Source organism: Castanea sativa, chromosome 11 (assembly GCF_040712315.1).
Source record: "Castanea sativa cultivar Marrone di Chiusa Pesio chromosome 11, ASM4071231v1".
In the NCBI taxonomy this organism is placed as follows: Eukaryota; Viridiplantae; Streptophyta; class Magnoliopsida; order Fagales; family Fagaceae; genus Castanea; species Castanea sativa.
The window spans coordinates 46403815-46475903 of NC_134023.1; the positions used below are offsets into that span (position 1 = coordinate 46403815).

A 72089-nucleotide genomic window follows, 5' to 3' on the forward strand; every position below is an offset into this window, starting at 1 on the left:
GCCGCGTTTTTAAACCACGGCTATAGGCAAAGCTTAAGCTGCATTTTTAAAAACGGGCTTCTGCTTTTCCTATGGCCACGTTTTATACACGCGGCTACATACTAAATTTAAAGCTCCATCTTACAAACGCGGCTTCAGACCATAATTAAGTTAAAAAATAATAATTACAAAGTCCTATAGCCGCATGTTTTAAACGCAGCAATAGCTCCACCCCTAAAAATGCTGCTACAGCCCAAGAAAACGCGGCTTCAGATGTGTCTTATGGCCGCATGTTTAAAACGCAACTTTAGTTTTTTTTTTAAGCCACGTTTTTAAAAAACGCGGCTAGGACGTTTGTAGCCACTTTTTTACAAACGCGGCTTAAAAAAACACGGCCAAAGACCTGCATGTTTTGTAGTGAAGTTACATCATTAATCATGTCCTTAATACGACTCTCTGTCAAATCAAATAATAGGTACTCAAAGTCTCCATCATCCCATTATTCATGATCAATATGTTGATAATTAACATTATCAGAAAGTTCACCGAGCTTGTCAAGATTGATTGCCTCTAACATTTGTGTTTCCAGCACTTTATGCCTTTCCATTATCATTGTATTCACCATAAATGCATGATCATCCCCATATTTGGGTCGTAATTGATATTGCTTACATATTGAAGAACCACAAGGTTGACTTAAAATCCAAATGGCATATTTTTGTAATACAGGGAGATGATTGCCACACAATTCCCACCATATATCTGCAAAATTCAAATAAATAACATAATAATGTAAGTTCTTATAAAGATAAATAGAGGTGATTGACTCACGCAGATGTGATGTTTTTTGCATTGTAATGGCTTGATCCATGAACAAGTTTGAGTCCTTCATGTGGTATAGTTGTACATGGTTAATAAAAGCTACTTTCTCTTCTTCATCAACCAAATGCTCTAGAGCAAAGCTTATGCCATTAGTCAATTCAACCTTCTGTTTAAATTTCTCACTACACAAATAGGCAGGATTTAAAAAGGTGGAGATTGCATGTATTGGATGAATAATATCACTTCGCTTTTCATTAAAAAATTTCCATATACGATCATAAGGGAGGTGAGTATTGTCATGACACTGCATAATTGCATCTTTTACCCTTTCCATAATCTCATACAAGTATCCTGATGTTGCGCCATCACCATCAACTAGACAAAGAGCTTGCAACATTGGCCGTAGAACTTGTGCTATTGTTTTCCTCGAATCCAGAATTCTTTGCAATGAATAGCATGATCAATAAATCTTGCACCTTTAAGAATTTCTCCAACCTGTTTGTAATTAGGCGTTCTCCCCCAGTCAGTAAACAATGTTATAATAGACACTTGTAAGGCCTGCAATTCATCTTCAACTTCTAAAAGTGATATTAGCATACAAATATAGAAACTAATATAATTTCTCCTGTCCAATACATTTAGACCTTTTATTAGGCTCTGAGATGGAACGCTCAAGAGAAGAAGAAGCAGAACTCTACAGAAGCACAAAAAAAGTAAAAGAATCTCATTGTGATGACTCTCAGCAACGCCCTCTCCATGGTTTCAATCCTAATGGTATGGGCTTCTTCTCTTCTTCTGAGCCCATCACTACTAAGAAGTCTTTCAAGGACAAACTCATAGGAGAAATTCCAGGTGCCTATGCCCAGGCTTTTGACTTCTCTGAATATATCGACAATGGTATGGAATCAGAGGTGGATAGTTTGAGGCAAGGTGTTGCTGCGGTTCGTTTGTCAAGGGAAACTATCCACCGTATTAGAGCACCTTGGTCTAGTGCCTTCATTGTCAAGGTTTTTGGCAGAGTAGTGGGTTACAATTTTTTGCTCTCCAAACTCCATGCACTATGGAAACCAAAGGGCAAAATAGATTGTGTGGATTTGGAATGTGATTTTTATCTTATCAGGTTCTCCTTCAAAGAGGATCATGATACAGTCCTTATCAAGGGGCCCTGGTTTATTGGGGAGCATTTTTTATCTATCAAACCTTGGGAGGCTAATTTCAAACCTGAGGAGGCCAACATTGCGTCAGTGGTAGTCTGGGTTAGACTTCCACGCCTCCCTATTGAGTACGATGACCTTGAAGCTCTCAAGGAGATTGGCCAAGCGATTGGCATAGTGCTTCGGATAGACACTCACACAGCATCCGAAGCTAGGGGAAGATATGCCAGATTGTGTGTGTAGGTTGATTTCGATAAACCGTTGATTTATACGGTTTTGATAGGAAAATTCCAGCAATCGGTTGTCTACAAGGGTATAGGCAAATTATACTTCTCTTGTGGTTGCGTCGGTCACCGACGAGACAACTGTTGTTACACCATAAAACCTCAACCGCCGGGCAGCTCTGTTCAGGCAGAGGTCTCACGCCCTTCAGATGGGGAGGTATGCTCACTAGCCATAGGTAACGCTCCCACTACAGACTCTAATACAAGATGGCCTGTCATAGCAGACACCAATCCCACTACTGATGCTGGTACATTGATGGTACTTGACCACTCGCTAGAAGACAATTATGGCCCGTGGCTTGTAGTCACATGCAGGAAGCAAGCCAACAAATCCTCCAAGAGGACCAATGGTAGCACGTCTCCTAAAGCCCCCTTCTTCGCCTCGATTCAGGCCCATTACCCTGCTGGCAATAGCATAGAGAGAGTCCAATCCAAAGATAGTAAAAGGAAGTCCTCTGGGCTTGAATCTCCCCCTAATGTCTTACCTTTTTCCTTTGGGCCTAACAAGCCTCCTTCTCAATGGCCCAAGATTAAATCCAAACGCAATCACAAGGGCAAGATAGAAAATACGCATGCTGGGGTTGTTCCTTTACCTAAGTCTGATGCTTCCTTAGATCAGTCTCAGCCTCTCATATATGCATCTACTCGCCCTTGTTCTTCAAGCTCTCCTGCGCTCTTCGATGGCACCTTCAAGTCCAAATGGGAAGTTCCAAGGGAGATGGGTATTAAAAATGGAGGAAGTAGTGACCGAAAATCCAATTTTAGTGAGTAGCCTTCGACAGATCCCAGTTTGGCTCTTAATGGAAAATCTATGGTGGGTTTCAATTTAGAGATTCAGGAGTTTCATGTAATGAAGGTCGTTTGATGGAGGAGTGTGTTGTTGTTATCTCCACTACCGCTCTTATGCGAATTCGACCCAAGCCAGGAGCTACTGTTGAGGAAGACTCTGGGGTGCCAATCGACTTCGATTTTCGTGATAGGGAACCAAAGTTTCAACGTGCTTGCTCAAGCTCTCTATCCGATCATCGAGCCTAGTCTCTTCAACCTATTCAAAGAGATTATGGGGGTCAATCAACTCTTTGCAACTTCCAGGTTGGGGAAGGGGTCTGAATGGATTGTGAGGAAGAAGGAGAGGCTCCATTCTCCCCCAGATGACCTTTTTTCTTTTTCTCCCACCTTGTCATCATGAATATAGTTATTTGGGACTACAGGGGATCTCTAAAACCTTCCTTTCAAAACCGTATTAGAGATTTGGTTGCTCTTCACAACCCATCCATTTTTGTTGTGATGGAAACCCACATCGGAGGTGATAGAGCCAAAGTCATCACAGATAGGCTTCCCTTTCAAGGAGCTATTCACTCTGATACCATAGGTTTTGCTGGTGGCCTTTGGTTACTTTGGGATTCTGACAGAGTGGAGATCACCAACCTGGCTAGTACTGAGCAAGAAATTCATGTTCTTGTCAAGGTGAGATCTTCTAACTTTAGTTGGCTTTTTACTGCAATTTATGCTAGTCCTAGGCTTAGGGAAAGACATCTCCTCTGGAATAATTTATCTAATGTTGCCTATTCTCATAATATGCCTTGGTTGATGGCTGGTGACTTTAATGAATTACTCTACTAATGATAAATTTGGTGGTAGATCCCTTATCCCCTCTAGGGTCACTACTTTTAAAGATTTTCTCGATTTCTGCAACATGGCTGACCTCGGTTTCCAAGGTCTAAGGTTTAATTGGACTAATAAAAATGATGCTAGCTCTCTCATCTAGGAAAGATTGGACAGGTTTTTTGCCAACCCTGACTGAAGTATGGCGTATCCCGAAGCCCAAGTTTCGCATCTGGCTAGGTGCTTTTCGAATCACTATCCAGTTCTTCTTGAGCTTAAACCTTAGAGTAATAATAGATTGATCAGACCTTTCCGATTCCAGAGCTTTTGGTTGTCGGATTCCTCCTATACAAATATTGTTCATAATGCTTGGGCTAGCCAGTCCAGCCTGGATCAAGCTACTAAAAACTTTGTAAAAGAAGCTCAAATCTGGAATAGGGAGCATTTTGGTAATATTTTTGCTCATAAAAAAAGGCTGCTAGCAAGATTATTGGGCATCTAGAAAGCTATGGCAATCAAACCCAATTTGTTTCTTGTCAACTTGGAAAAACACCTTCAAGAGGAGCTCAATAAGGTGTTAAATCATGAAGAAGAGTTATGGGCGATGAAATCCCGCATCAATTGGATGATTCAGGGTGACCAGAACACTTCCTTTTATCATGTTTCCACTCTTATTAGAAGGAAGCACAATAAGATTCTCAGTATCAAAAACACCCAAGGAGAGTGGCCGTTTAATATGTCAACAGTTATGGACTTCATTCAGAATCACTTCCGGAATCTTTTTTCTTCTGAGATGCTTTGTTCTTCCAGGCATGCTCCTTCCTCCACAGCAAACATTCCTCAACTATCTGATTCAGATGTCCAAATTATATCCCTCCCGGTGTTGGATGAAGAAATTTAAAATGCCCTCTGGTCTCTCAAACCTTTCAAATCCCCCGGGCCCGATGGCATTCATGCTGGGTTCTACCAGAGATTTTGGATGCTTGTGAAGGACTCTGTAACAAAGGAGATCAAAAAAGTTTTAGTGAAAGGAAGGTCCCTGCCTATCTAAACCAGACGCACATTGCCCTTATTCCTAAGATTAAAGGGCCTGAAACCATCGGGAATTGTCGCCCCATTTCTCTTTGCAACTTCGTTTATAAGAATATCTCCAAAATTATTGTTACAAGGATTAGACCTCATCTGGACAAGCTGGTTTCTCCCTTTCAAACAGGTTTTTTATCGGGGCGAAAAGCGTGAACAATGCCATTATTGCTCAAGAGATAATTCATACTGTTGGTAGGAAAAGAGGTAAAGTGGGGAATATGGTCATCAAAATTGACCTTGAGAAAGCGTATGATAGGCTTGAATGGTCTTTTATTCGAGATGTTCTTCAAGCAGCCAACTACCCTTCGGAAATGGTTCAGCTGATTATGAGTTATGTTTCCTCCTCCACTGCCTCCCTTTTAGTCAATGGTGGAGCCCTTGACTCTTTTCTCCCCTCAAGAGGTATTCGTCAGGGTGATCCTCTCTCCCTTTACCTCTTTATTCTTTGCATGGAAGTCTTAGGCAAAATCATAGAAGACAAATGCTCCCAGAAAGCTTGGAATCCCATTAAAGCCTCTTCTAGTGGCCCAGCTTTTTCACACTTGTTCTTTGCTGATGACTTGCTTCTTTTTGCGAGAGCTAATGAGGAAAATTGTCGTAGTGTGAGAAAGGTTATGGAGGAATTTTGCTTGCTGTCTGGGCAGAGAGTCAATTTCTCAAAATCCAGAGTTTTCTTTTCCCCTAATGTGGACCAGGAGCAGAGGGATACTTGTAGCAATATTCTCGGCTTTTGTTCCACTTCTAATCTTGGTAGCTACTTGGGATTTCCCCTCAGACATGCAGGTTCATCAAATCAAGACCTTAACTTCGTCTTGAGCTGAGTTGAGCAAAAACTAGTTGGGTGGAAAGCTAACCTTCTGTCCTTTGATGGTCGTAAGGTTCTGGTCCAAGCTTCCATCAGTTCTATTCCTTCCTATGCCATGCAATCTACCCTCCTCCCCTCCAGAATTCTTGAAAATTTGGACAAAACCAGCTGGAATTTCCTTTGGGGTTCCTTGGAGTCTAAGAGAAAAATGCACTGGATGGGTTGGGAAAAAGTCACCAAATCCAAGGCAAAGAGGGGTCTCGGTATTCAAACGGTAAAGGGTAGAAATTTGGCATATCTCTCTAAGCTAAATTGGAGGTTCCATGAGGAGAAAAATGCTCTCTGGTCCCAAGTTTTGAGGAAAATATATTTCTCCCATAGACGCCTCCTTTCCAACAACGAAAAATCCCTTCCTAGCTCTCGTACTTGGAAGGATTTGCATAAATGTAGGGTGATCTTCAAAGCAGGAACAAGATGGAGTTTGGGTCGGGACAGTGACATAAGTTTCTAGTTTGATAACTGGACTTCAGAAGGTCCGCTGAGGAATCTTATACATGGCCCTCTTACTAGGGAGAAGGAGGTGCTGAGAGTTGGTGAAGTTGCTTCGGAAGTTGGGTGGAATTGGTGCAAAATCTCTATGGAGCTCCCTGCCAAGATCTATATGGAAATAAAGGCCATGCCCCATTCCCGTGTGTCAAATGAAAAGGATAAACTCATTTGGGCTGCTACCTCCAATGGGGAATTTAATCTTGCTAGTGCCTACAAACTTGCAACCACTCAGGCTGACTTCATTCCCCCTTTCAATGGCAGTTGGATTTGGAAGTTGAATCTTCTACCTAAGATCCAAACATTCATCTGGATGTGTTTACATAAAAGTATCACAACTCGGGAATGTCTTGCCAAAAGAGGTCTGTAGATTAATCCCTCTTGCCGTCTCTGCAACCAATATCCAGAATCAATCCTACATCTCCTTCGGGACTGCCCTGTTGCCTCAAATGTTTGGCACAACCTCAAAGCTCAAAGTCTTACATCTGCCTTTTTCTCTCAAGACCTCCATACCTGGCTGGAAGCTAATTGCAGAATGGTTAAAAATGCCTGCCTTTTCTCAGTGCCGTGGCATACCTTATTCTCCTTTGGCATCTGGATCATTTGGAATCACCGTAACAAGGTGATATTTCAAAACCGAGCCCTTTCTCCTTCTCTTCATTAGGAAGTCATTCAAAGGGCTGTAGAGTACTTCTTTTGTGCTCAAGGAAATAGCTTGTATAAGCCGAGAATACTCAAGATGATAAGATGGGATAGGCCATATAGGGCCTGGTATAAGCTGAATACGGACGGTTCTGCAATAGGGAATCCTGGGGCTGCTGCGGGAGGTGGTGTGCTCAGGGATGATGCAGGTGTTTGGGTTAAGGGTTTTGCTAGACAAATTGGTCATACCACCAGCTTCTTGGCAGAGCTTTGGGCTCTTAGGGATGGCCTTACCATGTGTCTAGATCTCAGTATCAATGCCTTAGAAATAGATCTGGATGCAAAAGTTGTAGGTGATCTGATGAACAACTCGGGGTCCTCCAATGCTTCTAACTCCTTCATTGTGGCAAATTTCAAGCTTCTAATTGCTAGAATTCCTCAAGTCAAGGTGAGGCATTGCTACCCTGAATCTAATTCTTGCATGGATGCTTTTGCTCGGCTTGGGTCAAGATGTCTGCTGATTTTTTGTTTTTCTCTGCCCCTCCCCCCAGTGTGTTTAACACTTATGTTTTAGACCTCTATGATCTTTATCATTCCAGGCTTTGTCTTGGCCCAGTTGTAATTCCTCCTCTTTTTTAGTTTAATGCATTATCTAGTTTACCAAAAAAAATATATATAATTTCTCCTTCCTTTGTGCATTCTTCTTAGGGGCACACTAACATTATGCTTGTAAATATATGTTACTATCAGTTTTGCAACTTGAATTGTATTATGCACAAAAGAAATATAATATATTTTCTCCAAAAGCAACCCAATTTCATGAGTGGCACAATTTGTCATGTAAATCCAAGGATACTTTTTTAGCATGTATTTGGTTGATCTAATCTCATCACTATCATCACTATCATCACTATCATTAGGCCCAATTTCTTCAACTATGGAAGACATGGCTTCTTCAAATAAATCAAGTTCTTCAATTGGGTCTTCAGATGGATCCATGCATGCCAACCCTCTTGGTGTTAAGCAAAAATATTCTTATAGGTTAAAATTGTTTGAATGCACAATTTCCTACTAGGCCATATATTGTACATTAAGGTACAACCTGTTTTGACTGAATATTTTTTGACATTATGAATGTATTCCTCAACTTCCTTCTTGATACCAAGCATTATCAGTGATTTAAGGGTTAATGAACTTGGTAACTCGTAACCAGGCCCATATTCAGCAACACCATTCACAAAATCATTGAAGAAGGGTGATTAAATAGCATCAGAACAAATGCTATCTGAGATCACGAGCTTAGCAAACTTTTGATCCATTATACTCTTATCCTTCTCCTCACATATGTTTGGCATTTGTGCTAATGAGGAAGTTGAAATACTTTCCCCCTCCAAAGTATTATTTGATGCAGCCACACTTTTAGCTTTCTTACTAGGAGTGCCAATTGCTTGTACTACAGCTAATTGAACATCTACAGGTACTTGCAGACGAATTTCAACATCATGGCCTGTAATCCCAGACAAATGTGATTTAATCCTTGAAATACCCCCAGAAAACTCTTTTTGACAAAACTTACATAAAATTCGACCATTTTTCAGATCCTTTGCATACTCCTAGAATGGATCTTTCTTCCTAACCGTGTCAAACTTTTATCCTACATGAAATAAATTGCATGATAATTGTTGAATATAATGTGAAACCAAATAAAAAAAATAAATAAACAAGAAAAGCACAAAGGCCAAGTCAACCATGACAAAGACAGAACACCCATCATCTCTGGAGGATTGATACACCTAATATGAGTGTGTATGGCCACAGAAGAGTGTGCAATCAATTTTTGTATGAATTGACTGTGTTAGCAACATACTAATTCAAGCCTTCCTAGTTAGTTTGGTATTCTGCTTATCTATTTTAACTACTTTTTTATTTTATTTTTATAGTTTTATCTTTTTTAATACAATTATTTTTTAGAGAGTGCCGAGATTTAAACTTCTAAAATATGACTTACTACTTATAAAACTTATAGCAAGTACATGATCCGTTAAAGATAAAATAATATCATTAAAAACAAAAGTATTAGCCACATATACAACGTAAGAGAAGAAGTCCATTATTAATTGAATAAGGTTTCCAATGTTCTCTCCCCAGTATGAAAAGAAATACTCTTTCGTTGAAGATTGAAAAAGAAAAAAAAATACAAAAACTTATGAACATGTTCAGGTCAGTGAAGTCGCAAGCCCCAAAAACATTTGGGGACAGTGATAAGTAAAAACTTGAGTAAAGGAAACATAAGAGCGCAAGATTCATGCTAATGAATATGGATTTATAGAGAGGTTGAGACTGAGATAGACTTACCAAGATTTGAGCAGTCCCCTTTTTATTGTTGTGTTACTAGTGGGTGGTGGCAGAAATGGAAGTTGGAGAAACTTTAGAATCAGGAACAACTAGCTAACTAGTTTTGGACACTGTAAAATCAGCTACAATATGAGCTTCGTTGGTGTTAGAATCAGGTCTCTCCTTAATCAGCTCCACCAAGACTCTCAAAGTCACAAATCAGGTTCAGAAAGTCAAATAATTACAAGGCTTTGTTGGTGTTAAGGACAACCATTATAAGAGAGAGTCAACAATGACTACTTTTTGGGTTGATAATAAGTCCAACTAGTTCCTTCTTTTCTGCTAATTTGTTTACCACACAGCTCTCATTGACTTTACAAATGTAAAGTGTAGACCAATCTGTTCCATATATTAGATGAACATGCCCCAAGCAGCTGAATTACAATGCAATGGGCAGCATATATGTTAAACAATAAGGCCATTATAGAAACTTATGAAACCAACTCAAGGAAAAAAAAAGGTTCAAGATACTGTAACTTTTTGCATATTTGCTTTCGAAATGTGAAGAAGTGAATAGAATTAAAGGAATGATTATATTATATGATAAGATATTTTCAAGGTGGAATATAAATGATCAAGGGTTCTTAACTTTGCCGAGAAATGAATGAACAGAGGTAAAAGTGAAAATATGAATTAAACTCTTTTTTTATTCTATAAAATAAATAGCTCTTCTAATTTTAACTCATACATGCATTACTCTCCATATGTCAATTCCAAGCAAAAATGTTAATCATCTAGTTTTATCATGAATAAATTTAGTTCAACATTTTTAATAGACATGTATTTTTAATTCAGCTAATGAAATATAAAAGATCCCTAACATAATTTACATTTAATTTTACCATCATAAAAAATAAAATAAAAAAAATATGAAATTTTACCCGTTGAGCTAACCATAACCTATGTGAGGTTTTGGTTAAGGTACAACACTCACGTAATTTATGTCTCACTTGACATCCAATTTAGATAGTAGGAGGCACATTCATATAGTTTTTTTTTTATTTAATTGGAGTCTCAATCGAATAAATATATAGTATCAATATCTATTGTAATTCAATTGAAAATTTAGAGCGAAACAGTATAAAAATGACCATAAAAAATTAGTAAGGACCCATTGAGCCGAATTTGAACACCCCAAAGAAAACCTGCTTTCAACGACCTGCATCTTCCTCACATTTCTTCTCCCCCCTAATATCCTCTCTCTCTCATGCTCTCTAGTCTCTACAACTACAACTTCAACTTCAACCTACAAAGCTAAATAATATCTCAACCAAAATCAAATCCAAATCCAAATTGTAATTTGAAACCTTTACTTACAAATTCACTCATGAGTCATGACTCACTCTCACGAATACAAATTCTCTATACCACGTTTTATGTTTCACTTTATGTTCCATCAATCACAATTGGTCATGTATTTTTTTTTTCCATTTTAAACTTTGGCTATTTTATAAGGAATGTTAAACAAATACATGACAAGTTATGATTGGTGAAACATAAAATGGAACACAAAAAATGGTACAGAGGATTTATATTCCACTCTCACCTCCCACATCTCTCTCTACCACTCCCACACCGTCTCTCTTCCTCCACTCCCAAATTTGAACATCACAGCCTCTGTTCCTAGACAAATGTGATTCAATCCTTGAAATACCCCCAGAAAAATCATTTTTACAAAATTTACATAAAAAACAACCATTTTTCAAATCCTTTGCATACTACAAAATGAATCCTTTGCATACTTCCAAAATGAAATAAACTATAAACCACGTATCCTACATGAAATAAACTATAAAGTATAAACCACATTTAAAATGAAGCTAAATCCAAACATTTAAACATGGAACGCAAGACGAAATCAATCATGAGCATGACAAATTACCCATCATCTCTAGACTCTAGAGTCTTTATACGCATAATATATATGGCCATAGAAGAGTGCGCTAACAATGTACCCATAAATTGAGTGTGTTAGTAAAATGTTAATTCACTCACGGAGTTGGCCTTGCGGTAGCCTGGTAAGAAGCCCTTGCAGTCCATCATCTTGCATGTCAGAGGTTTTGGGTTTGATTAGTGGTAAGTCCCACTATCACATGGATGATTCCACGTCATTCATGAATAGAGTTTAAGTGGGTCAGGGTTGATGACTACATTTGCAAGCTCCCTTTTTCATTTAGGCAAAAAAAAAAAAAAAAAAAAAACCCTTTCATACTTGATTGCATAACTTCTTGAAGTTTTTTAAGCGAAATAAACCAATGAAAATAAGCTACACTACTTGATCAAGTATGCCATGAGCTTGATCTATTTATCATGGTTTGGTTCACTAGATTCAAATAATGCAGTAGTAGGTCGATAAAACTTGCACACTTTGCTCAATCTTAGTTTTATTCTATGAGATTAGATTTGGATCAAAGTCATATTAAAATTTAAATCATTGACCGGTAGTTCTTAATGTGTATCCGTATGGTGGCCAAGATTTAAACCTCTAACATATGACTTACAAACAGTAAAGAAAACATAAGAACATAAGATTCATCCTAAGTCCTAATGAATATATATAGATAATAGATTCTTTTAATCTCAGAGAAGGAGAGACTGAGCTAGAGAGACATACCAAGATTTGAGCAGTTGCCTTTTCCTTGTTCTGTTCACGGGTGCCAATAGAAATGGAAGTTAGAGAAACTGTAGAATTAGGTACAAGTACAAACTAGCTAGTTTAGGACACTATAAATACTTTACAAGGTCTCTCCTCACTCACCTCCCATTAGCTTTGTTGGTGTTAGAATCAATTCTCTCCTCACTAACCTCCCCCTGGACCCTCAAAGTCACAAACTAGGTGTTGGTGCAAACACAATGATAATGAAAATAATACGAAGAAAAACTGAATAATACTTCTAAATTTTTATTAATTTAAAAAAAGAGATTACATAACACTATTTGGACTGAGGCGCGGCACTCGTTTTCTTTAAGGAGATTCAAGCCCTTGGTTGGCTAAACTTTGTAACCAGTGCAGACCGTCTCTGATTTGTCTCCCCTAGGATACAATAGCCCAACAAGTGTCGTATGGCTAGAACAACCTCTACACAAAGTGTTCAAGTCCAAAACTCCACCAGAAAGAACACCCTTTCTTGCCAAAAATCTCTCTATTTTTTTTTAGTGTATATTGCAGTAACTTGGATTGTGTCTGAATGGGTCTATTTATAGGCTCAATGGGCCCCACGAAATTACTACCCAAATTAATCTGATTAATTAGGTCCATTATTCTGATATAGTAGGCGTTACAAGATTAATTGTTGGATATTATTCTGATGGGCTAGAGTTACACAATTAATGGTAAGATAAGGAGTTTTCTGAATAATGAAAAGGCCCAAACGGATAGTCCATTAAGTGGGTTACCTCCACCCTTCACCTCCCCCTTGCACACGTATCTGGCCTAATATTTGAGACAATTCATGTTAGCCCATTAATCACCACAATTAAAAAGAACAAAATAGTCTCTCTCCTTTTCAATGTGGGATTAAACATTTTCACTAACTCCTCATCTTCTATATTCACTCTCATATCTTTATATTTATGTTATAAAATTTATTCATTTCAATTATTTAATATTAAAATGCTCCAACACCAGGTTCAAAAGTCAACAATTTACTAGGCTTTGTTGGTATTAGGATAACCATGCATGGCTGCAATGCAGCGATATTTCAAGTAAGAGAAAGTCTATGATATATATATATATATATATATATATATATATATATATATAAGGTCCGGTTACATCTATTTTTGGAAACTATTTATGAGAAATTGAAAAACTGTATAAAAAAGTTAGTTACTTATTAATTTTTCCATAAAAAGTTTCCTAAAATAATTTATTAATATATACACTAAGAGTATATGTTAGTAAAACCCATAGTCCAGCTAGTAGAAGTGCAGAACAATCTCTTTGTCTCCATATTCAATGTCCAACTAGTTCCTTCTTTCCTACATTTTGCTTTGCATTTCTGCCCATTTTCTGATTTTTCTCTAAAAAAACCAAATTATTCTGCTCATTTGTTTGCCACACAGATCTTAATGACTTTGCTAATAAATTCAATTGCTCTTTTAGAGTGTAGATCAATCTCTACAATATGATGAACAATGCCCCAAGCAGTAGAATTACCATGCACTGGGCAATATTGGTTTCAAACAATTATGACATTATAGAAACTTATGAAACCAAAAAACAAAAAGAAGAAGAAGTTCAAGATATAATGTTTTGCATATTTGCTTTTAGGATGCGAAGAAGTTAATATAATTAAACGAATCATCTATATATATAAACCGAAGCTTCTAAAGTTCCCACAATTTTCCACTTCACCACTATTTTTTTTATTTTAGGTTTTAGGTCTTATATATTCATTATTTCTCTTTAACGTGTAATTATTTTATCAAATGTTACAATAATTAACTCTATTAGATATATGTTTCAAGAGCTTGAAAATTCTACTTCAACAAAAATTCTATAACAAAAATTTTAACAAATATAAACCCCTACCAAGGTCGAAATCCTTCATATTTACTCAAATTTTCACAAAGAAAACACACATAGCAAATTGAAGATTTTGCAAAGAGGGTGTTGAGGACTCTTTTTTCGCCCCACGTGGCACTACTTCATCAGCAACTCATGCCATATCAAAACATTATTGATTTTTTGGATAAATCTCTATAAAGCCCAAAATAAGCTTATATCTCATGGATTGGGTTCATATGGCACACAAAGTCCTTGCTTCAAGAGGTGAATTCATGGTTCACATTTCCTTTTCATCAATTGGGATCATAACCCCACGACATCATCAACATCAACATATGGATTGGGTTTAAGCAATGAATCAAAACTTATGGCCTATATTACCTCTCTTACACTCATGGCAAATGGCTTCTTCAACAAAAACCCATATTTACACAAAATGACAACAAAACCAGAGGTACGTCATCTTATCTTCGGCTTATGATTCAAGCTCATAAGTATCTCTAGGAAAATTTTGGGAGTCGTGGTTTGGAGGGCCAAGAGATATGTTCAGTAAAGCTCCAGCGATTTAAAGTTGATAAAAGAGACATGTTGCTTGACGTGTCTTCTCCAACTCCCTGAACTCTAACGAGTCCGTGTGTAGTGAGTAACATATGGTAATCATCTTTTATCACATAGCACTTTAGATGATAAAATTCATCATTACTCTTTTCCTAAAGCTTGATATTCATCATGTGACAAATACTCAATATCCCCAGCCATCTAACTGCTGGGAAAATAATTGTTCTTTCAATCCTCAATTGTTGCTATACAAATTTAGAAATTTCTTTATATTATTCTACATAAATCTTATTACTACTTTCAGCTAAAATCCAACTCAAACACATGGCCTGATCTAATTGGCTATCTTTAATCTCTAATTATATGCAAAATATTCATGATATCTTTCATACTCAGTTGTTTTCTACCACAATCAGATCATATATTTCTCTGCCAGCTGCCAGAACAGAGCATTAAATACTCTTCTTGCTCACCAAGATTATGTCACAACACAATGAGACATTGACTAAATCTCTAAAACTTCATTAACTTTCAAACAATCTTTCTATTACTTACTAAAAATGTGTTGTAATGGAACTTTGCACCAAAAACACAAACACCCAAAAGGGAAACATTTCTAGCAAAATCTCAACAGTGTATTCAGCACTTGACACCTAGCTGAAAGTGATATCATCAGTCATTTAATACTGAAATTTGAGTTGCCAACTGTTATACCAAAAATAGCAAGATTCTCTTGAAAGAGATCTTACCATTTTCAGCCAAAATCTATAAAGTAAATGATGAATGTCCTCTCCATCAGTTTGAAACCACCTAGCTGACCTCATTTGCTTCTACCCAAAGTAACAGCTGTCTCATAATGGCTGTCACAACTTCTCCTGACAGCTGGGACAACCTTTTTAGAATAGCTGTGACAGCTGACCCAGCAACCTGAGTATTACTATTTTTTCCACATTTGGCTAAAACTGAAACCGGCTAAACTAACCATCTTTTTCTTGCCAAAATACTTTCCTTTTTTACTACTCTTTCCCCATCAGCTCTTACCAAAAATAGTAAGAATACCTTAAAGCTAAACTTACCATTTTTGCCCAAATTTTAAGATGAATATTCTGAAAATTCATTGCTATTTGGGATAGATTTTGGCTGAGATTTTTTACAAAAATATCCCCTTAAACTCAGCTAAATAGAACCCTTCATCAATACCTCAAGGGGGGACAACTAAAGGGGCAAGGAGCAACTCTCTCATGAACTTATTTAGTCTCTCTCCCTCTAATTATTTTCTCAAGCTCTTAAAGACGTTCTGAGTTTTTAGTTTCAAAATCAGAAACTAAATTCTTCAACCCTTAGCTCATAAATGCCATTCATAAGCCTTCATACACCCTCCCAGCAGAAAATCCCAGCAGCTTTGTTAAAAACAATACAACACTATTACCCCTCTTATACTCATTCTCTTACTCTCCATATTCAAAAATACACATATCTTACTGCTACTATATCCAAATACTTAAATACATCTTCATATTCTTCTCTTACAAAATTTTTCCTCTTGAAAAGCTATCTCTACAACTTTTTCAACGGTTATAATCTCATGTTTTTACTATTTTTAACTACCATATCTTTCATACTTCCATATACCATACATATTACAAATGCTACATCCCACAAAACATTCATATCTCTAAACATCTTTTTCCCCACTTTTCTTGCACAATCTCATACATATTTACTACACCATTACATATGACTCACTACACTTTTCTAAACTCCATTCTCATACTCTCTTATTCTGAAGTTCTATTGTTTTGCTGCTCATAAACACATATCAATACTCTTCTCTATCTCTCTTATAGAAGTCATTCTAATGGAAGACATAAACTTTTAATGATAAAACTCTTCTCTTAGAAGACACAAAGAGCTTTTATCAAAGCCCTTCTCATGGAAGGCACAAATCCATCTTACATAAAACCCTTCTCTTATAGAAAATACAAGTACTTCATACAAAAGCCCTTCTCATAGAAGGCAACACTATTCATAACTTTACAACAACTAAAAAAGTATTGTTCAAGAAAAAAACTCATTTAAGTGCATGATAAGAGGGGCAAGTTTAACTAGCCCCTACACACAACTAGACATAATCTCTCTCCCTCCAGTTGCACCAATTTTTCCCTCTTAATCTTGAAGCTATCATGGCAAACTGCCTCTCTACCGCTGGAGTCACTCTACTGGGATATTATCAACTTACAGAAGCTGTACAGCTAGGCTACAAATCATACAAAGATAAGTGATTTTACTTCCTTATCTTTAAATTTACATTATTGTGTACATGATTACTTCACATTTAAATACATATTCCTTTATTCCAACTACTATTACAACTATTAACTAAGGCTTAAACTCATTTAAATGCATGATAAGAGGGGCAAGCTTAACTAGTCTCTACCGCTGGCATTCAGTTGGAATCTTATCAGCTTACTGATGCTACACAGCTGGGTTACAAATCATATGAAGATAAGTAACTTTGCTTCCATATCTTTAAATTTACATCATTGAGTACATGATCACTTTACTTCTAAATAAATACTACTTTATTTCAACTACTAATCAAAGCTACCATATCAAACGCATATTGTACATTTATTCGACTATTATCATGATTCTTAGACTTTGGCTTTAATGGTTTGGTAGGCTTAAAAGTACACCGGTAGTCGTTGGACCACGTGGCCTAATGTTGAGTTCCGAGACACAACTTCCCAAATGAACCCAGGTCTAGCAAGGTCACCCCTCCAAAGGACCACACGTGGCCGAGCAATCGAAAAAGGCCCCTGAATAGAGGGTACAGGACTTCATGAGACCACTTTGTAATGTTGTATCCATGGAGTTGCTCAAAGTAAATGCAGAGTTAAGGACATATTTAAAGGAATAGAGAATACAAAGTTTATGTTGAGTTGAAAAACCACACACAATGAGGTGTGTCCTGCTTTGTATTAATACTAAAAGATTATAGACAAACTTCCCTAAATTGTAGAGAATATAATTACAACAAATTTCAATTATAGAGAATCAGCTAAAGTCAAGGGATGTGCTACGGAGGAAAGAATCAAGGGACTGATATTGACTGACTTATGTTTGGCAAGTATTTGAATTTGAATTGAATTCTTTTATGGCAATATGTTTGGACTCTTGGCTGGCAATATTTGACTTTGAATTAGACACATCAACCTTCTGATTATCAATGTTGTCATCCTTCATGCTCTAACTCTTCATGATTACTACTTTATAATATTGTTATTTGTTGTGACTTGTGAGTGAGTTTTGACTTTGTGACATTTGTGATTCTTATATTGTTGTGCAGATCCTCTTCTATGCTTCTAATCATGAAGATATTCCCATGTTTCATAATTTGTCTTTCTTGGGTTTAATTGGCTTTCTTCGTGAGTGGCATCTTATACAACTCTTGCTTCATTGAACTCCAAAGCTACAAATGCTTGTCTTTAGATTGGTTTCCTAAGATGATGAAAGATCTGCAATTGGTTTTCTAAGGGTGTGCAATAACCTCTATACATAGGGTGGTGGTGTAGTGATGGTGCGTGTGAGAGTTAGAAGGCAAAGCTTTGTCTTTTTTATTTATTTAAAACATGCATCCTACTTTGTTGATAACTATACAATACCTATGGGAAACTGTTCAAATTCTACAACAATTTATTTGTTCATATCCTATCAAATTCTTTTTTTTTTGAATAAATAATAAAATAAAAGCAGTCACCGCCCACCATTACGGTCCTTTTTTATATATATATATATATATATATATATATATATATATTTAAAATATGCATCCTACTTGGTTGATACCTATACAATACCTATGGGAAATTATTTTAAATCATAAAATAATTTTTCTATTAACTTTTAATTAATAGTTTTTTTCATAATAGACTCTCTATTTGTTTTTTTTTTAAATATATATGATTTTAAATTTTACTATCTCATGCATCGCACGGATTAGCGACTAATTATATATAATAGGCTATTTTCAAGCTGAAATTTAGTAACAAATTAGAATATTTAATTGATCGATCAAGGGTTCTTAACTTTTTTAATATAAATGAATGAAAAATGTTAAAAGTGAAAATTTGACTTAAAATCTTTCTTTTTCAATGAAATAAATAGTTGTTCTATTTCTACTCATACAGACATTACTCTCCAATCTCCATAAGTCAATGTTAATCATCCAGTTTTAGCATGAACATTTTCAATAGATGTGCATTTTTAATGCAGTTAGCATAACAAATAAGATCCCCTAAAGTAATCAGAAGGTACATGTGTAACTTGCAGCTAATATAATAAATAAGATCCCCTAACATAATTATTCAGCAAACAAAAAAAAAAAAAAGATCCCCTAAAAGCATTCCCATCAAGTGTGTCAAATGCCAAATATTTGGCATTTGACATACCAAACTCTGAAAAACCACTTTCTTCAAGTGTTTTAAATGCTATATATTTGGCATTAATGAACACTGATCACAAATTGTAAAACTTCTATTATTATTTTTATTCAAGTGGGGTCTGCTTTCTTTTAAAGAATAAAAAAAAATTGAATGAAGTTGTAAAAAAAAAAGAATAAAAATATTAAAGAAATAATATTTAAATGAAATTGTAAAAAAATAGAATGTTTGATGTTTGGTATATTGTAAAATGAGATGTTAAAATTGTAAAAGCAGTATTTTGAAATTGTAAATGCTAAAATTTTTACAATTGTTGATAAGAATGCTCTAACGTAATCAAAAGATACATATCTCTAATTCTAACCATTATCAAAAGAGAAAAAGAAAAAAAGGTACATATGTAACTTAATAAAAATATTAAAAAAATAGTAAATTACACTTAAAAAAAAAAAAGGATAATTACACTAAACCCACCTGTGGTTTGAGCAAAAATTACTTTGCTTACCTGTGGTTTGAAAAGTATCACTTAACCCACCTGTGGTATGTTTCGTTTGTTTTTCGTAACCCGCCTCTGTTAAAATCAGGGGTAAATAGGTATTTTGGCTCAAATTTTATGTCTCTCTCCTCCCAAAACAAAAAACAGCACAAAAATGCAAGAGAAACAAGATCAAAAAGTGGTATTGGTATCTCTCAATTTACATAAATCTTGAACATGAAGAACATACCCAAAAAAACTAGAACTTCCATTACTAGAGACATAACTTTATTAGTATCTTTTGTACCAATCTTCACTATTCTACTACCCAAAAATCACCATCACTGTGATAATCAAAATCAAATTCACCACCTTTTCCCCCTCAAAATAAAACCCAAAAATCTTAAACCCCTTCACAAAACCAAACTAATTAGGAACTCCAAAATTAGAGACTACTATATAGGTATCTTCTCAAGCTAAGTCAACTACCACTTTCTTCATCACCTCCTATTCCATACCACAAGAGCAAAGATGCAACATTTACCAAAAAAGATACAAGCTAAAACAAAAACCTCGATCCAAAAAACGAACCAAACAACAGAATCAACCTGTGAAACTCAAAATTCACAAAAACAACATAGTTGTCCATACACCCCACAAACACCACCGAAGCCGACCCAAATTCCACCTCCACCGCCACTCTCCAACTCCACCACATAGACTCCTTCTCCTTCAACAAAACCCAAGACCAACTCTTCCACCTCAAGCTCCAACGCGACACGCTGCGAGTGGACTCCTTTCTCTCCCTCGCAGCCACCAAGCGCAGCGGCGGCGGAGGTCTGGGCCTAGGGTTCAGCAACTCAATCATCTCCGGTCTATCCTCAGGCAGCGGCAAGTACTTCACACGCATCGGTGTAGGAACCTACAAACTTTTGAGGCCCCACAATCGGAGCAAATAGGAGAAAAGAGAAAAGAAATTTAAGAGCTCAGTATTAATTCAATAGCTAGGAGTAGGACCTGGCTACTTGAATTCATGTGGTTATATAAATCGTTCATGTTATTGTATATTTCACAAAGTATTACAAGAATGGATCACCAAATGGGAACCAAAGCAACTGGGAAAGCAAGGAATGATATATTTTCCTGCAATTGTAATTCCTATGATTACTTTGGAGCTCATTGCATATATGCCCACATGAACCCGAGAAATAACCACTTGATGAAGACATATTAACAAAACACGATTCCTGGGAAGTACAAATTTAGAGTTTCACATAGTAAGTTGGCACTTGAACAAAATCTGAAACCCTAAATCGAGAACAGACACAAATTCCTTGATTTTCTTTACCGAAACTACCTTCCCTGGCTTCGATGTTGCAAAACTTGTGTTTTCTCCCCCTCCAGACACTTCAAACCACGAAGAACACGCTGATCTCACCACAAGTCTCTCTCTCGAAAAGTTTTTGAGTTTTGGGTGTTTTGATTCTTATTATGTTGTGTTTTGGGGTTAAGAGGTGTTTTTGTAACGGCTGGGCTTGAGGTGGGTTACGAAGATTGATGGAAACATACAACATGTGGGTTAAGTGATACTTTTCAAACTACGGGTAGGTAAAGCGATTTTCGCCCAAACCATAGGTGGGTTATGTGTAATTACCAAAAAAAAAAAAAAAAATTTGGCATCATTTTCAATGGCTCCAAAAGAACCAAAACGATTCCTTGCTAGCCTCACACCCCAATTTGAAAGAACTTTTTTTTTTGTTGCTAAATCCCAATTTGAAAGATCTGTATCAATATATCCTTACGTGCTAAGTATGCGTTTGGATACTACTTATTTTGCTGAAAAACAAAAACAATAAAAAATAATTTCTGATTACTGTTCACTACTGTTCAGCACTTTTCATTGGCTTAAATACACTGTTCATGTCCCATGAACAATGCATTAAGAGTTGGTTAAAAAAAAAAAAAAATTCACGCCTGAAATGCAAACGTCCAAAACATGGACGTGATTCAAACAAACCTTAAATTAGTTATTAAATAAGATAGAATTTGTCCTTTTCCATTGAATCAATAAGTGCAATCTCGATATTGCACCTAATTTATGTTTCACTTTTTTTTTTTGTTGAGAAAATTCATGTCTCACTTAATACCCAATTTAGTCTGAAAGACTCACATTCGAATAATAATTTTTGAGAAAAATGATATGTCAACAATATTTCTACAACACTTTTACAATAACTTTTAAATTTTTAGTTGTTATTGACTGTTATGGGTGAGTAACAAAGTAATTTAAATTATGAATTTAAATTAAAATAAATAATAACTTATTATTTATAATTTGTTGTAAAAGTATTGAAAAATATTGGAGACATAATACTTTTCATCTCATAGGCTAAAAATATTGTCCTAAAAAATAAAAAATATTAAGACTCATAATTTACACAACTTTTTTATCACAAATTGTGAGCAGGGGAGATATAAACCCCCCATATTTTTTCACGATTCCCACAATTTGGCAAGTTTTTTGTTTTTGGTAGAAGAGTTAAGGCAAGAGTTGCCGTATAAATTGTCGTGTTCTACGACTTTTCTAAAAAGTTATCAAATTTTCTCTTTTTAAGGACCCACCGGGCCGAATCTGGACCCCCCAAACAAAACCCGCTTTGAAACAACCTGCATCTCCCTCACATTTCTTCTCCTCCGAATATCCTCTCTCTCCTACTCTCTCTCTTTTATGCTCTCTGCAACTACACCTACAACTTGTCAACTTCAGCCACCAAACCAAACCAAACCAAACCCAATAAAATGTCGAAACCAAAATCAAAACCAAAACCAAAACCAAACCCAAATCGTTGTAATTCCAAACCTTCACTCGCCAACTCGGTCATGACTCAGAGCCAACTCATTGACTTACTCACCTCCCACATCTCTTTCTACCACTCTCGCACCACCGCCGACTCAGATCTTCCTCCTCTCCCAAACTCAAACCCTAGGTCCTCAATCCTCAAACGGTTCTCATCTCTCACCGTCTAGTAGCGCCAAGCTCACATCACCGTCGTCGATTCCAGCTTCGTTCGAGTGCTTGTCAACATGCTCGGCAAGGTCCGAACCCACGGCCATGGCTGCTTCATAGTCCTCCCCGATATTCCTTCCCGCGGCGACCTCCCCAGCTTCTGCTTCAAGAAGTCGCGCGGCCTTCTCTCTCGCGTTGCCGAGTCGAACCGCTCCGAGAGACTCGTCTCCGAGTCGGTTCAGCTCTTCTCTTCGACCGAAGGGGAGAGCGTCGGCCAATGCTCGTGCTCGGTTCGGAGCCTCGATACGGCGACGGTGAGCGAGGAGTTTGTGGAGGATTTGGAGAGGTTTGTGGAGACCATGGACGAGGTTTCGAATGGAGGGTTTTTGAGAGGGGAGGAGAGCGAGTTGGGGTCGGATTGGGTGGAATTGGAGTGGTTGAAGGCGAAAGGGTACTATACAATGGAGGCTTTTGTGGTGAATAGGTTGGAGGTGGCGCTGAGGTTGGCGTGGTTGAATTGTAATAATGGGAGGAAAAGAGGGGTGAAGTTGAAGGAGAAGGCGAGCGTGGCCGCGGGCGTGGCGGCTAATGTGTATTGGAGGAAGAGGGGATGTGTAGATTGGTGGAGGAATTTGGATGCTGCCGCCAGGCGGAAAATTCTGACTGTGGTGTTGGGAAAATCCGCAAAATCTTTGGTACTTTTCTTGGAACAGCTCTTAATGTTTGGTCATTTGTTTATTTTTTCTGAATATGGTGATAGATTGTGATAGATTGTATAATGTGGCATTTTATGAGTAGTTAAGAATGCAATTTCGTATTTTAGGAATACGAGTGGATTTGTTGAAGTTAAATGTTGGGGTAATATATGCATTGATGGAGAAGTGGTTTTAAGTAGAAATAGTACGTATTTTGAGGGGGAAGTGTAATCAGTGTTGTTAAAAGCGCTGAGCACACTAAAGCACAAAGCCCTCCTACGGCCTAGGCACAAAGCGCAAGCGTGCGCCTGATCGATGTGAAGCGCACATTTAAAAAAAAAATTATTAATGATCAATACAACAATCAAGTGATCAATTAATCATATAAATTACAATAAAACATTTTATATAATTTATATAACATTTATATAATTCTTTTGTGCTTTACAAAATATATGCGACCATGATATTTGATGGCCATGATTACAAAGCATGGTTGAATCAAAATAGAAGTACAGAACCAAGAAGGCAAAGACTGAAAAGTACTAGAATGTTAAGTAATGTTATCTTTGTGAGCGTCTGATTTAGTGTTTGTTTGTGTGGTTGTGGTTAAAAGTTCAAAAATATCTAAAGAGATAGGCTTTGGTGTATGGTAGCACACCACACTATTAGTTTTTATGTATTAAATCAATGGTTTATATCAAACATATTTAGATCTAATGGCTAAAAATCAAATCAGGATTTAAAAAAAAAAAAATTACAAAAAGCTCAAAAAAGCGCTCTTTTGTGAGGGCGCTTCGCTTTAGAGGGAAAAAGCCCCAAGGGCTCTGCGCTTTGCGCTTAAGTGCGCTTTTAACAACACTGACAGTGTAATTCATTTATAGAAAGTTTGTGAGAAAAAGCTTAACATATGGAATAGTCTTTGTATGAAATGGGTGGATAATATTTCTTTGTGGTTAGGCTTATGCATAAGTTTTGGATATTTAAAGACATTGCAGATTTATGAGCCATACCTTATACAGTAACTTGGCTGATTTGGTTATCTGGCATTCTGGCAATGATGCGATGCTTGATAAGTGGACTAGATCATACCTTATGCAAATCTTTAGAAGGTATATACAAAACAGTTAACCCCATCTGTGATTTTGATTTTGATAAGTTAGGGAACCTTTCTAAAGAAACCCCCTTGAACTCGCCTATAGCCTGGTAAAACCTATGGGCAACTAACACCTGCCAAAGCAAGTTGCTGGGTAATCCAGAAGCATTCACCTTGCTAAGCAGTTTATTCTCATGCCTAGGAGCAACCCCGTGTGTGATTTGTAGGGTAAACATCAGAATTTGTGTAACATACATTATGTAAGGATCTTGTGCCATGAAGACATGCTTTCTTTGTTTCTTACTCTATTCTCCTTTTTTTTAGAAGGATCTGTTGCATCGTGTGTGCAAATTTGTGTAACATACAAAATATTCCCTTGAGAGAGAGAGAGAGAGAGAGAGAGAGAGAGAGAGATTCCCTTTCATATTGAATAACACATGATTGAACCATGATGGCTCTACAATTGACTAATTGCTGGTTCTAGTAATTTTTATTACACTTTGTCCTAAATTTTTGGTCACTATTAAATTTTCAGACTCATGAGATTCTGAAGGAGGCAAGTACGGTTTTGGAGGATGAGATGTGGCTTTTTAGTGCAGAAGCAGAACATCCGGTGAGATACAATCATACCATGGAAATGCGAAGGACTATCCCCAGTGTTGCTGCCAAGGCAGAGTTTGGCTTGATCAGTACCTCTGCTTCTCTTCTTGGAAAACCAACTTCCTTAGCAAATGCGTTTAATAGTTTGCTTGTGCTTCATGATATTATCATGATGATATCATCATGTCACCATGGTGAGTATGATAAAGGGGAACTGCTTTTTAGTAAATTGGGATCTGTTTGTACCATTTCTGATTGTATTTTGAGGAAACTGCGAGGATTTCTCAAGGTTGTTTCACTTGATTGTACAAAACTTGAACTTTTGGAAGAGGAAATTGAGAAGTCATTACCTAATAAATCCAAGGAAAAGCCTGGTGCTTGTAGCCGTAGAAAAAAAGGGAGAACCCGTAATATGAAAAGGGGAAATCCTATTCCAAGGTCTCGTCTAGATGATTTTCCAAGTGACAAATCTCTCATGGTAATATTTTATGCTATAAAGCATTTGCTGAAGTCCTTTTACACACACATACACACATTGAGATATTTAGTGATAAATGTTCCAAATAATATTCCAGGGTCTTGATTGTGCGAATGCATGTAAAGGGAAGGCAGATTTGATGGAGTCCCAAAAGATTTTTGATATACCTCAGGGGAAGAAGACTTGCAGAGAGACATCAACTGTTCAAATGGTGGCAATAATTATTACTATTACATTTCATTTGAAATCATTTATCTTTTTATTGGTTTGTTGGTATGATATTAATTGTTTGGATGGTTTATAACTGGTAGTTGTTATCAGGAACATGCCCAAGGAATGGTTGTTGGAAAAGTTCAAAATCCTGCAAGGAAGGGTAGGAAAGATAAAAACAAAATGAAAAAATCTGGGTTTAATAATCTCATGGAAGTGAGGAAGTACGAGAATTTAGTCATGGAAGATTCCTCGTTGTCTGCTGTTTCTCAAAATGAGGCACCAGATTCTGGTCGAGCATCTGACAATTCAACCACCCTGAATGCCACAGATGATAATAAAATTGGTAATGATATCCTTGCATCAAATTCCAGTCTTCCTTGTTCCGTTAATGGGTCTACTGGGGAGGACAATGCCACCCAAAGTATTCAAGGAGATTATGTTAATGGTTCTAGTGAAAGTTTCTGTAATAATGGTTCAGAGTGTTATAATTTATCAAATGATATGATTGAAAAGCAAACGATATCTTTAAGATTAGAGACCTTAAATTGTGATGTACCTTCTGCTGTGCCTGCATTGGGGCTTGATAATGTTTTGAGCAATGAAGATAGCAATTTCCAGAATTGTGAAAATAGAAGTGAAAGTGATGTAAAATCAACTTTCCCTGACGAACCAATCCAAGCTTTTGACATAAAAGATGAATCTGTTCTGGTTAGGGAGCGAGAGAGTGTAAATACATTTGATATAGGACCCTCAAATTCTTCAGTGCACCCACCGAATGAGTGGCCCAATGTTACTCCTGTTTATTTTCCATCTGTTAGTTCACATCTCCCAGCTGCCACTGATCGATTGCATCTGGATGTTGGTCGGAACTGGCATAATCACTTCCAGCAATCCTTCATACCCACAATGCATCATGCAAGAAACTCTCCAATTGAAGGCGGGTGTAACCCAATTCTGTCTCGACCATTGTCAATGAGTTTAGATTGGCCTCCAGTGGTTCGAAGTACTTGTGGACTGGCCCCCTCGGTGACCTATAATTATGATTCTGGATTTATCTCAAGGCGGCAGTCTACTATCCCACAAAGTTTAAACGCTCACAGTGTGCAGCTTAATGCTCCAACCACTGATGATGAAAGGAAGTATTCTGGGGATTTCACAGATTCACCTGATCTAACAAATGCACAGGAACTAGCAGATGAATGTGACAGCCACTGGATATCAGAGGAAGAAGTTGAGGTTCATGCTGTTTCCGGGATAGATTATAATCAATACTTTGGTGGTGGTGTGATGTACTGGAATCCTTCTGATCTCCCAGGGACGGGTTTTTCTCGACCTCCTTCCCTTAGTTCCGATGATAGCTCATGGGCTTGGCGTGACGCTGACATGATTAGGGCTGTTGATGACATGGTTGCATATTCTTCTTCATATAGTACAAATGGTTTGACTTCACCTACTGCTGCTTCATTCAGTTCTTTTGATCCTTTGGGGCCTGGACACCAGCCTCTTGGTTATGTAATTCCAGGAAATGAAATACCTGGCAAGATGTTTCATTCCTCATCAACATTGGCAGATCCGGGGGCTGAAGAGGACAGTTCTGGATCTTTGCCAAATTTACCTAGTGATGTTGAAGGGAAGACAGGAGATTCCCTTCCTTATCCTATTTTGCCGCCAATCGTCGTCCCAAATTGGTCGAGGGGATCAAGAGATTTTAAGCGTAGTCATGATCACAAAAGCCCTTGTGTTCCTTCTACGAGGCGGGAGCACCCTCGGATAAAGCGGCCACCATCACCTGTAGTGCTTTGTGTTCCAAGGGCTCCACGTCCACCACCACCTTCCCCTGTGAGTGACTCCAGAAAACTAAGGGGTTTTCCAACTGTTAGATCTGGCAGTTCCAGCCCTAGGCACTGGGGCATGAGAGGTTGGTACAATGATGGAAATAACTTGGAGGATGCTTGTTTGCGTATGGATGGTGCTGAAGTTGTTTGGCCTTCTTGGAGAAACAATAATCTGTCAGCTCGTCCAATGATTCAGCCTCTACCTGCAGCTTTGCTGCAGGAGCGGTTGATTGCAATGTCCCAGCTAGCTCGTGATCAGGAATATGTAAGTATAGCGCCTATTTAATATAAAGTTTCTCCGGTGTTGTGCAATTTATTTATTAGATGAAAATATCATTATGCAGCCAGATGTTGCAATCCCTCTGCAACCACCAGAGTTACAGAGCTGTCCTTCATGGAAGACCTCAATTTCTTTGATGCACAGCCTCCTCCATGATGAGATTGACTCATTCTGCAAGCAGGTACAAGGCTTTTTTTCCATTATCATGATCACCATCATCGTCTGTCATTATGGCCATCATCATTATTCTAGGATTTTTTTTTTCCCACTCAAAATTTGCATGGAGAATTTGTAGCTTTGCCCTTATTGACTCCAATAACCATGTGACATTACAAATATGATGGTGTCCAAGGTTGCTGCAGCAAATATGGCCAGGAAGCCCTATATAAATTGGGCAGTCAAGCGAGTTACACGATCTCTCCAAGTCCTATGGCCCAGGTCTCAAACACACATATTTGGTTCAAATTCAACAGGTTTGTCCCTTCCAACAAGTGATGTGGACCTTGTGGTTTGTCTCCCTCCAGTTAGAAACCTGGTAAAATTCTTGGTTCAATAACTACTTTACCCTGTGCTAGTAATTTTATGGCAAACACCTTATCTGCAAGACATATGCTATAGGAACCCATTAAAGAAGCTGGGATATTGGAGGGTCGTAATGGTATCAAAGAAACATGCCTTCAGGTATGTTGCCAATTATGTACATCGGTACTGCAGTTGTAAGGCAGTTGTGGCAAAACAGCTGTTTGTGTGAGTTATATATTTCTTGATGTTCTTTATCGTGTAGTCTGAAACTCTTTGGGTTCTCAATAAAATCCAATAAAATTGTAAATGTTATACCTAAGATTGTAACTGTTTAAAATATACTGAGATATTCTATACAATCAGATTAAGGGAAATCTCATTGATGTCACATTGAATTACCCGAGAATCAATGATGCTCACAACAACAGTGTTATTGGTGCTTTTAGGAGTTGAATATTAGCCAATATTTTGCACCTCAACCATTTTCCTTGATTACTGTCCTTCTACAAACATTTCTAATTACTGCCTGAAAGCTCGGCAATAATTGGAGGTGATAAGGAATGACAAATGTGTTAGGAGCCTTTTGGCAGTGGGTGCAACTTGGTGTAGTGTGCGTTAATGTTATTTATTTCTCTTTTTTAAGAGCAGATGAATTCATCAGTACTAATATCATCAAATATACTTCAAATTATTATTTCTTTTCGTTGAGGAGTATAGGAGTGCTTTAGGTAGGAGTTATCTAATTTAATATATATCCCTCAAGTCCTTTACATAGTTAAAAAAATTGGTCTGATATAATTAGCAAAAAAGAAAAAAAGAAGAAGATCAGATATAGTAAAACTGTGAATGATTACTGGCCTTGTGAATTCAAGCCAAGCTTATTGGTTAATTTTTTTCCCTTTCTTTTATGTAAGTACTTTTAGCGTCTATCATTGGTGTTCAAGGTTGTTGAGCAACGACTCGTTTGGCCTTTCTATACACATGCAGTCAACCTTAGCTGGTAGCTAAGCATGGGTTTTTTTGTTATTTAGCCAAAGTTTCATTGCACATTGTGGATTTCTGGTATTGGGTGGAACTTGATGTCAGAATTAAGAGATGGATTAGAGGTTCCATAATTTTAGGTCAAACAGCAACATTCTTTTCTAGACCTGCATGTTACCATGCTTAATTGGACTGCCATTACTGATTTCTTTTACACTAATGATCATCAAGGTTTTGGAAAGGGGTCTTGAGGGCTCCGATTTAGCTTGCTGATAGTAGAAGGTTGATGCATGGCCTACTGTATTGGTCCTAATCTGATGCAGGATTTTGCCATTTGGTTCTGACCACTGCCATTAGATTTCTTTAAGTGTTCCTCACTCTCCCTCTTTTCATTTTAAACTATTTTTATTATTACTCTTATAAAAATAGTATAAACTAATAGTAATAATAATCTATTAACTCAATGACACCAAAGGGATAGTAAATGAATGGAATTGGGGCATGGATGGAATATAATGAAATAGAGCCAGTTTGAGGTTCCCTAAGTAAATGCTATTATTATTACCTATCTAAAAAGAATTTAATACCTCTGTGAAGGCCAATCTTGATACCAAGACTTTATTTGATGAAGTGTGAATTTTAGCATATAATCAAGCTAACGATGGTTAGCTGCCATGGAAGGTAATGGCAAATGAGATTTTCATGACCAAGCACCTTTTAATAAAAAATCTTGAAATGTATACATCAATTACAAACTGAAATTCCAAAGCAAGGATTGAGGGAGCTTTTGAAGTGACAGCAAAGTCTGTAATCTTTACTTTTTAATGGTTTGGCTTTTTTTTGAATGAGATGTTAATTTTTGCAGGTGAATGATTAGATGAGCAATCTTGTTTTCAACCGCTTATGTTTTCAATATATGTTTTTTTTTCTTTCTAAACTTAGTTCTTCTAAATATTTTGTTTGTGGTGCATGGCATTTGTATCTACTTCAAAATGGTAAATTTTTTCTCACCATTAGTGTAAACATAAACTAAATTAGATTCCTAGAAGAGGGTGCATAAACTTGTTGATACTGATTATTGTGGTTCTGTTCATGATTTTTTATTTTTCTATTTTATGTGTAATTTTTACTGCTGTTATTATAACCTTCCAATTTTGTATTTGAGCATGCCATGCTTCTCACATGAATCTCATCCTCCCTCCCCCCCCCCTCCCAAAAAAATGGCATTTGAGCTGGAAATGTTCTCTATTTTTTGGTCAAGCTCTGTTAAGTTGCTTTTGTTGTTGTTCTTTGCTGGTTAAAAGATTGAGATTTTGTTGTATTGGTATTTCAGCATGCAGCTAGGTATCTTGCCAACCAGGAGTGGGTAAAAAATGATTCCCTTAAGACTGTGGAAAATACAGCTGTAATGCATCTTCTTTTAAACTCTGTTAATTTTGCTTCTCTTTAATGTTATATGTTTCTTCTTATACTGTTCCCCTTTGCTCTTAGATACCTATTATTATGCTTGTGGTGGAAGTACCTCATGATCTCATTACCTCTTCTGCCTCTAATGTACAATCACCTAAGGAGGAGACAACTCACATGAATGGTGAACAAGGCAGTAATGTTTATTCTGATTCGGTTGTTTTAGAAGATTCTGCTCTGCCAAAATGTGCACAGATAGACTGTGATACTACCAATGATTCAAAATCAGTTCGTCTTGACATCAGTTTTAAGTCGCCATCACATACAGGATTGCAAACTACAAAGCTGGTAATTTTGTTTGGAATATAGTACTTTTAGCTATATCCTTACCTTTTAAATAGTTATTAGAATATCTACTTCAAGTTCTACCCATGATTTACTCAATTTTGATAAAAGGTTAATTTAAGTCTTTGGGGTTAATGCCCTTGGATTACCCGACATCTGGTTTTGGCAGGGGGGGTCAGTTTCCCATATGTTTTATTGGCTAGAGGTGAGTCCAAAGAGCTCTTCTTTAGAAAGGTCCCTACATAAAACAAAATAAAAAAACTAAGTTTTTCATAGATTTGATCAACTATGCACTTTTGTTGCAAGATATTGGACATGGTAATGTGGGATCTAGTTAGCTCAATTGGTAAAATATCTTGTCTTCAAATAAGAGATCTAGGGTTCAGACCCGACTTATACCAAAAACCAATTGGTATCATGGCTTGAAGATAAAGAGCAATCATCATGGAGCGGATGCCACAGTGTGAATTCTATCATACCTATATATATATAAAAATATAATACAGATTGGTAACAAGGGTTTGCTTGACTGCAATTAATCATTGTTAATGATGTACTTTAGCTTAATTGTGATAGTGTAAGAAGAATACTAGGTTAAGGGTTTCTTTGTTTCACTTATCAAAGGGTCTTACTGTTGAGCAGTTTCTATGTTTCTTAGTCTTGGACTAGAGCTTGTAATCCATTTCTTGAAACCAACTTCTTCTTAGTCTTGGACTAGAGCCTGTAATCCATTTCTTGAAACCAACTTCAGAGGAACATCAGGGTGTGCATGTCAAAGATTGATGTTTTAGTTGAAGACTCTTATGGCCTGTTTGGATTGAGGGGGAGGGAGGGGGAATAGAGGGGAGTAGAGTAGAGTTGGTCAGACCATTAAGGGCTGTTTGATACATGGAAGCCTGTGTTCTCATGAAAGTTCACATTCTTGAGTTCTTGGATTTCTGGGGTATGCCCTCTTCTTTAAGAAGCAAAATTGACTTTTGGGTTCTTATTGTACTTGAGGTTTTGAAAGTATGGTACATCTACTGTCTTAGCTTGAAAAAAGAAAGTATGGTAAATTAATATGTGTCTGGCAGTGTTCTTGAACAGAATCCCACCCTACCCCCCCCCCCCCCGTTCCCTCTCCCTCTCCTCCTACACAGTAATCCAAAAAGAAAAAGAGAAACTGTCCAATAAAATGTTTCTTTGATAGGCCGAAGTTTTCTGTAAAGTTGCAGAAACCAGCCAGATGGATTTGACTTCAAATTAGGATGCCACCACAATCTTGGTGGTCTTTACATTTCTGTGTTTTCTGCCGTAGCTTTGGACACATTTTCCCAATTTGTCTTTCTGAAGGTTTTTTTTTTTGAAGTATAAAATTCCAAATCATATTTCAAGTTCAACATATTTTTTGTTTTTGTACAGGTTAAGGAGCTGACTGAACAATTTCTAGCAGCTACACCCCTTGCTTTGGTACTGAAACAGTTCTTGGCAGATCGTAGCCTGGACCAGTCATATTCCGGTGGTTTAAGTTCCCACTGTTTGGTTAGTAATGCTGCATTAGTCATATTCTTTGAACTGGCTTGTTCTGTGACTAAAGAAGCTGCTTGAAATTTTTTTTTTTTGGATAAGTAAGAGTGATATATATAAATATATACGAAAGGCTGCTCTATGCTCTATGCATGAAGAACATAGAGCAAACCTAGAAAAAACAAGAGGAAGAAAACAGAACAAAAATAAAAAAGAAAACCAAACAACAGAAAAACTACAAAAGAGAAAAGGAGCTAAAAAAAGAAGAGAGAGAGTCACTAGTCGTGAGTCCCCAAGCCCTAGACCAATCAAAAAGAGTCCCACTAAAAGAAGCAAGCAACTGATCACCGGTGCTATCCAAATCCTCAAAAGTCCGTCGATTCCGCTCCTTCCAAACACACCATAGGATGCCCAATGGAACTAAATTCCAAATCTGAGACGAGTGCTTCCTCAGCCAGTTCCACCCGCCAAAAAGCAAATCTGGGATCGATCTAGATATAACCCAAGACCAGCCAAAAGTTCTAAAAACAAAACTCCATAACAGATAAGCCATCTCACAATGAAGAAGTAAGTGGTCTACCGTCTCTCCACAATGATGGCACATAATGCACCGATCCACAAAATCCAATCTCTTCAATCTCAAGTTATCACCCGTTAGGATCTTATTCCAAGCTGCACACCAAACAAAGAAAGAAACTCGCCTAGGGGCCTTTACTCTCTATATAGCTTTTCAAGGAAAGACAATTGAGGGACAATCTCTTAATTTATTATAGAACGACCGGATGTCAAATTCCCCATTAGGCTTGAACATTTTAAAATTCTATGAAACAAGATGCACACTTTGTTTTGGTTGTTCTTTTGAGATTTTACATTTTCTCATTGAGGATAAAAGATAATAAGTCAATGGTGATTCTGCATGTGCTAACTTTTGTACTGTGACTTCTTTTACAGGTGTTACTTATTACACGTTTCCTTCAGCATGAACATCATCTTGGCCGGCCTATTAACCAAGTTAGTATCAGTCTTTCAACTTCGCATGTTGTTTTATATAGCGTGGATTTTTCACTTATTAATGACATATTACACTTGTTTTATGTCTTATAATTATAATAAATACTCTTTTTCTCTGGTTTTTTTTTAAAATTTTATTTTAAAGATTCTGTTGAGCTTGAAGTTTGTATCATCGTTGCTGTTTCTTCTTGTATATAAAACATTACTAGTGCTATTCCTTTTATAAAAAAAGATAAAAAAAGGTTGTATCCAGTGTACAAAGCTTCCACTTTTGGTAGGCAGCCTTAGTTTGTTTATGGAGATGTTGATTCCCTGATTTGAACCTGCGACGTATTGCTTTTTTAATAGATTTCATTATTTGTTGAACAAGTGTCATATTTTTTTATTGGTAAGGTACATGTGCATCCAATGAGGCTTTTTCCTTTTAGTAATAAGAATTTTATTAAAAAGAAAGAGGGCAAGAACCTAGAACACGGGTAGTATTCTAGAGCATCCAAAGAACTAACATTTGAAGTCTTAAAAATCTAAAACATCCATAAAAGAATTATGCACATCTAGTGGGTTTTTTCTTTTGTTAAGTAAATAATTCTTTAAAATGCAAAGGGGTGCTACCCAAGTACATGAGGTGTATACAAGGAAAAAAGAAAAAAGAAAAAAGAAAAAAGAAAACAAAAAAAAAAACCCTAAAAGTGCAACAAAGAATTAATGAAAGTTCAAGTAATCTAGGAACCCCAGAAAGTCGATGGCAGAAGATGTAGGAGATGTGAAAGTCCATTCATATAAGGTCTTTAAATTAAGTATTTCAGCTTCAACATGCTCAACTCTTTCCCTGCAAAGCAACAAGAATCTCTCTCCAAAGACACTTCAAGGCACAAAAGGAACAACTTTCCAAACCCCTCATTACTCTTGCCAAAATGCGCTGTCCAATGTGGTAACATCTCCATCACAAAAAATGGCATCACCCTGGAAACACCAAACAAGCAGAGGGATCATAGACCACAGTTTCCAAACCACTGCACAATGTAAGAAAATATGATTCGTTATTCTTTCCATGGATTTTACACATAAAAAATCAATCCATGATAATTGTCCCCCGTTTCCTTTAATTATCTGTTGTCAAAGTGGGTTTTAAACCCACATTCTCACTCTACACCTTGTTCTAAGTGCCATTTAAAATGGAGTTCATTGGCCTTATGGTTCCCCCATATATTTTATATTAGGAGTAAACAAAAATTGTCTTCTATATTCTTGTTCATGTTCTATAATTATGTCAACATTAGACCTCAATTACCAAAGTGGTCTGTGGTAAGTCTAGGAAATATTTTACTCATAGATACTTCATCCTTCTTGGAAAGCTAAATTGACTGGAGAATATTTTGTTATATGTTAATGAGGGTGTACAATAGATGCTTGTATGAAACTAGAACAGTAGGGGCTGATCAGTTGTGGAGTTTTGTGTATAGTATTTTTGGGCTGGAAAGCACTGACATGGTATTTTGCCTGCCGTGCCCGTGTCGGACACAGGGAACTCATGGGACACGGCTGCACGCGTGTCTCAGCCTTTTTTAAATAAAAAAAATAAAAAATTATCAGATACGGCTGGGACATGGTGAGGGGAGAAATTAAAAAAAGAAGTAAAAATCACCCAAAATCAGATAATTTCTTTCCTCTCTCTCTCAGTCTCTCACTGACTCACTCTCTCTGTCTCACTTTGATCTCCCACTTCTTCTTCTTCTTCTTCTTTTTCTTATGTAGCTCCAGCAGTCCAGATTCTTAGATCTATTTCTGTTCTGCGTTTCATCTTCTCCTCTGGTTCTTCACTTCTTCTCCTTTTTATTTTTATTTCTTGTTGTCTGCTGCTTCTTCTACTTGATTTTGTGTTGTTTCTTTTTACTTTCTTAGTTTGTGAGCCTTTCACGTAATAACATTTAATAGGGGAGCAGAAAGTTTCAGCTTTATTGACTCTTAAAATTTGAACCTCCTCCACTCCCATTTCAACATAATTACCAATTGGTTTTGTTTTGTTATATATATATATATAAAATTAATTAATTAATTAATTAACATACATATCCCAGCGGTACACGTGACCTAGTTTTTCAAAATTTGCCATGTCGCTGTGTTGTACTCATGCCCGTATCTATGTCCGTGCTTCCTAGTGTTTGGGATATACAGGGTTCTACCAAAGAGAGTGATTGATCTTTTGTTTGGTTGGAGGAACTGGATGGGAAAACATTCATCGGACATTTAGAATTTGGGTTTGTTCTGTTTGTTGTGGATTATAAGGTGGGAGTGCAATAGGTGTACTTCTGAGGATATGGAGAGTACGGGGGATCAGCTCCTCTCCCTATTTGCAGGAACCTTGTTTGATTGGTCTCGTGCTTGGGGACTCACAACTAGAGATTCCATTCCAATGTTCATAGAGTCCCATCTTTTTGTAATTATTTTGGCTACTTTGCGAACTCTTTGTATGAAGTAGTCTTCTTTCAATAAAATCATTCTTACCTATATAAAAAAAGAAAGAAATTAGTTCATTAATCTACATCTAATGCCTTTCTTATTCTTGTTGTGGCTTTTTAAGCTTCTTAAGTGAATAGTAGGTGAGCAAAAGTGTCCACCTTTTTTGAAATTAGGTAACTAATAACACTTGGGACTTGACATGTTGAATAGCCAACCACATCATACTGGAAGGCATTCATGTAGGAGGCATCATCCTCTATAAGCATGAAATGTACTGCCTTTTTTTGCTGCTATTGTCCTTAAGTTCTTTGCTCTTGAATACTAACAATATTTCTGAAGTTTACCTTGGAATGCCAGGGCTGGAAACCTTGTGGGGGATGTCATATTTACCCCCCTGTAGAGACATTTTAGGAATTTCAATACTCTGAAATGATAGTATTAGTTTAATGGGTGGCCAATGGACTTTAGGCCAAATATTGATCTCCTCTTCTCCTGAGGAGTAGTGGTGTCATTGGGGGGTAAGGTCAGGGGTGTGCTCGGTTTGGTTTCGGTCGGTTTGGATGGGTATGGCCAACCAAAACCAAATATTTCAGTTTGTGAAATTCTCAACTGAAACCGACCAAAATGGCTGGAAATTAATCAGTTTCGGTGTATTTTGGTTTCAATCAGTTTCGGTCGGTTTTCGGTTTTTCAAAGAGAGGGTTATTGAGATTTTCAAAACCACTCTTTCAAACGATAAAACAAAAACCAAAGCATATAAAATCACACAGAATCGATAAAAACCACAAGCTCAAAACTTTTCACACAGATCACTCTAAAACAAAATCACCGTTCACTTGAAAAAAAAAATCATAGTATAAACGAAACAAAACAAACACAGCCTAAAGTGTAAAAAAAACTCACCGATTATATGAGAATCTGAGATATACGAAAGATCAGGGAAGTAAAGATCTGTTACAGTTGGTCTTCATCAATCTGAGGCGAAGTGAAGAAACTCACACACAGAGAGAGAGAGAGAGAGAGAGAGAGAGAGAGAGAGAGAGAGAGAGAGAGAGAGAGAGAGAGAGAGATTGAAGAATTGAGTGAAGAATGATTGAGAAAGCTTCTTCTTCCATTTTGCTCTTTGCGTGTGTGTCAACTGAAGCGAGAAGGGTAGAAAGAGATAGAGAAAAAATTGAGAGAAAAAGTTGGGGAAGGGGGTGGCTGAAGAAAAGAAAAGGGAAGAATAAAATAGGGGTATTTCCGTATTTATATCATGCTCTAGGGTTTTACAAAATTAAATAGCAAAAAACCCACGTCCCACGCGAAGGCTTGAACTTGGGATCAGCTAGCCAAACCACAAGGAGTATACCACTAAGCCACTGATCAGTTATGTATTAAAGTTACATATCAGTCGGTTCGATCAGTTTCGGGGTGAAAAAATCTAGCACTGAAACCGAAACCGAAAATTTCGGTTTTTAAAAAATGAAACCAAAACCGAACCGAAATTTTGGCAACGGTTTGGTCGGTTTTTTCGGTTCCTAGGTTTTTTGCACACCCCTAGGTAAGGTCGTGGGATCAGGTTCCACAGGATATCTTGTGTCATGTACCAGGTAAAAGAAGAAGAAGAGATTTTATAGTTTCTTACCACCAGACTAATAGTTTTTCAAGTGGACAGAGTAGTGACAAATCTCTTGTAAAGATCCAATGAAATGCTAGAAACGTCAACCATCACTGTAATTTGGACTCCATTTCCCCCTTAAGTACTTTGGCATGTTTTTATTTTTTTAAAAAGATTAACATTGAGTAGTGCATAACAAACTTCAGCACATTTCTTGAGTTGTATGATTATTGATGTTTTGTTGGTTTCTTGACAAAGCTGGTGGAAAGGAGGAAACATAATTCTTATTTTACATTATTTGGTTCCCAACATATAAAAACCTCACGTTAAGGAAGCCAAACAGCTACAGTTTAAGTCCCACCTGCCCCCTTCACAACCAAAATAACTGAACTAATAAATAAATCTAAAACACTTACCCTACATGCTTCCAACAATCAATCAGGAAACCATGTTGTTAAGGTTTTCAATTCTCTAATTTGAATATTAAAATTTCTTACTTATCAAACATATATATATATATATATATATATATATATAGTGTCAAATTTCTTGTGGCTTGGTTACATGCAAGGTTTGCAATTTTATGCTTTTGTTCTCTCTCTCTCTCTCTCTCTCTATATATATATATATATATACACACACACACACATACACACATATAGTGTCAAATTTCTTGTGGCTTGGTTACATGCAAGGTTTGCAATTTTATGCTTTTGTTCTCTTTCTTCTGTTTCCAATTTGTGCTGATAGTTGTTAAGTGAATGGCTTTGGCTAATTACCGCTTTAATGTTCTTCCAGAACTTTGGAAGCCTTCTGATGGATTTTCTGTATTTCTTTGGGTAAGTAAAATGCTGATATCAAATTTTTTCTTTCCTTTTTGAAAGTTCTTATTGAATTGAAATTTCACTTTGAATTAAAAGTCATTTAGTATATACAACACAATATTTATAGATTTATTACTGTTTATCATTCAACCTCTGATTTTCCAGGAATGTATTTGATCCTCGCCAGATGCGTATTTCAGTACAGGGAAGTGGAGTTTATATGAAAAGAGAAAGAGGCTGTAGGTAATAGCAACACCCGCTTGCTTTCTATGTTGAAATCTTTGAATGATAAGTGATTTCGTGATTTCCCTATCTCCATTTGTGTAACGTATTGACAATCTTCTGCTTGTAGTATTGATCCAATTCACATTGATGATCCTCTTTATCCAACAAATAATGTCGGGAGAAATTGCTTTAGGATTCATCAGTGTATCAAGGTAAGCTAGTGAACCTTGTTGCAGTTATTACTTTGATATGATAAATTTTTCCATGGCATTATGATTAAAGAAAGGGATTAAACTCTAAATTGACCTGTGTGATAATATGGTGCTTCATAGATAGCTGCTTAACATTATTAGGTAACTTTCATGGTTGTTGATCATGCTTTTCTGAAATTGTAGATAGAGTTTCACTTAACAAAAACAAATCTTTGGTAGTTTCATTATTATTAAGTTGTATTTTAGCAATGAACTCTTGGTCAAATGATACCTCCTCTTGTATGAGGAAGCTGGAGAGTGAGTTCATGGGCTTAAGACCCTCCGAGTGCATGCATAATTACCAATAAAATAATTCTTAATATGTATGTTGGCATGCACACAATCGTGGCAACATACCATGTATGCTTAAAAAAAATGCCTCCAATTCCACAATGCACATTAGCGGACAATCTCTTCACCTTAAGTGATGCCCAAATTACTGACAAGCTAATTAATTGTAATTTTAAATATTTTCTGCTACCCATTTGTAAGCTTCAACTGCCTGCTAACATAATTTTACTTATCAAAAAAAATCTTTCTTTTGTATAAGAACTTTCCATGCATGTTGGTGGAATGACTTTTGTGATTTCTTTTTGGTTTTATTATATCTCATACTCAAATGTATTATGTTTCAGGCATTTTCAGAAGCCTATTCTGTTTTGGAGAATGAGCTTATGTGCATTCCTGATTATGGCGATACTTTTTCGAGGCCACCATATAGACTGCTTCCAAAAATCATCCCAAGTATTGATGTATTATAGTGGTTCTTACAAGCTGAAGAGTTTATATGTGTTTGCAAGGTATTCTTCAAGTCACTAGTTATCAAAATACTAATTTTGATGTTTGGACTAATCCTTTCATATTTCTGTTTTGGTTTCTTTGGGCCTCATCTTTTAAGTATTGAAGAACGTAAGAGCATCAAAACAGTATGAAAGGCAGTCAAGATGGACTCTGAGGTTATGATAGTTTATTAACCTTATTAAAAAAAAATTTCAACATAGGATAGATTAGGAAATTTGTACACCTGCCTGTAAGTGGGCTTAGGAATTGTAGATGGATATGTTTAGGGTTTTAGACTTTCAAACTAAAAGTTTTAGTTTGAATATGGCTTGGAAGATTGAATTTAACGCTACGTTTGTTTGGAGTGAAAATAGGAAGGATGGAAAATGGGAGAGAGAAATAGGAGAGATTTTGGAGGAGAGAAAATGGTGGGGCCCAACTGTAAATTCACGTTTAAGTTTTTTTTGTTTTGTTTTGTTTTTGTTTTTTTGTTTTGTTTTAGTTTTAGTTTTTTGTTGTTTTTGTTTTGTTTTGTTTTGTTTGTTTGTTTGTTTTTTTTTGTTTTGTTTTTTTTTCCTGGTTCATTGCAACCTTAAACACAAACTCTTTTTTTTCTTTGCAATGTTAAACCCATGAACCTTTTTCTTTTCTTTTTTTCTTCTCCTCTTTTTCTAGGTTCATTGCAACGTTAAACTCTTTTTTTCTGGATCCTTTTCTCCTCATGTTAAACTCCTTTTTTTCCTGGGTTTACTTGCTTTGGGTTGCTTATTTTATTAAAAAACAATACTTTATTTTCCTTTATAAAATATTTATATAAAAAAAGTTATGTTGCCGGGGTATGAGAGTAAATTTGTACAAACTCTATTTTCAATCCCTCCATTTTTTTACCCTCTAACCAAACACAATTGAGAGAATTAAAATATTTTCTATCTTCCCATATTTTCATCATCTCCCCATTTTTTATCCTCTTCACTTTTCCATCCCCCAACCAAACGGACCCCAAGGGTGAAAGTGGCCTGAAATAGAGGATGACAGGTTGTGTGAATTTTGGACTATCGACGTATGTGTTAAGGGTTTTACTTTTTCATGGCTTGTTTCAATGGGTGTTTCGGTGGCTAATGAGCAGGGAAATATAGGGGTTCTAGGGTTTTGCTAAGAGGGAAGAAAAGAGGTTTGTGACTGTTTGGGGGTGTGAACTGCATCAGTGTGCAACAAAGAGAGAGAGAGAGAGAGAGAGAGAGAGAGAGAGAGAGAGCTCTAGGCATGCGTGTTGAGTAACCAAATACTCAATGTTTCATTCTCAGAATTTCTGAATTTTTTGAGCATAATCAAAGCTTGTTTATATAAATCATTGACTCTTACTTAACTTATTAGCGCTAGGATTCATAATTTGACTACTAAACTTCCAACCTAATAAAGTCCAATGAAAGATTAACTTGGACTTGAAGAAAAAAAACCCAAAATATTTGGAAACTTCTAGACAATTTAAGACTCAACTACTTATTAAAAAAAGTTAATACTCAACTCAAATACCAAATTTTATAACTTAGACTAAACCTATTTACACAATTCTCACATCTGGCTGGCATCACATGAGAGGCCCCTCCCAACAAAAACTCTGTAGTACCAAAATTGTGACATCCAAACAGTGAGTAAATCTCTTTTTTCGTTGCTGAATCATTATCTTTGAACAAAGTTTTTATGAATTATTGATATTCCCATTAGATGAAGCTGATAGAAATGGTGAATTTAATCAAATAACCAATTTTCTTACTCCCCTCCACATGTGGGCCAACACATTTTAAATGGGTGGTAGAGTGGAAATAGGGTTCAAATTCATGACCATTTGCTCTAATACCATGATAAACTACCGATTCTCCTAAAAGCTGAAGTTGATAGGAATAGTTGAGAATTTAATCACTTAATTAATATTCTAATACTTTTAAAATTTGAAAATATCAGTGAACAAAAAGATTTTTTTTTCAGCTTATTAGTTCATATATTTTGCCAAGCACTGCTGGAGTTTGGGATTGTCATGATATCAGACTCCTAAGTTCTGTTATGGTTGTGATCAAGGTGGTGCACCATACTTCAATGAAAAGCGCTCCCTTCCCTTCCCTCCCCCACAACTTTTGAACCGGTGAATGCTTGACTTCCTTGTTTATCCTTTTGATTTAGAGTGTATTGTTTTGCATCTAGATTCTTGTATCTGGGATTATTGCCGTCTTATCATTCTTTGACATTGACATAATTGGTGGGGTGTTCTCATATATCACTCAATATATTCTAAAGTAATTATATCTGATTTTTCTGGAAATGTCTGTTGCTCTATATCTTATCTTAGTACAAAGGCTTTGAGAAGTTTAGTTTTTAAGGGACACTTTTGCACTTGTGCATGAGCATGAAAATTTCTAGTGGTTATGATAAACTCCCATGCTGTCACATGTGAGTATTACAAGAAATTCCGAAATGTATTTGCCTCTCTAAGGACTTAAAGGGCATGGGCTAAGTACTTGCTGCTAAGCATCTTTGGATAGGCAGGAGAGGCTGATTCACATGGAGGGATAATGAGAGTCTTGTGCAAATAGCATCCCCAGGATTCAAACCAATAGCAGTGTCTTTTTGGCTTAGTTGTTTGAAAAAGTGTTATTAAAATAACGATTTTCAAACCTGCATTTTGAAAAAACGCTTTTTTAAATCACATTTAAGTGTTTGGCAAAACTAATGAGAAGGTGCTATTTCTATCAATCAAACATTTGGATAACATTGGTATAAAATTGATGTTTCTGTTTTGAATGACAAAAAGCCCTAACTATGCTATTAAGGTTATCATATATATTAACTTATTTTTTAATTTAGACCAGAAAGCCAAGAATGGGAGGCTATAAAGATGAACATCAGAAAGTACTTAAAAAAAATGGGAAGGGTTTGGGTTAACCTTTTTGTCTTTAATAAAACAAAATAACATACAATCAAAAACAGGAAAATATACAATAGAGTATAGATGAATATAGAGAAGAATGCACATTAATCCAAAAAGGTATAAAAAAAAAGAAAAGAATAGAGAGAGTTGATAAGAAAAGTGGGAGAATCTTGTCAAAAGTAGTATATTGGTTTTTGGGCTGGAGTCTGTTTCATCATCAATTAGAGATGAATTTAATGCATAATGGAAAGAGCAGAGAAAGAAGATGATAAATTACTTGAATTTGACAGTAGGCATGGTAGATGAGCAACTGTGAGGGCAACAGTGATGTGAGAGACCAGAGGACATGGTAAGGAAGGGGAAGTTTCTTTGTAAGATATTTTGGTCATTAAAAAATTATGAGGGTGATTTGGGTATTGAAAATCCAATAAAGTGCTAAGCGCAAAATGTGATTTGGGGATTGAATTTGATGTTTCCAAAAAGCTATGGGGCACGTGCAATTGTGCTGTTTCTAAATGCTTTTATTTTATTTTATTATTATTATTATTATTTTTTTCTTTTTGTGGTTTTCAAAGCACTGTTCTTTTAAAATCACAAAACCAAACAGTTAGGCTTTTTGCGTTTCAGTAAAAAAAAAAAAGTGTGTTTGCCTTGTGAAATTTTGGGTCAAATGACCCTATAAAAAAAAATAGCAATCACAGACACAAAGAGCACAAGAATTTACGTAGTTCGGCAATTTGCCTACATCCATGGGTGGCAACAGAGAGAGTTTCACCATAAAATAGGTAGATTACAACAGTGGCACAAAGACTCTCTCAAGAAACCCAGACCCAAAATACACCCTAGCCGCACTTTCACGAAAGGCACAAAACAAGGAATCCCTTTGGTTTTTGACTCTAATATATGCAACTGCTAAGTTTCTCTCACATCACAACAGACTTAATTTGGTGCAACACATAAAAGATGTAGAATCAAGAGATCAAGCCCTCTATTAATACTAGGTATAAGTTGGCATAAATTTATGCCTTTATTTGAGTGGGTCATGGCACTATTTTACAATCATCAAGGAGTAAAAAGAAAATTTATTTTTAGCAACCAAGTGGGAAACTTTTGATGGGTTTTAATCCCACATAATGCCACAAGAGTGCAATCCACGCACCCTTCTCAAATACAAGCTGCGTTTCATTAGAGAGGGCTTAGCCTGTCTGTTGACTGAGTGGTTGCAATGTTCTTTTCCCATCATCAATAACTGTTCAATTATATATGAAAAGATGAATTTGGTTAGAATCTTATTTTAAAGACACTCTGATTTGATATGAAGCACCTGTCACCCAAATGTATCTGTTTCAAACCTTTGCACTTCATAGTTTTCTTATTTAAGACATAGACGATTGAAATATTTGAAGAGAAGCTGATGTTTTTTCAAATTTCCTCAATTCATTTACTCACTTCTCCTTTCTGCAATTAACTCTTTTTCAAAGAATTCTTTCTAGCAGTGCCCTACATTAGTAATTTTTTGGCTAATAGGCTTATGCTGCTGTAATCAAATTTTTTATACTCCTATTTGTGGTTTGTAAATGGTTTCTACTGTCGTAATAAAATTTTTTCATGTTGGATTATTTTCTATGCTCGGCATAGAATTAGATATTTTAGATTCAATTTGCAGCTTGATCTTGCAGTTGATCTTTTAAAGTGAAGATACTCCAGGAAGTCCAATGTGCAACTGTCAGCATTTCCTCCCAAGTTGAACCTGGTTGATACTATAACAGAAATTTTAGACGTGCAAGTGGAAGTACTAATCCTGAAAGCATATTTATATTTTTATTGATTTCCTTTTCTATGCCCTTGGACTTTTATACATATTAGTATCCTCAATTTCTTGTGCTGCTTGAAAAGTAAGAAGATTTTCAGTATCAGGTTTTCTTGCATAGTCCTGAAATTAAGTATCTGCTCTTTGTCTTGTTGAGCTGTTAGTGAATGACTGTAAGTTCATTGAATGTTATGTGTTGCTACCTTTTCTACTTTTTAGTGTCCTCTTGAAAAACTGTAAAATGCATTGAACATTATAGGCACTGGAGATGAAACTATCATGTCTTCAGTTATCACCATCATTAGAATTCATGAGTTTTTTTTTAAATTGATTCCTGAAGTCTACTTCCTGCATTCTTGTAGGATCCTGCCATGCGTCAGACTCAGTTTCTGTACTTTAGTATCATTTCTTCAGTATTGTCTTTGTCTTTATTTAAAAAGTATTGACTGTTCTTCAAGGCTGGACCATATGGTTGGCGGCCGATTATGCTAGGCATTTTGTGAAGTGTTTCAATTTTGTGTCTAGGCTTGTTTTCAACTAGGATCTTGAGTTGCTCCTGTTTGTTAATTATTATATTGGGTCTATCAGATAAATTATACACAGAAATTTGGGTTATTTATGTTTTGAAGTTAGTTAAAAAGGAGAAAGCATCTTCTTTCTTTGACAATTTTGCCTTGATCTAGGAAGCACAAACTTGGACATGGGTACTAGTACGACACGACGGCACAAGCAATTTCCAAAAAATTATAACGTGATACAGCGGGTATGACACGGGTACAACACCCCAAATGAAGTGTCCGTGCTTCCTAGGCCTTGATCACTGATCTGTTTATGGTGTTCTTGATTTAATGAATCATGGTCAGTTAGGGTTTGCTTATATGGATGGTAGAATGCATTTTAAATCAATTTTATTCATCTGGCTATATTCTGCATTTAGGTTGGTTTGATTCAGTAGATCCTGTGGTTCTTTAATCTCTTAACTCATGAGAATAGCCATCTGTTTCTCAGATTATTGACTTTTATCAAATGCAATTTTTTTTTTCTTTTTTAATATAAATTGTGCTTGGAAATGTTGTACTGATGCATTTAGCATCTGTGTAAATACGAAAATAATAATGCGACACATTATGTTGTACATTTGCATTGGCAAACTTTTGTGGGATCCACTACCCATGTCATAGATAGTGGCTCCACCAAAGATCCTTCTCCCTATCTTTTTTTGGGAGAAAAGGAGGATCAGGACAAAATTCATGAGATGGAAGAGATCTGAATGAATGGAAAGTAAAAAAAAAAAAAAGGATGAATTTCACTTTGAGGTTGAAAGATACTCTGTATACAGACTTATAAAATTCCTTAAGTGTTCAGGCAATCAATTTATAGGTCTTCAAATCGTTCATTTGAAAAAAACCTGAAATCCTTCAATCTTTTCAAATGAACAGGTGTTTTCTGTAAAAGCCATGGAGAGATTATGGCTCATCTATTCTTACATTGTGCAGTGGCTAAGAGGTTGTAATGGTTGGTTTTCTGCTTGTTTGGTGTCTTCATGGTTGTCAGAATTATGGTTAAGTGATTAACTTCACCATTTCCTAACAACTTGGCTTTTGGGACAATCAGTAGTTTAACATGGTACCCGAATAGGAGGTCCTAGATTCGATCCTGTATCCACTCTACCTCTCATTTAAAATGTTAAAAATCTCACATGATGTCCCCACTTATTAAAGGGGAGTATGGGCCTACACGCAAGGGGGAGTGTTAGAATTATGGTTAAGTGATTCAATTTACTATTTTCTAATAGCTTAATTGATAGTTTAACAAGGGTAATGCCTTATTTTGTGATGGAGATGTTATAATATTGGAAGGGACTTATTAATAAGAGGAGTATAATGCCTAATGGGATGATTTGGAAAGTTGTTTCTTTGCATTTAATATGGTGTCTTCAGGGGAAAAAATGGTACTTTGGAGAGAAAGGAATGGTCATTGCTTTGAGGGGAAAGTGTTAAATTTGTGGTGAAGTTGAAGTTATTGTTGAACCCTTGTATGAATGTACTTTGGCCTCTCATACTTATTTTACGGCAGACTTTCTAGAGTTCCTAGATACCATTAGCTTATGTTGGTTTTTAGTGTGTGTGTATTAAATTCTCTATTTTGGATTCACCTTGTTTACTCCCCATGTACTTGGTTTGCACCCTTAGCGTGTGTTTGGATAACCTGCGTTTGCGTTTTGCTGAGAAATTTCAGCGTTTTTTTTTTTTTTTTCTGCTGCTGCACGCTTTTCACAGGGGACAAGGCTACTGTTCATGCTACTGTGCATGAACAGTAGCCGATTTTGTTGACTTTCAGCACATTTGTGGGTCCTGTGTACTGTTCACGGGACCCACAAACTTCACTTTTCAGATTTTTTAAAATTAAAAATGGGACCCACGATACTATTCACACATTTAAAATTTATTTTGGTACAGTGTTTTCAGTTTTCAGCAATAAGCTGTATCCAAACGGACCCTTAGTGTATTCTTTTAATGATAACTTTTGCTCGTAAAAAAAATTTGAATCCCGTCTTAGTTGGATAATCATGATACTTCCTAGAAATAGAAAATTTTGATTTAATGGAGAATATCCCCATGTTTGTTCAATAAGATACCAGAGTGGGGGATGATTGACTCATGCTGTACCATATGGTTATTTTGGCTAGATGGAAGCCCTCTTATTTAATCATAGTTTGGTACTGAGATTTTCCTTAATTGCTTGTTTAATGGACATGGTTACGATTTCCTGCTTTTTCTTTTAGAACCTCTGTAACATTTAGCCGTTCAATGGCCTCGCCAGTGTTGTCATAAACCATTTGTGCATGTGACCAAAGCTTCTTAATCAGTCATGCAAATCTACTTTGTCATCTATGGGTTCTTTTATTATACACTGCCCTTTTGATGGTCCTATGACCACTTAAATAGCTTTCCTTATGTGTTCTGAAATCAGTATACTTCTCATAACTACAAACATGTAGGTTAATAATAATATAGCAAACATGTAGGTTAATAATAATATTTTACTTATAATATTATTATTAGTTAGGAGCATCTTGTTTTTTGGTTGGAAAAAGGCTGTGTTCTAAATATGTGGATTATTTGACCCTTTGATTTACATTTTTTGTCATTTATTTTCAGGTGAAATGTGGAGGTAGCTGGCAGAGGACTATGCTTCCATGATGAGGAAGCTTTGACTTATCAAACTTGGGGCAGCCTTCATTCCCATGGCTGGAGAAGTCATTATGGTAATTCCAATATATACCTCTAATGTTATCACACAGCCTATGTTCGTTTTTAGAGTTCTTGTATTCCTAACACTCTAATGTGTAGCTCAACTGGCATGTCATCATTGGTAATAGTATAAGATTATGAGTTTGATCTTGTTTGGCTGTGTGACTTACTTTACATAAGCACCAAAAAACCTACTACCCAGTGTGTACCTATGGTTTTCCCTTTTCTTTATTAACGAATTCTTATCAATAATTAATTTCCAATTTTGTTACTATAATCTGCATGTTGTTCTTTTGTAGAAAATTTTAGCAATGGCAAACTCACACGCCTTTTCATGGGTGGGTTGGTAAATAAGTTTGTCTTGTTTGCTTGAATAACCATTTAAATTATTAAATGTGCTTTCTTGACAACGGTCAAAGACTTAAAGTTTATGTTTTGTTACTTTGCAACATGTAGTTTGTCATTACTAATTACTTGATTCCCTAAACTTTAATTACAACTAAAAAAATAGTTACTTTATATATCTATTTATTAGCTGTAGTGTCACCATGTGATATTGCAATTTTAGTTTGCAACTTACTCCTCTAGTATGATGTAGCACAGGGTTTGTAAAAGTAAGGTCGCATAAGGCTTTCAAAGCGTCGGGACCGGATGGGTTGCATGCGGGTTACTTCCAAAGATTTTGGTTGGTGGTGGGTAGGTCGGTCATTGATGAAGTGAAGAGGATCTTTGTGTAGAGGAAAGTGCCTAGGTACTTGAATAAAACTCACATTGCTCTCATCCCTAAAATTCAAGGCCTGGAGACTTTGGGCAATTATAGACCCATTAGTTTATGCAACACCGTCTATAAGTTTGTCACTAAGGTTATAGTTGCTAGACTAAGACCGCACTTGGATAGGCTTATATCTTCGGTTCAAGCAGCCTTTGTTCCTGGTAGGAAGGGAATAGATAATGCAATTATAGCCCAATAAGTTATCCATTCTATCACCAAGAAGAGGGGGGAAGTTGGGTATATGGCTTTAAAGATTGATTTGGAGAAAGCTTATGACAAGCTTGAATGGAGCTTCATTAAAGATATGCTTGTTAGAGCAAATATTCTGGTAGACCTCATTGATATCATTATGAGCTGCATTTCGTTGGTCTCCACATCCATCTTGGTGAATGGGGAAGCCTTAGAGCCAATTTATCCCTTGAGAGGGATTAGGCAAGGAGATCCGCTATCCCCATATTTGTTCATCCTTTGTATGGATTACCTTGGCCAGCTCATTGAAGAGAAGTGTCATATGAAACTTTGGCAGCCGGTTAAAGCTTCTCTTCTCAAAGTGGACCAGCATTCTCTCACCTATTTTTTGCTGATGACCTTGTTCTCTTTGCCAAAGCAAACTACATTAACTGCACAGTTATTAGGGATGTTCTTGATGATTTTTGTAGCATATCTGGCCAAACTATTAGTGAAGCCAAGTCTAGAGTCTTCTTTTCTCCTAATGTGGATAGAGATACAAGAGAGTCCCTATGTGATATCCTTGGTTTTGCTTCAACCCCGAATCTTGGTAAGTATTTAGGAATTCCCATTAAGCATGCCAACACCTTTTTCCAAGACTGTAATTTCATTTTGGATAGGGTAACACAGAAACTTGCTGGTTGGAAGGCCAAGTTGCTATCGATGGCCGGCCGAGCTGTTCTCATCCAAGCTTCCACTGCGGCTATCCCTTCGTATGTGATGCAATGCACTCATCTCCTGGTCAAAATCCTTGAGGGATTAGATCGGGTCAATCGCAACTTCCTTTGGGGTTCTTCGGAGACAGCTAGGAAGGTCCATTGGGTTGGTTGGCAAAAGGTGGCAAGACCCAAAGATGAAGGTGGTCTCGGATTGCAAACTGCTAAGGGAAGGAATGTAGCCCTTGCAAAACTTAATTGGAGGTTTGATAATGAAAAAGAAGCTCCTTGGGCTAAGGTCCTAAGAGCTAAATACTGTAATAGCAGAAGATTAGCCTCACCTAATCCTGATAGGCTTCCTTGTTCCCGAGTTTGGGCAGCGATGAAGAAAGGCAGGGAAGTGTTCATTGCAGGCAGCATGTGGATGGTTGGTAGGGACAGCAAGTTGAGCTTTTGGTATGCGGATTGGACTAAGAAAGGACCCCTTCGGCATCTCATTCAAGGCCCTCTAAACCGAGAAGAATCCAAGTGGGAAGTGAAAGACCTCATGACGGATATGGGGTGGGACTTAAATCAGATTTCTTTTGTGCTCCCTTCAGAGGTGAAACTCATGATCCAAGCCACTCCAATTCCTTTAACAGGTAGAGGAAGGGATAGTTTAGCATGGAGGAACAATCCTAGAGGTGTTTTTGATCTCAGAAGTGCTTATAGCCTTGTTAATGGTTCTGCCCAAGACTTTGCCTTCTCGGCTAAATGGATTTGGAAAGCAAATACATTGCCTCGAATCAAAACCTTCATGTGGCAGTGTGCTCACTAAGGTGAAGGGATGTCTTGTTAGAAGAGGGATGGGAAGATGATACATGTTCTATTTGTCAAGGAGGAGTAGAAACAGTGATGCATGCTCTTAGTGGTTGTTCTTGAGTCAGATCAATTTGGAGGCAGTTGGGTGTGCTGCCTTCGAACCAAGATTTTTGAAGACTAGAATTGCAGGATTGGTTGGTTTATAATGGGAATTTGACTCCTAATGGTACTGCTGGGATTTTGCCTTGGAAGATGATCTTTCCTTTTGCATTATGGAATATATAGAAGAGTAGAAATGGGTGTGTTTTTAGAGGGAAAAACCTGAACCCAAATTTAGCTGAGGAGATTGTAAACCAAGGGATGGAGTTTATGTACTGTGCATCATCGCCTAGGGACCGGACTTACAGAATCATTAAAAGAGTTAGGTGGGAGAAGCTGCAGGCAGGTTGGAAAAAATTAAATATAGATGGAGCTTCTAAGGGTAATCCGGGTTTGGCAGGTTGTGGAGGAGTGGTTAGGGATGAGAATGGAAGGTGGATTGCTAGGTTTTCAAGGCGTATAGGGGTGACTATCAGCTTTGAGGCTGAGCTTTGGGGGTTTCGGGAGGGTCTCATTATTTGCAGCAACTTAAACATTCATTCTCTAATTATTGAACTTGATGCTAAAGCTGTTGTGGGTTTTTTCTTAATCCAAACTATCAAAATAATGCTATTTTGCCAATTTTGGATGACTGCAGGCAATTGATGCTTCAGTTTCAACAGGTTTAGCTTAGGCATTGTTTTCGCCAAGCCAATTGTTGTGCGGATATGTTAGTTAGGACAAGTATTGATCAAGATGCTGAGTTTATTTCCTTTAATTGTCCACCTGTGGACATTAGAAGTATTTTAGATGAGGATACTGTTGGTCTGTATGTGAACAGGGTTTGCTTTGTAACTGATGTTCATGGTTAGTTTGTTTGAATGAAATCGTATTTTAACCAAAAAAAAAAAAATTCAACAACAATAATGTTTCCTCTGGTTTTATAAATAGGGTCCCAAATTACATTAAATAAGGGAAGATAATTAAATCATAATTAGAATAGCAATTAAATCCCTTAAAACCCTCAAAATAAATTATATTAGATTCAAATCCCATAATTTGGATAAATGGAACTGATGCAGGATCAGCACTAAAATTGATTTTCTGTTGAGTTCTTCAATGGTTCTTGAATAAGGATCAATGTTTAAGGTTTTTAGGTTAGTAGAAAAATATTGAATCTTGATGGCTGTTTTGGGGCTGAAACAGGGGATAAACATAAGACAAGATAAATAAAACACTAGGTAATCACAGCAGGTCTTCCTAAGCAATCACACTTAGGTAGGAGAAGGCAATCACACCCTCAAGGCTTAAAATAAGCTGCTAGAATTTTATTAATCAATCACTAGAAGGACTTGAACTCTAAATATTCTATTCCTAGAATGACTAGTAATACTGACAACAAATAAAAAAAATACTTAATAACTCCTAAAACAAGTAGGAGGACTCAAAACATAAAATAAGACTCATGGGCCTTTGGTACAACTATAGTCAGCCCATTCCAGAAAATCTAGGAATTACCAAGTGTCCTTATTTCTTATTCTGGTAGAGCTTAATTGAAACTAGTAGAACTTAATTAAAACTGATCTAGCAGCAATTGAACAATAAAATAAGACTAAGCAAGGTCCCATGAGAGCCTCCATCATCCGAAACATCCCAAATGGCTTGAGCACTAGAGCCAGTTTCCCTCACCTCATGTCTTTAAGGTGGGCTGCCGCTTGTGTTTCCCAACAAGAATCAATTAGCATTAATCTGATGTCTACACCATAGAACCTGTCTAATAAGCCTTTGAGTTTACCACTGCTATATACTTTCACGCACAACATGTATAATTTTGTTAGTTTGCTGGTTTATTGTACTGAATACTGATTAGCTAAATAGGGTTACTGTCTTATTTAAAATGTTAATGATGGTCCTGCATTCACTTTGTAGGTAAATGAAATTTATATTCCTTGGTGTGATTTATTGATTTTCAGTTAAATTTGGGGTCCTATATTTAAGGAAATGAGGTATGCCATCTGCCATAAGAGTAATACAATTCAATGGAAGTAACTTTTTTCCATAGGACTAATCATTTCTCTCTCTTTCTGGGGGTGCTCTTTTATATAATTTCTGGTAAACCTGATTTGTCCACACTTTGGCACCAGGATTCTTTTTTAGATTGCGCATGAAGGGGGTTGACTGGTGTAATTATGTGAATTTTTACTGGGTTTCTACTTAACTATTGGTAAATACCAGTTGACCCACTTTAACTTGTCCCCATTAATCTTGCCAGTATATAGGGTGATTTATATTCAGTTTATTGTGATTTGTAATTGTCAGTATGCTTTGACGGAGTATTTTTTCCCTCAAAATAGGTTTGCAATTTAAAATACTAGTGTATTTATTTACTTTTTCATTTGTTATTTATTTTTTAAATATGTTGGTTTTGAATGATTGCATTTGCTTTCAATATGATTTTGTTTTTCCTTGTCATGTCAGCAACCAAATGGAGCATAATCGAACTATGTTCTGCCTATGCTAATAACCCATAAAATCATTTCATTGCTTCTTTCTTACATGAGTTTTGATTCTAGCAATATCACTGTTTACTTTTCAAAGCAACTTAAATATCATATATACATGTTAAGAGCTGCTGACGCATACAGACAGCCTTCCCCAACTCATTTTTCAAATATGATTTCACTGGTTTGGTAACTTCTTTCAGGACTCTGATATGAAACCAGAACCGTAATTTGTGCTCTGCCTCCAAATTCTTTGTGCAGTTCTGGACTGAGCTGATGATTGTGCCGCTGCCATGGCCACTACATATGAAAGGTTAAGCCATGTGCACAAGCAATACGCACAAGCAATACAAGGTTTTTCACTTCATCTTACTAATATTCTACCTGCTATATTTACTTCTGATCACGGTATTTAACTAGGTTAAAATTTTTTTTTCCCAATCCTAGCTCTTTGCTTGGTCTTTTTGGCTACAGTTTAGGTGCTGTTGTTAAAGATAAGACAACTTTGACTACCTTGTAGATCAAAGAGAAGGGCTGGAACCCATTTATATGGTTGAAGACTAGTAGAAGTTGGATAAATTAGCAGGACTTCTCGTTTGGGAGATTTTGCAATATACTAATTGTTTGTTACAATTTATTGTGCCAACAGTAGTGAAAAAAATATTGTCCTAAGAATTAGTATTTGTAAAGGGTTCCAAGTTCTAATTAACAAGATGTTTCAAAACAGTCATTTGTCTTGTAGCGCAGTGGTATTGTATTGATTGGTTTCCTTCAAGGCTCAAATCCCTTCGGTGTAATAATTGAATTATAAAAGAAAAAAAGGTTTCTCCACAAGTATAAATGTTTGTAGGTTGAGTGGGGCAAGGGCCGAGGTTCAAGTCTTCAGTAGAGAGGTTCACACACATATACACTTAGATTAGGTTAGAGTAGAAATTCTATCTTGTATAAAAAAAAAATATTATTAATTAATCTCATTAAAATTATATTAGTTTACCTCTTCATTATAAATGATTCCACTTTTTTTTTTTTAATGAATAGATTCTCTCATAGTACTTATTAGTTATTAATAAAGTACATAAAAATATTATCATTCAATATATAAATGTGAAGCTTAAAATTTTATTAAGCACTCAGCAAAATGTATTACATCATTGGCAAGAGCTACCCCCATCATTGGGTAGATTTCTATCCAATTTTCATAATTCAAAATGTTTTTTTTAGCATGCTGGCTAAGATTTGTGTTAATCCATTTCCTTGTCGCTGGATAATTGTAAAACACACTAACTTGGGCTATATTTTCATAATTCAAAACCTGGGTACTTCTATCCAATTTTCATAATTCAAAATGTTTTTCTTCTTTTCATTGTTCTCTCTCTTAATGGCCATATAAGAGCATCTCTAATAGCATTGGCAAATGCAAAATCCTTTGTATTTTAGAGTCTAATCAGAAATGATGCTTTAACAGCCTTTCTAAACTGAAAAAGTTATTTGTTAATAAACAGTCACTTTCTTTGCCTGAAGTGATATTGTTCATTAGCAAAAGAATAAAACGAAATAAAACATTAACACAATTGATTATTATATTCAACTTCTATCCTAAATGCTACAAATCAACCTACATCCTTCCTCTCTCAAACGTCTCTAAACTCAAGAGGGAGACACAAAATCAAAACAAAGAGAACACAATCCTTCATATAGAATAAAACTAATCAAATCAAAACAAGAAAGAAAAAGAATAATAAAAAGAGAAAGACAAAGACGGAGAATGTTGATCTAAGATCTAACCCATATTGGCAACTGGGATACATGTTCTTAAAGGTGGGGAGGAGATGAGAGGCAGTGGAGTAGACGGGGTGGAGTACGTGAACACTGATTTAACATGCTAACTCTTTCTAGCCTTTGTTCATTGCCGGTGATTCGTGTGAGGGAGAGATCTATGTGTGTGTGTGAGAGAGAGATGTTCTAGTACGAAGAGGTAGAAAAACATCAACAAAAATGAAGATAGAGAGAAGAGAGGGGATACGTGTGTGGAAGATTGTGTTTTGAAAATGAGATTAGTTTAAGATGCTCCTAATTATACCAATACATTATCACATTAGTTTGCTTTTCTAAGCAGATGGTGAATTGATTTATGGCTAGACAATAGCATTATGATTAGCAGCAAACCAATTAAGCATTTTGTATCCACTGCCAGCAATAGACCTCTTTAGGGGAGCATAAAGCTCAGACTTTTTAGCAGTGCCGAATCTCACGGCCCATAACTCACTAAACGGGCCCAAAAAATATTTAACAAAAAAACAAACAAGCCTATAAATATATATATGTGTATATATATATATATATATATATATATATATATATATATCAGTCAGAATATCATATCATAGAAACAAACAAAAGCTACAACCCAGCAGTCAGTCTCTCATAGTGGTGTCTCTCTGTGTCCAATCTTTCGTTGAAAAATGTCACAAACGAGGGAACCACCAATACTCCGACGAAGGAAGAATGATCTCCCACACGACATTGTACTCAACATCCTGACAAGGCTGCCTGCCAAATCACTCATAAGATTCAGGTGCGTTTCCAAAACCTGGGACTCCTCAATAACCACCTCCTACTTCATCTCAACCCACCTTAATAACTTAGCTCATAATCATGATAATGGTGATGGTGATGGTGATGGTGATGGTTATATCATATACATGCCATGGGATACAAATTCTTCTAACAGAGCAGTCTGTACGGTCGCTTTCGACCGCACCTTTGATAGGATAGCCGAGATTGAAATTCCCTTTGATTTTACTACTGGGCGTGCCCAAATAGTCGGTTCCTGCAATGGGTTATTGTGTCTTGCTGATATTGGAAAGCTTACCACTTCCAAAATTTTTATATATTTGTGGAACCCCAGCATTAAAAAATTCAAGAGGTTGCCTGATTCTTGCTTAGGACAGTTGGGTTTGGTACAGTTGAGTTGTGTTACACTCGGATTTGCATATCATCCGGAGAACAATGACTACAAGGTTGTGAGGATTTCGAGTTATCCTGGGATGAAACCGCATCTCACTGATCAGGTTGAGGTGTACACATTAAGTTCGGATTCATGGAGAAAGGTTGGAATGTCATTGAGAGCCAATGTTATGGTGTATGTTAATAATTTTCCTTCGCCAATGCCAGTGGTTAGTGGAGCTTTGCACTGGATGGCACGTGTGGTAGAAGACGAGTGCAAGAGTGATATGATTGTGTCATTTGATGTCAATAGTGAGAAATTTAGACTGTTAGGAATGCCTGATGGTTCTAAGTCAATAGTGAGGTTTCAGACATGTCTTGCATCACTCAAGGGGAAACTGGCTTTCCTTACATTTGGACAAAGTGAACGTGACTACCACTACTCCATGTGGGTGATGAGGGAGTATGGCGTGCTTGAGTCTTGGAATCAACTTTTTGTTGTACCACTTGAGAGAATATCTGCTTGCATTGGCTTCACCATGTGTGGTTGGCTTTTGATTCACTCCGTTGAGTCCAACTATCAAGCAGTGAAGTTTGTTTTAGTTGACACTGAAACTCTACATGAGAAGGATTTTGATATCCAACAACCTTCATGTGTAGCTACTTTCATGGAGAGCCTTGCTTTACTTGATGGAGCAAACACAGTGTCTTACTAAGCAAGTGGTGGCATGCATATTAGAAGAGAAGTCCTTAGTGGTATGGATGAAGCGAAACCCTTCCCTTGTTATTCCTTTTCCTTTAGCAGTAGGCATGATAGCATTGCTAAAATCTTGATTTTTATCCCAGGTTTACAATATCCTTTTGTGGCTATTATCTAGTAGTATATGATATTTCTCTGTGGATGTTTGTGGTGCACAAGCCTAGATTTGGCAATACTTGGCCAATGTAATCCTTATTTGCTTATGTGTCCCTCTGGTAGAGTTAAAAAGATCTAGATTATTGCTCTCTTGACTACAATTTAAAAGAAGAAATGACCAAAAAAAGAGGAGAGAGTAAAAATAGCTCCAAAACTGAGAATTTTGAAAATAAGTAGCCAAGTCTTCTTTTAGTGAGCTTGTTGCCATTCCAAGGTCTTGTTCTTACTTCCCTGTCTCAAGCTACATGGTCTTTGCTTTGTTTCAGTTGTACATTTGACCTTAATATTGACAATAATAAGCTAATTTATATGAAAGAGAGTTTGTCCCTAGATATGTGATCCTGCTATATTATTCCAAGGTCTTGTTCTTACTTCCCTGGCTCAAGCGGCATTGTCTTTTCTTTGTTTCTATAGTATATTTACCCTTAATATTGACAATAAGAAGCTAATTTATATGACTGCGAGTCTGTTTGTCCCATGATATGTGATCCTGCTATAAGCATATCTTTAGCCTCTTGAGAGATTTATCTAGATAAGGAATGCTATTATCTCTGGCATAGATGGGTTCAATCACATGTTTTTTGTTCATTGGATGTGGATCAACTAGTTTAGCTGCCTAAATGTTTTGTTTCTGTTTATACTTTTGTGTTCTTTATCCTATAGAAACATGCTATGGTTTCACTAAACTTGTTTGGTTGAAGAGAAAGAATTTAAAGGCATATTTTGCTGTTAGGTTGTGAGCTACATCAAATTAGTTTCCTGAAATTTCGTTTTGTTGGACTAGAAGAATTTAGGGGCATGTACAGTTGTTAGCTTCTCAAATGCCTTGGCATTTAGACAGGCTGCAGTGGGGGTTTAAATTAACTTATAAGTATTTTTAATGATGCATGAAAATATCTCTGTTTTTAGTTGACATCCATAAAATAGAATACTTATGGTTTTATATTTGACCTCTTGCATGGATATCGAATAGTCATCCTCTTTCTTGCACATGCTTTAGAATTGGTTCTATTTGTGTTCTTGCTTTCACCATCTTGATTCTTGAACTTGATACAGTACTTCTGATTCTTAAACTCTCCATCTCTAATCTCTATCAGATACAACTATTAGCTATTGCACTTTTTCAAATTGTTTTCGATCGAATATACATCTGGATCTATACAAGTGTGCATTGCACCAAAAACTGAGTTTGCATTGTTTCCTTTATGGCCAACTAAAGCAGAAAAGAGTACTTATGAGCGGAAAATTATATGTCGGCTTCTATTTATGTTATTGGTTATATTATTTCCTACAAGAGTAAAATTGGACTTTCCTTATGCTTTACTCTTTTAGCCTTTCTGTAATTCCCATAAGTAACAATGTGGCAAATTGTGCTAGTTGGTGGAGTACCTTAACATGGGATGCTAGTTTTATGAACTTATTCTCTCAAAAAATTGACTAATCCTATGCTCACCATTTATTTTTATTTTCAAGTATCAATTGGACAACTATCATGTTAAGAACAATAGAGGTGGGTTGTTTTTGAATTGTTTATGGCCAGCTGAAGCATGAAATAGCGCCTGGTAAGTGGTAACTAGCTTCTATGTAGGCATTTTTGAGTAAGTACTTTGATAGGATAAGAAACTCAAAATATTTTTTCTTGACCATTTATCCTTTTGTAATTCCCTTTATAGAGTGGGGCGTTAAGTCTACTTAGTCTAGTTGATGGTTTTTAAATTTAGAAAAACCTTTAGCAACAAAATCAACATGCTTGCCTAGAATGATGTCATTTGATGCCAATGGAGAGAAATTCGGAAATATAGGACTCCCTGCAGAAATTATTCAGTCACCCCATTGGATCACACTACCACTTGCTGTCGGAGATGACTTGCAAGTTGGACATCTTGAATTGTATGAGGAAAATTTGGCTTGGATTGCATATGGTCGACCACTGAGGTTTGTTTGGGTGAGCTATGCACTATTTGGGTGATGAGAGAGTATGGTTTGCACGAATCATAGTCACAGAGTAAACAATGTTTTTTGTGCAATTGGAAAATGTTCTAGCCTTTTTTTGGTTGCACCAGGCATGGCGTTCTTTTGGTTCAAAAAGGTTCATGCCTAGGCTGGCGAGAAAAATTCAAGTTTATCACTCTCTCATGTATTTACCTCATAACACAAATGAAAAGGAGCATTTGTGAAAAAATGGATATATATATATATATATATATATATATATATTGTGTGTGTGTGTATAGACTTATTGGATCCTAAAATTCTACATGAGAAGGTTCTTGGTATTCTAGCTTTTCTAACTATGCCTGCTACTTTTGTGGAAAGGATTGCATTACTGGATGTAGAAAATATTCTATTTGGATAAGAAGTGTAATTATCTGCAACTCAAGCTGTGATTGAGGAAGGCTGAATGCTCCTTTTCTTTTCCAAATGGAATGAAAGTAATGGTCTGATGTGGAAGGGTAAAATTATGTATGACTTATTTAATTTTTTAATGCTTGTGGTTTTCTGTTTTTTGTTTTCAAACATGATAGGATTTAAACCTATTCTAATTGAGTGAAATGGAACCCACGTGACTATTGTTATGTTATTACTTTAAAAAAAAAATTGAAAAATTTTGAGAACCAATTATCTGCTATAGCTTGTTTGTATCTTAGTTTTTATTATCCTTTTGTGGTTATTTTATATTAGTTTTTGTTATTTCTTTGTGGAGTTTTTTTATATTTCTTTGTGGATGGCTGTCGTGTGCTAATTCAGATTTGGAAATGTCAACATAATCCTTATTTGCTTATATGTCCCTCTGGTAGTGTCAAAAAGATCTAGATTATAGCTCTCTTGTTTCCAAAAAAAAGAAGAGAACAGAATATAAGAAGCTCTAAAACTGAGACCATGGAAAACGAGTAGCCAAGTGCTTGTTTAGTGAGCATGTTACCATTCCAAGGTCATGTTAATACTACATTGGCTCAAGCTACTTGGTTTATCAGTTTATGGTCAACATAAGCACATTTTTTTGAATTGGACTCAATAATTATATTTCCAGTATTTATGTACTGAAGTGAACTAATACAAATGGTTCTGAGCAAGGCATCATTAAGCATAGTACTTCAAACAAAGTGTTATTGGCTTACAGGGGTTGGTTTCCAATTTTCTACCTTTTTTTTTTCCCAATCTTCTCCTACAATTTTATTATATAACAATTAACAAATCATTTAACAAATTCAATCTTGAATCTTTTACTTTGTCAATAGTTGCAAAACCCCCTACATTGATACGAAAGTTGCAAAGACCCCTATATGGATGTGAAAAGAGCGTTCTCCCCCTAAATATGGTAATTGTCCCCCTAATGCAACTTGTTAATATTCACTGTGAAACAAAACGCAATGTCATAATATAATTTCTTTGTTTGATAGCAAAATAAATAAATTGATTTAGGTCATAATAAGTTGTTTAGGTTGAAAGAACCAAGCTCTACTTTACTAGGCCTTGTCTTAAATTCTACTGGTTATTCGGTACCCATAAAAGAGTCTTGGCTGGTTCCTCTGGGCTTTTGTAGTACCAAGATCTCTTCGGTTATCTTACGAAACTTTATTGATTTCTATTCTCTAAACCTAAAGGGACTTATTATGCTGTTTCCACTACTAATTTGAACAAATGAAAAACATATGTTGTTTTAATATAGGCTTGAATATATCCATCTTTAATTATTGGGAGAGGCAAAACAAGATACCATTCTCACACTTGCTTTTTTACACAAAAATGCTACCAAATATCCCCAATTTAACCCCAGGAAAAAAAAGATCAACACTTTTTTCTACTCCATCCCGCCCTCAACTTCCTCCTTTTTGTTTGAATCTTCAAATAGCCAAACCATCTTTAGATAGTGTGGGTAATTGGGAATTCTTAGTGTCGCTGTTTTGTGGGTTTAGGAGTTCATTTGAATGGATTTATGTAATAACTCAGTGAAGGGATTTGTAAATGGTATTTTGGATGGGGAAGTTCCAGCTATGACAGATTTTGTATATAATCATGTTGATGGAACACTAAGAAAACAATTTTGTTTTTTCTTTTGTTGATAATTTGGTAGTTTGAAGAAGAAATTTGAACTCTAGACGTTTTCATTAAAAATATATGGACAAATTACAATTTACTCACTTGTGATTTAGTTAAAATTTAAGTTGTTTACTCGTGGTTTGAAATTTAATACTTTACCCACCTGAGGTTAGTTCAATTAGAGTTATGTAACCAATTTCTGTTTAAAATATGGTTAAATATGTAATTTTGCTCCACTTTTATGACTCTCTTCTCTAAAAACACAAAAAACATAAATAAATAAGATCAAATAAGATAAAAAAAAAAATCAAGCAAAACACTTGCATTGTGGGATTTAAAGCCACAAGTAGGCATTTTAAATTTTGATCAAACCTCAGGTGGGTAAAATGTCAAATTTCAAATCACATATAGACAACTTAAATTTCAATCAAATTACATATGTGTAAATTTTAATTTACCCTATAGAAATATAGGTTGGAACTGCAAGGCCTAGGCCGCTGGAGACCTATTTGCTACACCATCAGAGTTCATGAATTATTTTTGTTATTAATTTATCATTAATTAATCTCATTAAAGTTCTATTAGTTTATCTCTTCATTATAAATGATTTTGCTTGTTTTTTTTTTAATTTATTTATAAAAATGAATTGATTCTCTCAGAGTACATATTAGTTATTAATAAAGTACATAAAAATATTATCATTCAATATATAAATATGATTATAATAGCTATATATATATATATATATCATATACTATATAATAAAAATTGGACTTAGAAGTTGTGGTTGTATCAAGTGGCTTCATCAAATTGTAGAAATTTTTTTAGATATTTTTTAAAAAATACATATAATTTTTTTGATCTTATTTTCTTCTCTTATAATTTCCAAGTTAATAAAAAACTTAATTTGATTACAATCCAAATTCTTCATCTAATCTTTTTTTTTTATACATAAATTATATTACTATACGTCCAAAACACAGCAATGTTATTACTGTTTTTTAGATTTTCAAAAAAAAAACATAAATTATATCATGATCTAAAAAAAACATAAATTATATTGTATATATACGTTAAAATCAACTTAACATTATATATACGTTAAAATCAACTTAAAATTTTAGCATTATTAGTTCATATTTTTTAGATTTTCCACAAAAAAAAAAAAGATACAATATTTTGTTCTTATTTTCTTTTCCTATAATTCATACTTCCACAAATTAGACTAGCATTAGACTTTTTGTTCATATCAACTTCTTCAATGTGGAGTGTATATATATCAAATAATTCATAATAAATACTTACTATATGATTTTTTTTCTTCTCTTCTTCTACCTACAACCTTACAAGTATGTATTTGTTTACACTAATTTTTTATATAATTGTTTACTCTAATTTTTTTCATCAAATTGAATAGGTTTTGTGTATTTTTTGTTTAACCTAATTTTATTAAGTTTTATCTAATTCATATGGTTATAGTTTAAGAATCAATTATTAATAAATTTGATGATAAATTTTTCTATCTATTTTATTATTTAATTTTACTTAAATTTGAAAATGTTTTCCTATTTTATTTAGTTTATACATGATTCTTGATTAAGCCGTTGAAGCCATGGTTGCACCATATTGCAGAATTTTTTTTAGATTTTTAGATTTTAAAAAAATATATAATTTTCTTTTCCTATAATTTCTAAGTTGATAAATATCTTAATTTAATTATAATTCAAATTCTTCATCTGATCCATCTAATCCTTATTTAATTACTATACCACACGTAAAAGAAAACATTTATGTATATCTATACTACTATTTAAGGAGTTGCCCCTGTTTGGATCGAGATTTTTTTGTTCCAAAATACCCCTACTTCCTTAGATTTAAGTAGAGACAAAACCAAAGGATAGTATGGTAAAAATACATGTCTAACTTGCACTAAAATATTGCCTATAAAATAGAAACACTCTTCTACTAGCCCACTTCTTCAAAGTAACTATACGCTTATTGTTTTTTTTTTTTAAAATAGAAAAATAAGTTAAACACATCCCACGTTTATCCAAAAAAAAAAAAAAAACTAAAGGACAATCCGGATATTTTTTGTTCTAAAATACCCTTACATTCATATGTTTAAGTAGAGACAAAATTAAAGAACAATCCGGTAAAAATACAACCCTAACTTTCACTAAAATATTGCCTAAAAAATAGGGTTACTTTCCTATTGATTTTTAAATTTATTTATCCACTTATAAATTAGATTATCAAAATAAAAATTATATATATAATAAAAAACATAGATTTTTTTTTCTACTACCACTAAAAAAAAAGCCTCATCTCACGCGCGAAGCGCGTGGGATGAGGCTAGTATATATAAAAAGGTAGCAATGTGTATTATTAAAAAAAAAACAGCAACGTGTATTATAAAAAACAATATATAATTTTTCTTCTCATATAATTTCTAAGTTGTTAAATATCTTAATTTAATTACAATTCAAATTCTTCATCTGATCAATTTAATCCTTATTTAATTACTACTAGCCTCTGAGCACGCGCTCACGCTTGTGCTCAGAGGCTTTTCTGTTTTTTGAGTAAATTTTAATAAATTTTTTATATCTTACACAGAATGCACTAAAAAATTAAGCATGTGACTCTGGGCTTACTAAACTTAGGAAGGCACTTCCCAAATCCAATTCCCACAACACATTCTAACATATATTTAGATCCAGACAACATGAAATAATTACCTCTAGAGATGATGTTGCTCTGTTAGGAATTTAGACTCCACAAAGAACTTAAGCAACCGGATTGTCAACAAGAAGGGACTTCAAAATGGTGGCATATCATTTGTAGCACAAACTTCACGTCCCCTACCCGTTGATTGCAAAATTTTATCCTAAAAACATAAAACAACGTTCATTACATAGGCTACATACAAAGATAGTTGTTGCTATGGAGGATAGGGATGGAGGGAGAACATTATGATTGCTTAATGATAATGGGTGAAAGTTTGTAGTTGTGTTTGTGAGAATTTGTAGGCAGATTTTTTTTAAAGCAATAGTTCATTGTAGTTTATCTTATCCAATTGTTATCTTTTTTATTTTTATTTTTGCTGGCAATATTGGTGGTTAGTTAAGGAATAAGAAAGAGGTTTGAACAATTAATTTTTTTTTTAATAAAAATAAAAGATAATGATTAGAAGTTAAGAGTAAAACTTCAATTGAAATCAGGATTTTTTTTTTTTTTTTTTTTTGAATTCAAATAGGAGAACATGTTCCTGCGATTTTGGGATTTGAAGAGGTATGCTAAATTTTAGGAAGAAGGGTGAACGTGGGATTTGTTTTTTTTTAAATTTATTTTTAATTTAGTTATTTAATTCAGGATATGTATAGGAAATGTAAAAAGTGTGTGGAATATATCAAAATAGAGATAATGTATGCGAATTTTTAGGAAAAAAAGATGTCAAACTTTTAAAATTTGTTAAACCGTTTAGTGATAAAAAGTTGCAGACAATTTCATTTTGGCAATTAGGAAAAAAAAAATGTACGTGGGAGAAAAAAATATAATTATATATATATATATATATATATATATATATATTAAAGAAGAAGTTATATTAGTACTTGACTACTAACGTGAAAGAGAAATGTGAAGATGAGAAAAAAATAGTTTAATGATAAAAACTTGCGGTCATTTCATTTTGGCCAAAAAAGTAGGTTTGTTAAAAAAAAAAAAAGTTTTATTTTGTATTTTTTTTTTTCAAAAAGAAGAAGTTGTATTAGTACTTGACAATTAACGTGAGAGAAAATGTGGAGGTGGGAGAAAAAATTGTTTTCTTTTTTCAAATTTAGCTAAAAATTAGGAGTTTTTAAATTAATAATTTTACATGTCTAACCCTATTATTTAAACTATACAATTAAATGAATTTAAGGGTATTTTAAGCATAAAAATTGAGGAACATTTTAAACTGAATAAGTCCGTTAAATAATAGTATTTTAATATTTTAAGTAGTATTGACGATGGTGACAAACTGAAAATGAAGTAAGGGAAAGTTCCCACTGACAGTAAAAATCTTCATAATAAAATCCAGCATACCATAAAAGATGCAAATAGATCCAAGTGTACAATCTATCAAGGATTCAAGGCCAGGGTCCCTCTTACACCACCTTGAAGTACTACAAAATACAAACAGAGGATGGCACCAAAATCCCCACAACCTAACCATAATTTAAACAAAAAAGACACGAACTTAATAAAACCAACTCCAAATAGTCCATCCATGTTCTACCACAACAAAAGTTTCTTCAGAAACATACATATATATAATCTCTCCAGGTACCCTTTTTTTTTTCCTTTTCACAGAAAGGAACAGACGCAACAAAAAACAAACCTAGAGACAAGACAAGAACTAATTAATCAGACACCAAGAGCCAACAGGCTAAGACTTTGTATTGTTGTTGTTGGAGATATAGGTAGTCACAGCCTTGGTCCCCTCAGAATTGGCATGTTTCCCAAGCTCACCAGGCAATACCAATCTTACTGCCCCTTGAATCTCTCTCGACGACAATGTCATTCGCCCCGTGTACTTAGACAGCTTCGCTGCCTCGCTTGCAAGCCTCTCGAATATGTCGTTCATCAGATTATTGAAAATAGTCATCGCCTTAGACGATATTCCCATTCCTGGATGAACCTGCTTCAATACCATAAACACGTACCTCTTATACCCTTCTCCACTTCTCTTCCTCTTCCTTATCTTCTTCTCTTTGGTGGGTTTCTCTTTCTCTTTCACTGATTGGTTTTCTTGTTCTGATTTGTCTTCAAAAGCATTTGTTCTTGGAGTCTCCTGAGCTGAAAGTGTAACCCCTTCTTTTTTCTTACCTTTGGCTCCTCGAGTTGGCCTTTGGACGCTTTGAATTTGAACCACTTCGACTTGCACAATTTCTTTTTCCACAACTTTTCTGGTGGCCTTCACCGCAGTGCTTACCACATTAAGCGAACGCTTTGGAGCCATGTTTTTTTTTTATTCCCTACGATTATCCTTCTACTTAATTTCTGCAATGTTCTCTCTGGCTTTTTCCCTCTGAAAACAAGATTTGAAAACTACAAGTGAAGGAGATTATGGTTATAATTTGTAATATTTTGTAAAACTGTGTGAGGGTTACAAACTTACAGTAAAGGGACATGTGGAAGACAGGTGTCGATCACCCTGTGAATTACAAGGCCACGTACGTGGGGTAAAAATAATTAAAATATGGGAAGCACCGAAGCGAGGGCCTCTCTCCTATTCTAGATGGTGATTCAAGATTCTACTGCTGTTCGTATAAAAAAAAAAAAATCTACTACTGTTGAAATTTCTAGTATATCTCACTTTTCTTAGTTGACTAGATCACTGACCATTATCAAGACAAAACCAAGAAACAACCGCCGTGACATTTTTAATTACTGGGCAAGTTTAGACACCCAGCAGATTTTGCATAGGAGAATATAAACTTTTTTAAGTAATTAACATAACAATAGCTTCTAACCACGCCGGAGGCTCTTCTATTTTTTTTTTGTGTAAAAGTTAATAATTTGAATCTATTATAATTTGAGATTACTACATTTTTTAATTATAAAAAAATTTAAAAGTGTGATGCAAATTGTTAACCTTTACAAAAAAGAAGAAAAAAAGAAAAGCAATTTGAAAACCATCAAGAGAGTGGTCATGTTTTGTAAGTAACATTTTAGTGGAAGTTAAATATGTATCTACTTATGAAAAAAAAAGTGTATATATCTATTTAGTTTAGTTTTTTTTTTTATAACTATTTTTTTTATATTTAGTTTTTTTTTTGGATAAACGTGGAGTTTTTATTTAAGGAAATAAAAACAACAGCAACGTGGGTTATTTAACTTATTTTTCTATTTAAAAAAAAATAAAGGTATAGTTACTTTGAAGAAGTGGGTTAGTGGAAGAGTATTTTGTAGGTAATGTTTTAGTGCAAGTTAGACATGTATTTTTACCAGACCATTCTTTAATTTTGTCTCTACTTAAATTTAAGGGTGTAAGGGTATTTTGGAACAAAAAAAATCCGGTTCAAATAGGGGAAGCTTTTTAAATAATAGTATAGATAGTATAGATACTACACGTAAAAGAAAACATTTATAATTTTTTAAAAATACTAGCCTCATCACACACGCTTTGTGCGTGCAATGAAACTTTTTTTTTTTTTAGTGGTAGTAGGAAAAAAATCTATGTTTTTTACTATATATATATATATATATAATTTTTATTTTGAGAATCTAATTGATAAGTAAATAAATAAATAAATTTGAAAATCAATAGAAGAGTGGCCCTATTTTTTAGGCAATGTTTTAGTGGAAGTTAGGGTTGTGTTTTTACCGGATTGTCCTTTAGTTTTGTCTTTACTTAAATATAGGGATGTAGGAGTATTTTAAAACAAAAAAAATCTGGTCCAAACAGGGAAAGTCCTTAAATAGTAGTATAGTAGATATATAATTTTTTTACTCCTATAATTCTAAGTAGATAAATATCCTAATTTAATTACAATTCAAATTCTTCATCTAATCTATCTAATTCCTATTTAATTACTATATTACATGTAAGAGAAAACATTTATATATAAGGTAGCAACATGTATTATAAAAATAAAAAAATAAAAAAGAGCAATGTGCATTATAAAAAAAATGCAACAACATAGTGTAATATAATCCTTCTCAAATTCTTCATCTAATCTTGATAAATATATATATATAGCAACATGTATTATAAAAAAAAAAACATGTCGAATTTAGTTCTTTTTTCATGCATACACACAAACATGTAGCGTGATTTTTACTTTTGATTATATATTTGTAATTCATTTAGCTATTATTTTTTTAATAAAATTACACGTTTTATGACTTTAGACTCACGGGACTTAAACTTCAAGTTTTAGTGTCTTCTCTCATATTTTCAAGGAAAAAATTTAAACTCTCATGTGAGTTTCTCTACTTCAAAAATTTATATATTTAGTAATTTAGATTGTTCTTAATTATTGAATTGTGGTTTCCATTTAAATATGATTTCAATTGTTGTTTTTGATAGTTTTTAATTATTAAATTCAAGGTTTATCCATTTAATACATGTTATTAATTGAGCCTTAAAGTGCAATGTATTATTGAAAATAATTATATTTTTTTTTTACGTATTTCTACCATCTTCCATTCAATTATATATATATATATATATATATATATATATATATATATAATGATATCTTAAGTCTCACACAATATACATTTATTATATAACTTAACAGTAAAATTTTCATTTATTTTTAAGTATATTAATAAAAAATTATTTACATATGAATTTTGATTAAACCGTACATTGCACGGGCATAATACTAGTTGATGATGCCGAAGAAATCACCAGTAAGCTGCGAATACTCCTCCGATTGAAGCAACACCTGCGAAGAGAAAGTAGGTGATCGACAGAGAGCACCGGTGTGGTGCCGGCCAAAAACCCTCCGACGATCAAGTTAGAGCCTTTAAAACAACCCTAGAGTGCCAGAGTTGAGGTAATTGTGCGTACCTTTTGTCATGAGGGTTTTTGGGGTTTATATAGTGGTGTAGAGCCGAAATAAACGCCTTGGCGAGGAAGTACTTTCCTTTTAGAAGAGCAATTCGCGGATCTTTGCATATCGTATAGAGCTCTTTTCCTTATAGGGATCCTTTTGACTAAGACCAAACGTGTAGCGAAAGAACTTTCCTTATATTCACGTATGTAGAAGTCAAGATAGATTAAGAATGGAGGTTGGATTACCCCTTCAGCTTTTTTCTGCCTAGGTCGTCAACCAATGTGCACCTTCTATTCCGCCGTCAGCCTAGGTACATCTCCAAAGATATCGTCAGCTAAGGACCTTCTCACCTTGGCCGTCAGTCTTGACTTCGCTATCTTGATCCCTTTAGCCTAACGTCGTCACGTAAGGGGTGTGGCCTTGAATGTCAAAAGAGGTGTCAATGACAGTAGTTGACGGATAGCGTATTTCCGTCAGTTTCTTAACGTGCAGTCAGTATGTAATAAGTGCATTTCCGTCAGCTTCTTAATGTGCCGTCAGCTTGTAATAACATCACTATCACTAGTATATATTATTTCATGTGAATCTTGAAATTTTATTAAGCACTAGCAAAATGTATTTACATCATTGGCAACAGTTGCCTCCATCATTGGGTAGTTTTCTAACCAATTTTTATAATTCAAAATGTTTATAGTATGTTGGGCTAAGATACATGTTAGTCGATTTTTATAATTCCACTTGTTTTTTAAAAAATGAATTGATTCTCTCAGAGTACTTATTAGTTATTAATAAAGTACATAAAAAAGTTATCATTCAATATATAAATATGATTAATATATATATATATATATATATATATATATATATATATTTTTCATGTGAAGCTTGAAATTTTATTAAGCACTAGCAAAATGTGGCGAAAATTGCCAAATACCATCTTTTTCCGAAATTTGTAGCAAAAAAACATTGTTTCAGAAATTATTAGTGATCTACCACTTTTTTGGTACTCAAGCTCTACAAACTCGAGTTTTAAGTGGTACTTGAGCACAGTAAACTCAAGTACCCCCTAGTTCTGCCACCGTGGCACCGTCTGACATGGCATTTCGGCATTAAAAAAACCCACTTGGTACTCGAGTTTGTTGAACTGATCAAGTACTGTGCTAGTCTAGTACCCGAGTCCATTAGACTCAACTATAAAAAAAGCCAAAACAACGTCGTTTTAGCTCACTTAACGGCAGTAGATAACTGAGGTCTAACGGAGTACCGAATTGACAATAATTGAGAGTTAGAGGACTGAATGACAAAATTGAAAGTTAGAGGACTAAGATAAAAAATGTTGAAAGTTAGAGGGTCAGTTTTACATTTTTGCCAAAAAATTAACTCTAACGGAAATTGCTTTGTTAAATCTGTTTATGAAAAGACAAAGACTTTACCTTAGTCCAAGTGTAAAAGCATTTCCCCCTTTGATTATTGGTTATATTTGGTTTACTTTTGACGAAGTGATTTTGATTATGATTCAGCTTTTGATAAAGCAATTTTATAGCCAGCCTCTGAAGACAGGTGGTATTGGATTTTAGGCCTAAAGAAGCAAGGTTTATGGACTCCGACATTACGATGTAATAAATACCAAAAATAGCACCATGTGAGTAATTTGTGTAAAAGTTTTTGTCTACTATAAAAAATCACTTTTTCTATTTTACATACTCACTTTATTATTTATTTTACATTACATTTCATTAAAATATATATATTTTTTGATTTTTTATTGAATTTTTTAATTATTTATCTTTCTTTACACATAACAACCATAGTTGTCAGAACATGAATCGTATCGTGAATCCATTTTTTATTTTTTTGTATCGTGTATTGTATCGTATCGTATTGTATATCATAGATACACAAACACTTAATAAAATTTAAGAAAAAAAATTATAGATATACATATTTAAAGGGTATATATTAATTATATATTTTAAATATATTCAACTAATGACTAGTTTATTCATCACTTATGTAATAATATTTGACAAGCTAACTAAATAAATCAAACTAGCATATGTTTATAACTTACACATTCAAATTGCTTAAATTCAAAAGTGATAATATGTTACAAAGACCCAAAAATAATAATTTATTTTTATTTTATTCATCGTATTGCCTAATCAATCATATCTAAGTCAATACTATTATCATGTTTATCATTTTGAAAACTTATTTCTTCACTAAAATTTTCTTCTTTGTCATTAACATTTACTATCTCTTCCTATTCTTTTCATTTTAATATATTTTTTAAAAATTCTTCTTGGCATTCCAATTTCTTGGACTTATAACAATAATGACAAAAATAAAATAAAAAATATTTTTGATTAATATCTTATTCATAGTATAGACAATAAATTTATAAATATTAAAGTGAAGTGTAAGTGTGTACTGTGTAGTCCAAATTGTGTAAGAGAAAGAGAGGGAAAAACAACTTATGAATATGTTATTTTATTAGGCTAAATTAAGTAACCTAATAATTTGTGTTAAAAATAAGTTTAACAACTTGTTAGATTAAAAAAAAAGTACAAATTTTATCAAAAAATTCTCATTTTAAAGCATTTGTCTATGTATCGTATGGTATGTACGATTTTATGATACAATACACACCCTATGTCGTATGTTCATGAACACTTATGATTGTAATTTAGGTAGAAAACTAAGGGAGAATGGTTTGTAAAGTGACAGATATATAATGAATAATGCTGCATGCACAAACAATCTTACAACATCATTATAAATTGTTGATTCTCACATGAGTCAACCACTAATATAACAATTTTACTAATTATATTAACCATCCACCACATTACATTTTTGCTATAAATAAATAAATAAATATATATATATAAAATAAATTTTGTAACATGGTAGCTCATAACTCACACTTTTTTAAAGTTTAATATTTGCCTTATTTTAAAAAATAAAATAAAAAGAAAATTATTTTTATTTGTTTTTAAAAACAAATAGATAGACATAAAAGAGAGACTGAATAATTGCATGTTGTGGTGGATCTCAGCACAATAATTGAGAAAGAATTTGACATATATATATATACTCTTTGTGCAGCTGTGCTGCCTACTAGTCTGTGTGGTTCCTACCAACTACTAAAAAGTGAGTGAGACAGGAAAATTTATCTAGTTAATATTTTCATCCATTTATAGTACAAAATTAGAGTTATACATTTTAAAAAACTGTACTTAACAAATAAACTAAAGATGCAATGGAAATAAACTCATCCAGCTTTGATCTTTGAATGGTTGGTCCTTGAGTTAGCATTGAAGCGGGGTGTCTTTTCTATAATTTCTGATAATAGAAATAGAAAGGAGCAGTATAAAGATCAAGATCAACAAGTTTTTTCTTTTTGAAAGGATCATAATGCAGAATGGTTGGTACTTGCCTACTTGGTACTCAAACCATTATTTCCATTGAGGTTACAATAATTGGGGCATCTTTTCTAGTAAAGTTTGTAACTTTATGTGCAGAAAATTCAATGCGGGTCAAGTTTTTGAGCTAGTGGAATGAACTTTATGATGGTGCAAACACAACAATAATAGAAATAATACAAAGAGAAACTGAATAATACTTTTGAATAGGGCTGTCCACGGGTCGGGCGAGTCGGGTTTGTGCCCAACCCGTAACCGACCCGCCGGAGATCGAGTGGGGAGGCGCCGGACCCACAACCGACCCGTGGAAGGGTCGGGTTTTACGGGTCGATTTCCCGTCGGGTGAGCGGCATTTTCGGGTGAGGTCGAAACCCGCCGGAGAGGACCAAAACATTAGAAAAACGGCGAGATCTCTCCCGATCCATCTAAGATTTAGTGTGATCTAGCCGGATTTGGCAGAGATTTCGCCAAATCCGATACTTTTCCCCCCAAATCTGGTGTTTTAGTCGCCGAAATCTGCCAAATCGCGCCGGAAAACTCGTCAGAAAGCTTGAAAACTCAGCAGTTTGTTCTCTCTTCAGGCGGGTCAGGTTGAACAGGTTTTGAAGGAAGGGAACTGAAACCGAACTGTCGGCGTCAAGTTTTGGAGCTTGGGACTTGAGTACGATCACCGGAGCTATCGGATCGGGTCGTGACGGGTCGGTTTCGGTTGGTTTGGTCGGTTCCGACGGGTTCACGGTTTGCCTGGATAGCCCTACTTCTGAATATTATTA

The 72089-nt window shown here is 35.2% G+C and overlaps 3 protein-coding genes and 1 long non-coding RNA gene across 4 annotated transcripts; 2 read left to right on the forward strand and 2 right to left on the reverse strand.

Moving 5' to 3' along the window:
* Window positions 1-437: 437 nt before the first annotated feature.
* Window positions 438-9428, reverse strand: LOC142615100 (uncharacterized). The gene is made up of 3 exons (XR_012840653.1): window positions 9279-9428; window positions 811-1296; window positions 438-741 (listed from the first exon to the last, which is right to left on the reverse strand). It is a non-coding gene; the product is annotated as an uncharacterized LOC142615100 (long non-coding RNA).
* Window positions 9429-21921: 12493 nt separating this feature from the next.
* On the forward strand, window positions 21922-53167 carry LOC142614541 (uncharacterized). The gene is made up of 19 exons (XM_075787077.1): window positions 21922-23004; window positions 24636-25178; window positions 25276-25389; window positions 25500-27491; window positions 27571-27687; window positions 27859-28041; window positions 28125-28187; window positions 30343-30414; window positions 30501-30764; window positions 32163-32282; window positions 33219-33278; window positions 38137-38177; window positions 38328-38405; window positions 38515-38599; window positions 39274-39438; window positions 44835-45009; window positions 47313-47419; window positions 52645-52795; window positions 52889-53167. Exons 1-15 carry the CDS (start codon window positions 22387-22389, stop codon window positions 39397-39399), a joined length of 4476 nt encoding a protein of 1491 aa, XP_075643192.1. The 5' UTR covers window positions 21922-22386; the 3' UTR covers window positions 39400-39438; window positions 44835-45009; window positions 47313-47419; window positions 52645-52795; window positions 52889-53167.
* Window positions 53168-54841: 1674 nt separating this feature from the next.
* Window positions 54842-56289, forward strand: LOC142615562 (F-box/kelch-repeat protein At3g23880-like). The gene has a single exon (XM_075788302.1). It carries the CDS (start codon window positions 54904-54906, stop codon window positions 56101-56103), a length of 1200 nt encoding a protein of 399 aa, XP_075644417.1. The 5' UTR covers window positions 54842-54903; the 3' UTR covers window positions 56104-56289.
* An 8245-nt stretch (window positions 56290-64534) lies between these two features.
* On the reverse strand, window positions 64535-65401 carry LOC142617850 (uncharacterized). The gene has a single exon (XM_075790831.1). It carries the CDS (start codon window positions 65341-65343, stop codon window positions 64771-64773), a length of 573 nt encoding a protein of 190 aa, XP_075646946.1. The 5' UTR covers window positions 65344-65401; the 3' UTR covers window positions 64535-64770.
* Window positions 65402-72089: the final 6688 nt, after the last annotated feature.

Bases quoted from the DNA above. Each gene is read 5' to 3' on its own strand.
- LOC142615562 (XM_075788302.1), top strand. From the start codon at position 54,904: ATGTCACAAACGAGGGAACCACCAATACTCCGACGAAGGAAGAATGAT.
- LOC142617850 (XM_075790831.1), bottom strand. From the start codon at position 65,343: ATGGCTCCAAAGCGTTCGCTTAATGTGGTAAGCACTGCGGTGAAGGCC.
- LOC142614541 (XM_075787077.1), top strand. From the start codon at position 22,387: ATGCTCGGCAAGGTCCGAACCCACGGCCATGGCTGCTTCATAGTCCTC. The intron at 25,179-25,275 runs GTAATATTTTAT...ATAATATTCCAG, and splicing joins CAAGTGACAAATCTCTCATG to GGTCTTGATTGTGCGAATGC. The intron at 28,188-30,342 runs GTATGTTGCCAA...TTGGTATTTCAG, and splicing joins TCAAAGAAACATGCCTTCAG to CATGCAGCTAGGTATCTTGC.